This window comes from Notolepis coatsorum (genome assembly GCF_963971535.1).
Source record: "Notolepis coatsorum genome assembly, chromosome: 2".
Lineage (NCBI taxonomy): Eukaryota > Metazoa > Chordata > Actinopteri > Aulopiformes > Paralepididae > Notolepis > Notolepis coatsorum.
In genome coordinates this window covers 172,947,770-173,019,858 of record NC_140166.1, presented here as the reverse complement: position 1 = coordinate 173,019,858, position 72,089 = coordinate 172,947,770, and the positions used below count along the sequence as shown (strand labels likewise).

Below are 72,089 nucleotides of genomic sequence, written 5' to 3'. Positions count from 1 at the left end.
GGGTCACGCCAATTAGACCTGGGAGCAGGGGTGGCTGGGCACCTGTCACACATTGTGGCAGGGTCTATTGCCACAGTGGCGCCTGATGGGACTTTCTCCAGCACAGGGAGGACTGGAGGACAGCCAGCCCGCCAGCAGCCCGCCAGCAGCCCCTTCCAGCAGAGCTGACTGGCGGCCTCCACAGACACGGGGGCTCCTGGTCCACAGCTGGTCCCCACAGGGAAACATGGCCTCCTCACCCTGGAGCAACCGACCGGCCCAGCCACTCCTCCAAACAGCCCCTGCAACACCTCCACCAGCCAGCAGAGTAGCCCAGTGCTCCCGGTGTTGCTGCACTTAGGGGCCACCCGCCCCCTGAAAAGGGGAGTGTTTTGTGGCCTGTGGCAGGGTCTCTTGCCAGAGACTCATATCACATTCCCAGAATATTTGGTGATTTGAGTATTTAGAACATTAATATGAGTGTACACTTTTTTCTCACACTGGTTGACATGTCATCGTGGCTCCGGCCTTGACTGCATACAGTAGGTGGCAATCGCAGGGTGGCAGCGTCTCCTGTGTGACACTTCCAGACAGTGTCTCCATCGCGTGCCCAGAGACCCTGTAAATCAAGTCTTAGAAGAACGCACCGGCCGTGCGAGCTGGATAAATTCTGTTGTGCGCCGCCGCGTACATGAGCTCCTCGTTGAGAAAATATTTACTGCGTGCGTAAAAAGCGCATCCAGAGGGTGGCCAGCTCACGTCAAGTGAAGGTTAGCGACGGCAGACATCTGGTGAAACCATAGCCCACAGCTGTCGCCGGCCTGACATCTCCTTGCGCTCAAATTTATCTCCCCGTCACCGGGACATCTGCTCACGGCATGCCGGCCATATCAAGGACATATTTGCAAGCTGTGAGGAGGTTGCTGGGGACACAGTGGCCCATACAGAAGCCTGGGGGGGGTGTTTGGGCGGAGGGGGTCAGGCTGATGGGAGAGCCAGGGCACTCACTTAGCGTCAAGCCATCACATTCTTCCTCCCTGCTGCCGGAGGTCAGGCTGGGGGACAGTAGAGGGGTGGCGTTCCTTTAAAACCGAGGCTCAGACTGACATCTTAACCTCACTCATAAACTCCTCCACTAGTCGAGGGACGAGGAGGCCCCCGGGGCAGAGAGGGCCACCGCTGCTGAGGCCGGTGATTAACGGACTAACTAAAGGTGACACCTGTGTCGTTCTTAAAACTGATACAGCAGACTGTGGTTTTGTTCACATGTCGTGCCGTTTAAACATTGACATGGACTTTCGGTGTACCAGAATGTACCAGAATGTACCTAAAATGTACCTAAAACAAAATACTATAGATTTAAGTGAAAATGCCATAAAATACTATAGATTTAAGTGAAGATGATACAAAATACTACACATTTAGGTGGAAATGCCACACTAAAATCTGTGATAGTATTTTTTTCCCCCCCTGAAGGTTTGTTATGGTGTGCTGTAATCTAGTGACTAGCATCTGAATGAAAGGAACAGTTCTCAGAAGATGAGTATAGTATACTATATACTATTAATACTATCACTACTACTATTACTGGTACTATTACTACTGCAACTACTAGAGATGAGTCTCATTAGAATGTTTACAAAGTGATTGTCATCATAAAATAAAATACACAAATCAGACAATGTTCTGAAAGGTTGCATTATTACACAGTTGAGCAGCTTTCAGATGACACCACTTTCTAAAATATCATTTTCAACAATAACTGATTTAGAGGTTGTATGATCAAATACACTGGAGGTCTACTGCACAAAGTAGAAATATCCAATGAATACAAAAACATGGTGAAATGTCTGAGGTATAAGCCTAAATCATAAATGCAAGAATTGACAAGGGCAAAAACAAGTTGAACACATACATCAAATCAACTCTACCCTCCTAAGACCTGAAAACAAACAAATAAACAAATCCTAAATAGAGAAATGGAATGCACTAAAACGCTAAACTGGTATGTCTTCTGTTTTCCTTGAAGATGTGGGTGACTCTGAGGCTTGGTGGTAAGGAGTTATTGCCCCCTGTTGGCAGCAAGTTGAATGAAAACTCCTTTCAAATGGAGCAAAAAGGTACTGTATGTTTCAATGCTTGAGTTAACCCTTTCACTACCACGCTACCAAATGATTAACCCTTTCACTGCGACAATACAGACCCTTTCACAACCACACTACATAAGGTTAACCCTTTCACTATCACACTACAGAAGGTTAACCCTTTCACTACCACACTACAGACTGTTAACCGTCTGTAGTGTGGTAGTGAAAGGTTAACCTTCTGTAGTGTGGCAGTGAAAGGGTTAATGCATTGCAATGCATCGATCATACTGAAACATATCCACTGCAACGCATTCGATTTATTCACTAGCAATATGTAAAAGTCATTAGGGAAATGGATATGCATACTGTATAACTTGGAATTTCAAACTTTCAGTAGTGCTAAACATGTCTTGTGTGTCTGGGGCGTGGGGGCGATTATGGGTATCGGATTGTGGAGGGTTATGGCGTGTGTGTGTGTTTAATATGCATGTCCGTGCACTTTGTGTTTTGTGCGTGTGTGTGTTTATGCATGCATGTGTGTGCATGTGAGAGAGAGTGCATCGCCCCTGTGTGCGCAGTTTGTGGTTGCGTTGTCATTCGTGGTTGTGTCTGTGTGTGTGTCTAACTAACACTTCTGGGGCTGAAGGCTGGTCTATGAGCTGGCTCTGCTCATTCTCTCCAGTAGCCTGTCTGTCAGCAGAGATTTAGCTCCAACTCTGTCCAGCCAACCTCCCAGCCCTCTAAACGAGGGGGGGGGGGGGGGGCACCTATACAGAAGGTTCTTCTTGACGAATGTCCAACTGGCCGTGGGGGACCAAATGCTCCCTTTCCTGTAAGTGGAGGTGTTTCGTATGATTTTCAGAGTCATCTGTGGACTTATCTCAAGCCCTGCCCATCGTTTCTTCACAAACAAAGTTTGAGGGGCGGGGTTTGAGATAGGTCAATTGCACAACCTGCAATGTGTCAGTCACTTTTTGTTTCAGCTACTATGTATCAACGCTAGCTATTGTTAAGACCTAGGGAGAAAAAAATTAAGACGGTATCTTATTGCTTAATCCAAACACAGCCGGAGCACTTAAACTGCCACTGCAGTTTTGTAGGTGCTTCATTAGAACATACCTGCGTATGAGAAAGCCTTGACGGAAGGTCTTAGGTGAAGGTTCTATAGCCGTAAATCCTGAGTTTTGTGTCGATTGAAGTATTGCAAAAGTATTCTTTGTGTATTAAAAAGGTCTACTACAAAACAAATTGACCTATCTCAAACCCGCCCTCTTTTTTTTCATCCTCCTCCAATCACAACTGTCCCGAGGGAAGCATCAACACCGTTGCGATACTCCATCGAGTATAATATAATATATATTATACAACGGCATGCAAATTTCTCGATTCTGATTGGCTGAAACAGTCCATTTACACATATGTATATGGCTCAATCCACGCTCCTGGTCCTAGGACCCGCCCACAACCGAATCACATCACTCCGCCGGATCACTCCGTCGGCAAAAACAAGATGGCGGACAATAATCTTTAACAAATGGATATGTTGATAGCGTCATAACGACTAAATATAAAGCGATTCTGTCACGGCAAATGTCTTAGTCCTTTAAACAATGTTGGATGATGTAATTGATGGGTCATGAGTCATTGTAGAACAAAAGAAAAATCGCGGATTGATTGATTGATTATTTGCAATTTTATTTTAAATTTCTTCTTCCTTCCCCCTGATTGCAGCGCTCACTCTCACACTGTCCGACGCTGGTGTACCCACACATACACACATTCACATTCACATTCACATACACACACACACACACACACACACTCCTGTCTGCAACGGCGGGGGAGAGTCAGACTGAGAGAGAAGCAGCTGAGTGCTGCGCTGTTTTAAGTGAGCATGGTCTATTGAATTGATTGATTGGTTGATTGCTAATTTTATTACTGTACGCCTGGTTTCCAACTGGTTAAGTTTAGGCCCTCTAAAGTAGGTTTAAAAAAAAAATAAAAAAAATAGGGCGAAGAAAACTTTTTTTTCCCTATAGGGCAAAGAAAACTTTTTAATTTGTTTTACCTACTTTCTATAGAAGCATCTAAGAATGAAGTTCTATATACTCTGCATACCCTTAACAATTGTGTGTATTGAGCCGTACTGTATTGTACCCATTCTGCATCTGGTAATAAAATGTTCAATCAATCATTCCAATAACACACAGTTGGATGTGTTAGTTTGTTGGATCCGTTGGATGCACTTCCGAGCTGCTTCCACATGAGGCAACTTCTCTCAATCATTCCAATAACACACAGTTGGATGTGTTAGTTGGTTGGATGCACTTCCGAGCTGCTTCCACATGAGGCAACTTCTCTCAATCATTCCAATAACACACAGTTGGATGTGTTAGTTGGTTGGATGCACTTCCGAGCTGCTTCCACATGGAGGCAAATTGTCTTTTTTGTTGTTGTGGGAACTACTTTTTCTGGCGGATGGTTTTTTCAATAAATCTTCGATTAATGTGTGTTTATTGTATAGCAATAAGGTTGGATGAATGTGGCAGTTGTATAAAAGCATTACACCACTTGCAGTCGTGATTTGTGAACAATAAACCATGCCTAGGGGGGTCTAACGACCACCCGTAGGCATGGTTTATTGTTCACAAACCACTCCTGCGCGTGATGTAATGCTTAATTATATAATATATAATGCAGGACCTGTCGCAGAGGTCTTTAATTGGCATGCAACGACACTCAATGTTAGCGGCACACAGCGGTTAGTTAGCACACACACACCAGAACACACACGCATGCATTGTCTTTAGGATCGCCGATGCAATACTCCTCTGCACTTAACCCATCCCGTTGTCCTTCCCCCCAAGGGCAGCCGGGAGCAGACGAAGGCTGTGGCGTGAGCCACGCCCGGGGACCATCCAAGTGCTCCTGCCCGTCTTCGTCACGGATGCGACAGCGTTAGCGATCTGTTGTTTTGCGTGTTTTTCCATTGGGTTTCTCTTATCGGGGGGGGGACCCTTGCGAGCACGGGGAGAACATGCAAACTCCACACAGAAAGGCCTGGGAGATGCCCCACCTGGGTACCTGGCATCATGGAAACCTGGTCCCCAAGCGGGAATCGAACCCTGGACCTTCTTGCTGTGAGGCGACAGTGTTAACCACTACATCACTGTGCCGCCCCACTACACCACCGTGCCGCCGAGTACAAAAGTGACTTGAGTTGAGGATAAAACATTTTCAATCACAAAAATAGCTAAAGTAGCAAAAGATACAAATGAATTCACCATCTCAGATTCTCAGGGCTGGGCCTGGTATCATTATATACAGTGAGGCATAACTCTTCACACGACAGGAGTAATAACAATATATTTTTAGTTAGTTCTAAATAATGCACAAGGCCGTTTGTGTGAACGTTTTGGGTCCTGGGATGAACCCCTGCCGTTCAGCCTTGTATGCTTTCAGAAGCTCCACGCAGCCATCCTGTAAACAACTGGTGCATCGACTTAAAACAAGCTGTCATCATGTGAAGGACTGAAGACAAATTAGTAAGTAGTGGCATAGTGTCACATTGACACCATACCTGCCGTGTTTGTGCAGCGAGGGGCTATTCTGTTTCACTGTTGAGAATCAATGTCCTGCGTGCCAGCAGGGTTTAGCAAAAGTGTAAAACATACTGGGCCTAGTGGTGATTCTTCATGGACATGGAGATTGTCAATACAGGCAGATGAAGGCTCATCACCCCAAACGTGCTGTTATACAGTATATCACATGGTGCTTGATCAGGGCTCTGGACATTTAAGCAATAGCTCACTACAGGCCATGGTATATGGTTAGCATATCACAGCTAAGGGGCGTTGTTTGGCCCGACGTCCCCCTTAGCTGTGATATAATAGCCTGAAGTGAGCTATTGCTTTTATAAAACTCTATTGATACCTGTTTTATAATGGTTTACTGCATCTAGTGAGCCTGTGGTTTAATTATTAGGCCAGACCACACCAGAATTCAGTGCTCAAGAATAGGCCCAAGTTGAAACAGTTGCGGTACAGAATCCCTACAAGTTGTTTTGAGAGACTGAACAACCTCCACCCCCAAAGAATTAAAAAAACATTTAGTTAGAGATTTGCTGTAAAATTATATTTTTCCTCTGCCATTGAATTTCTACCCACAAGGCATACATACCATCTGATGAGTGGTTTTCTTTTAATATTATTTGCTATACCACATCAAAATTAAAACATTTTAACTAGCAGGATAATCTATTATGTATTTGTAATTCAGATGAATAATATTACATATATATATACAATAAAGAGATTAGTAGAGGAACAACCGTGCTCATTCCTGAAACTGTAACCGTAATATTCCCCGGTTCTCATGTCATACTGTATATACTGTACAAAGACGAAGGAGTAGCACGTCTAGATAAACAAGTGAAACATTTCTAACATGTCCTTCATAGCTATTGTTTTCCGTGACGAGAATCTGGGGTGTGTTTTACTCCCTAGCATTCTACATAGTTGGCAGTGTTAGTGGATTTGAATGTTTTCCAAGTACCCGTGCCCCTCCGAGTTCAACGACGTGCTCCAGACACAACAGTGACAGCTGAAGAGGGAACAGACATGGGGGGAGCGGGGGCGGAGCGCGGGGATAAATAAAAACAGTATCTCTATCTCCATTGCATGAGAGCAAGCCAGACAGTTTACTAGTAGCCCACACACACATGTGCATGGCTTGCGCTCGCACACACACACATACAGTAGACAGACAACACACACACACACACACACACACACACACACACACACACACATGCTGGTTCGCAGACATTCACTCCTTCACACCTTATACGTTTCTGTGAGGGGGGACAGATGGAAAAATAGGAGAGGTGACAGAAGAGGGGAAAGTGTCAAAGAATATAATAAATGCTTCGCAACATATGCCGTTGGCAACCATTCCACCGACAGCTGGAACGTGTTTACCAAACAAACCATCCGTAGAGACATGAAAATGGTGTCTCGAAGGTTGCGTGACCTGCGGAAGAGAAGAAGCCCTGGTATCCAAGCTGGCATATCGACGAAGGGCTCTCTCTCTCTGAAGGTATTCCAGAGAGATGGGAATACTGCATGCCACACCAGGATTGCGAGTGTCCCACAGAATTTGTCTTATGTTACTCGCCCCGAGCACGCCAGGCATCTCTTGGGTGTTAGCCGGGGCCATCCGGGGTCACCGGCATTTTCGAGGTTTTTTTAAGCCTCTCACTTTCCCAATCAGATTCCACTTCAGGGCAACGAGAATCCCGCCTCGCATCACAAACAAGCAGAAACAACTACTTGGAGCTGTCCCGTTGGACACGGCGGATGACAACAGTCGCCCCTTTCCGTTGGAGGTTTGACCTGAGGGGAGCGTTCAGGAGAGAATCCAATTCCAGCTCTTAAAGATGCAGCATATTCGCCTTGCGGCTTCTGTCTTACGCAAAACACAAAGGTGTTCCGAGTTCTCTCATATAACAGTATGTTTATGTTTGCAGAATAGGTTCAGAATAGCTCTGACACTTCACTTTAGGGGACACAACTAATAATTACAGAACTAAGGAATGTTAACTAACCGTTCATCAACTATATTAGTTATTGAATGGCTGAATGAAGAACTACCGGTTAACTAACAACATACACATGATAGCAGACCATTCGTTACTGTCAACTAGCTTGGATTAATTCTGCGGACTCCAAAAGCATTGATTCCCTCCTGATATTTAACCGGTTTAACCGCTAACTGGTTAAAAATGTTGTAGTTCAGTAACAAAAAACAACCACGTGGTTAGGAACCAAATTAAAATAATACTGTTTGTGTATAAACCTGTCAACCAAATGTTTCATCCACAACACATCGTTTGATAAACGAATCTCTGACCTCCAAGTTTGTTTTTATTTCTGACCAAAAAAAACCTGTGCATCCAAGTTGGAGAAAAGTCTACCTGACATCTACATTAATACAGCATGCTTTACATCATTAATGAGGGCAGCCATACCAGTTGGAGTAATATTGTCCTTTATAATGCATTTGGGGTGAGAGGTAAAGTGACATTTTATAGGATATGTTTAGCTAACTAGCCCAATTTTAAGAGCCAAATTGCTAACACTAAATGACCAGATGTTACTGGTTACGTTGGGGGAATTCCCCCAGAGGAAAATAATAATAATAATAATAATAATAATAATAATAATAATAATAATAATAATAATAATAATAATAATAATAATAATAATAATAATAATAATAATAATAACTTTATTTGTATAGCACTTTTCATACAGAAGTTGCAGTTCAAAGTGCTTCACAACAGTAAAAAGTACAGGCATAAGCGAGCATAAAAAAGATAGAGAGGTAGCAAACTGCAAAATGGGAGAGTCCTTCCCCTTCCGCTAGACCAGCGGTTCTCAAACCACGGGTCGCGACCCAAAGTGGGGTCGTGGGTAGGTGACAGTGCATTGCATTGGCAAATACGATTTTTTTTATATAATATATATATATATTTGTTTGTTCTGGTAACATATTTTGGCTAAATATGCCTTGTTTTATAAATGTGTATTGATAACATAGTGCTGTAATTAAGTTTTCTAATAAATATGCATGATCACGTTCAACAACGTGTGCTTTTATTTTGCTATTCCTTAATTCCATGTTGAAATTACGTGATACATTAACTCATTGACTGCCACGCTGTTTTCCCATCTTTACTCCCTGGTGCCAGCGTTATTGACCATTTTCACGATGTTTGCGGACCCATCGTATATTCTATATTATAGCTATGGAGACAATAGTATGGCTCATTTGACAGACACTATTTATAGTACAACAGGGACGAAACAGTTAATTTCTACATCCCTTCGTTTGTGCGCTATACCACGGTAAACATCGCCCGTTTCAAAATAATCCAGGCTGATTTTCTAGATTGTGAGATAAAGTGTGTTTTGTGCAGCGTATGCGCAAATCCCGCGGCTGCTCGCCTGAAACCTATATTATTGCCAGGTCAAAGGTAAACACATGACCTTGTTTCTTCACAAAGCCGGGGGGGGGGGGGGGGGGGGGGTTTAGAATGGGGGTTCGGTAAAATAGATGTTACCTTTGTCAAAAGGTACACTACCATATGTTTCTTCACAAAATCATCGGGGGCGGGGGTCGTTTTCCGATGCTGCGGTCATACAAACGCATGTTTTAGGATGGGGGTTCGGTAAAATAGACGTTACCTTTGTCAAAAGGTACACTACCATACAAAATCATCGGGGGGGGGGGGGGGGGGGGGGGGGGGGGCGTTTTCCGATGCCGCTATCATACAAACTCATGTTTTATGATGGAGTTTCGGTAAAGTAGACGTAAAATAGACGTTACCTTTGTTTTAGAAGTACTCCATTTAGTCTTTTTCATAATATCCAATAGTTCTGGATAAGCTGGTCAGGAAGGCCAGTAGCGTGGTTGGGGTGGAGCTGGACTCTCTAGCGATGGTGGAGGAGAGAAGGCGCCTTGCTAAGTTCCAGGCCATCAGGGAAAACCCCTCCCACCCACTATACACAGACTTGGCTGACAGAAGGAGCATGTTCAGTGCTAGGCTAAGGGGGCTTTCTCACTAGCCATTCGGGGTCGAATCAGCTCCGCTCCGTCCTCGCTCCGTCCTTGCTCCGTCCTCGCTCCGTCCTTGGGTGCGAACTTCCCCCCTCCCTCTCCCCCCTCTAGTTTGCGTACACACTGCAGTCTTGGTGCGCTCCGGGTTTTGTTTACGGTTTGCGTTTTGAGCGTGTAAGCTGCCGTAGGCCATGATGTCACACTCTAACGTCAACACAGGAAGAGTTTAACATACGGTGGTGGAAACTGGATGCTGATATAAAGAAACAAATAACCAATAAATATGAAGTTATATTTGAACCTCTGTTATCAAGCCTTGTCAATATAACCCACCCCCTTTTCTCACGAATGGAACTGGTGTCGTGGAGTCCGCTTTGAGCGTTTTCCAGTGTTAGCGGCTAACGCTAGTTAGCTTAGCCTTGTTATTACTAGTTAGCAGCTAACGTTAGCCCATTGCTCGCATCAATTATATTGCATGTCATTGATCTACCGGTCGATCACGGCCGACTGGTTGGGCACCACTGGTCTATAGAAAATAAATGCATTCGAACAAGAAACCAATGTATAGTAGACATAGCAATGGCAAAAAAAATGGCCAGGCCTAATACAAGCCAGGGAAGTCTTGTGCTTGTAACGTGGCTTCATCTCGAAGTTTTCATCCACTGAGCCGTGAGGCTCAACATGCTTGTTTGGTTGAAGTCTGAACTCGCCAAATTGCCCATAAATATCGTTTTTGTGGGTATTGTCCAGTTGTTGCTGTATGTTTTTATCTACCCAAAATTCAAGCAAGCATGAAAGTATTACAATCAAAAAAAATAAAAATAAAAACAGTAAGCTTGCACACCACGCCCCCCGCTCCGTTGTCGGGGACACTGGCGCGCACAACCGAGACCACCTATTCCAGCGGTCCAGGTTTGGAGCGAATCAGCGTCCCCGGGGACGGGGGGGAGCGTTCTCATCACGTGATATTCTGGTGCGATCGCGCTCTGATTCGACCCCGATGGCTAGTGTGAAAGCCCCCTAACACTCCCTAAATGTAGCACTGAACGGCACAGGAAGTCCTTCATTCCGACAGCCATCAGACTTTACAATGCATCACTGTGCCTCACTGCATCACTGAGCACAGGGTGACAGTTACCATTTTCCTGGACTTTTACTTTTAAAACAACACTGTTCAATATTACACTTACTGTAGACTTCTGTATATTTTTACTGTATATTTTTTACTGTATTATTATTTTTTTAAAGAAAAATTATTTAGCATTTATTGCTTTTCTGGTCAGACATGACCGACAGATGAGGAGAGGATGAACGGGAGAAGAGGCGGGGAAGACATGCGACAAATGTCACCGGGAGCGGGAAGCGAACCCGGGACAGCCGCGTAGGTGTGCGATGCACTAACGTGGTGCGCCACAATGGTGCCCCATATGTTTTATTCTTAGGCAATTTGTTTAGTTATTCTTATTCGTGACTTTGTTCTGTCTAAATGTTTAATGTGAGCGAATTGTAGTGTAAAATTTCCCTGTGGATGATTAAAGTATTTCTATTCTATTCTATTCGCTCTAAGATAAGATAAGATATTCTTTTATTGATCCCCTTGGGGAAATTCAGGCATCATAGCAGCATGGGGGATGGGTACAGGTAGTAAAAACAACACAAGCAGTGTAAACAAATAAGTTAATATAATTTCCTATAATCTAACTAACTGAAATATACAGTATTCACAGTATCACATAAGGTGCAGTATGCAAAAGGTAGTGTTATAATTTACTATCTAACTAACTGAAAGAAATATACAGTATTCACAGTATCACAGTATTCACATATGGTGCAGTATGCATAAGGTAGTGTTATTGTCCTTTTTAGGTTCCTATTAGTTCTAGTTGGATGTCTGGCAGAAGTCCCTGCCCACTGTTGTGGAGCCTGATGGCCGCTGGTATGAAGGACTGTCCGAGGCGGTTAGTTGAGTGTCGGGGGGGTATGAGTCTGTGGCTGAACGTGCTTCTCATCTTGACTAGGACGTCGTAGAGGGGGTGGGAGGGATTCTCCAGGATAGCAGCCAGCTTCCTTCTAATCCCCCTCTCTGCCATCACCTCTAGTCTGACCAGCTCGACTCCCACCACGGAGCTAGCCTTCCTCACCAGCTTGTTGAGTTTGTTGGTGTCCCTCGAGTTGGTGTAGCCCCCCAGCATGCCACAGCATAGAAGAGGACACAGACCACTACAGACTGGTAAAATTACTGCAGCAGTCTATTGCAAACATTGAAGGACCTGAGTCTCCTCAGGAAGAACAGTCTGCTCTGTCCCTTCCTGTAGAGGGCCTCTGTGTTGTCCGACCAGTCCAGTTTATTGTTCAGGTGTACCCCAAGGAACTTATATGACTCCACCACCTCCACCTCCTCCCCTCAGATGGTGATGGGAATCGGGGGGGGCCTCTTCTTGCCCCTCCGGAAGTCCACCATCAGCTCCTTGGTCTTACTGGTGTTGAGTTGGAGGTGGTTGCTGTCGCTCCACCCCACAAAGCTCTCCACCAGGGCTCTATACTCCTCCTCATCATTGTCGGTGATGTAGCTTACGATGGAGGAGTCGTCAGAGAACTTCTGCAGGTGGCACCCGCTTGAGTTGCGGCAGAATTCTGAGGTATAGAGGGTGAAGAGGAAGGGTGACAGCACAGTTCCTTGGGGGGCGCCGGTGTTGCTCACCAGTACGTCAGACTGACTGTCCTTTAGTCTGACGTACTGCAGACTCTCAGTGAGGTAGTCCTTGATCCAGGCCACCAAGCCGTGCTCCAGCTGCATCACAGAAAGCTTCTCCGCTAGCAGTGACGGCTGGATGGTGTTGAAGGCACTGGATAAGTCGAAGAACATAATCCTCACTGAGCTGCGCGGCTTCTCCAGGTGCGTGTACGCTCTGTGGAGCATATAGATGATGGCGTCCTCCACCCCGATGTTTACCTGGTATGCAAACTGCAGGGGGTCGAGGGAGTCACGCACCAGGGGCTTGAGATGTTGCAGGACCAGTCTCTCAAACTTCTTCATGACGTGTGACGTCAGAGTAACTGGCCTGTAGTCGTTGAGGGTGCTGGGTCGTCCCTTCTTGGGCACCGGGACAATGCAGGAGGTCTTCCAGAGCTGGGGCACCCTCTCCAGCCTCAGGGAGAGGTTGAAGAGATGTTGGAGCGGTGCTGCCAGCTGCTCCGCACATGCTTTGAGCACCCTGGGATTGGTGTTGTCCGGTCCTCTGGCCTTATTCACACTAATCTTGGAGAGCTGCCTCTTGACCTGGCTGTTAGTGATGGTCAGGGTTGGGGCTGATGTCTCCGTAGGTAGTGTGCTGTTGGCTGGGGTGGTGGGGTTAGTGTTTGTGGGTGATGGGCAGTCTGCTGCTGCTGCTGTTGGGGGTAGGGTGCCGGTGCTGATGGGTGTGGGTGGGTGGGTGCTTGATCGCCAATGTCGTCCTGCTCACAGCTGCTTGCAACCTACTAGTAGAGTGAGTCCCTAGTTGTTTGGGGGCTGGGGCCACCCACACTAAGCTGGGCCATATGCATGTTCATAAGGTAGGCGATACTGCCACATGGCGGGATTCAATCGTCATTGCAATTTCAAGGTCTCAGATGAGTCACAAAGGTCTGCGTGAGTGTTTAGAATGGGAAAATCGAAAAAAGGATCTAAAAACGAGTTCTCGTTTTTGGCGCTCAACGGTTGGATTTGAAACACGAGAATTCAGAAAAAGAGTTAAGTGTGGGGTCGCCAAAAAGAAATCTAAATAAAATGGGGTTGTGGTATAAAAAAGTTTGAGAACCCCTGCGCTAGACCAAAAAACACTTAGTCAACAGCAATAGACACTTTCGTGTTTCTTCTTGACTTGTTTAAAGAAGATGTGTCCGGCCCATGGGGACATTAACGTGTGTTGTCGGGCCTTACAAATAAATTTGATTTGATTGATTTTATCCCGTTTGAATTGTGCCATGAATTACACATTATGTTTGTCAATTAGTTTGGTTAAAAGTGTAATTATCAGCTAGCTAACGTTATGTTATAGCATCAAAAGCTATCAATGATATTAGTTAACTTGCAAGTCAATCAATATTCTTGACTTTCAAAATGACCTTTTACCTTCACACTATGAACACGCCAGGATAACAATTTCCTCTCTGTGCGTTCAGTAGAAGACTATCCGGCTGCAAGCTAACCTAGCTTAGTACAAATGAATGGAAGCAGATATGGACCACTAGCCTACTGAACACACAGAGAGGAAATTGGTATCTATCTGTCTAGTTCCGGAGAAGATGGTAATCGCATTTCCCATAATATTGGTGTTCCTTTAAAGAATTTGCACGCTAGAGCCTGTTGGCTAATGGGGCTAAGATTTTTATATATATATATATATATATATATATATATATATATATATATATATATATATTAGGGGCGCTAAAGGAATTTAAAGGGAGACTTGGGCCCCCCTAAAAAGGGTCTGGTGACACCCATGTTGACAACACACGAGAGAGCATTTAGATAATTCACTGAGCAGCTTATGGAATTTACTCTAGAATTCCAAATTCTCTCGGGGGGCCTGCGTGACCTGAAACCGAGTTTCATTCTTGCTAGTAGTGTAAACAATAAAGTCAGTCTTTAGCAATTGTCAGGGAAGAGGCAGCGAACTGCCAGATGATGGGTTTGATGTTATACTAGTGGAAAATAATTGGAGTGAAGCACTGTAAGCCATATTCTCTAGCCCTGGGCAATAGCTTACCTTTCCAGAATGGAACGCTGATTAGAAAGACTTTAAAGTGATTAATCTTCTACCGCACTTCACCAATGCACCAATGCAGTGATATACACCTAATTGCACAACAGCAAAGGTCGATAATTAATTTAGTGTGTGTATAGTTCACACACTAAGATATTTTTTCTGTTTTGATCTATGGGCTTTCATGTTATTATTATGTTTTTTTCTTTTCTTGCAATGAGGGTCAGATGACTTGAGGAAGTATTGAATCATACTGCATGTCATACAAAACATTTCTCATCATTTCACCATAAGGATATACTGTAGCTTAATAACAGTTGTGTGTAGTACCAGAAAATAAACAGTGTTACTATTACAAATTTTAAACATGGTTAGCTACCAGGGCAGTTAGCATTGTGCAGCTAACAATAATCACTAGAATGATTGATTATTGGACATTTCTACTATCTACTATATCAGTATAGACAGCACTGAAAACATATCTATGTACAGTATATTTGAGACAGTTCATAACTTCCTTAATCAATGTGAATGTAAATTGTACCTGCTGCCTATGTTCGCCAATCCTTGCAAGGTATGTGAGGTTCTTCTTACGTACTTTGTAGTGTTAAGCCTGTGCAATATGAAGAGTGTACACACACAAAAGAAAATCCTTGTATGTGCTACCGCTACAGTATGTACCTACCAATGAAAGTACTGTCGTTTTGATTCCGATAGAATCTCTTAATGGTTAACCACACATAACTGGAGTTGAACATCCAGGGACACAGAGATGGAACACATAGTAGGACACACCTTCTCTGCTTCCCTGCCTTAAGGACACACCCTTTCTCACATAAGCATGCTGACATTCACCCCACACCTTGGCCTTAGAAGCCAATCACATACCACTTGAAGTTTAAAAGCCAAGTTAAGAAAAGCCCTTAACGATATCCGTCATCAAAATAATGGCATAGGGAGCAGGAGGGGAACAGGCTGTAATTACACTTAAGCACTGATTAAAGTGGAACATTTCATATAACTGTATCAACAAATGAAATCATTTAAATATATCTAATTTTAAATATTCCTTTATTATTTACGCTGTTTAGTGACACAGTCCATTTTTGGGGGCGAGTTGGTCGGCCATTTTGTGCTGTTGTGTTTGTGTGTGTTGTGTTTGTGTTGTTCTCGCCGTTGCCACTGTGATCAAAGCCTGCCTACTGACCCGGTTTGTGTCTTGGTGTGTAATATAAGCTCAGCTGGCGTGGTGACAGCCTCTGGATTATACTCAAGACCTTTTGCGTACGCTTGCTTTTTACCACCGTCAAGGCATCCGGTCAGGGGACCCTGCCAAGACAAAGTCCCCTGTGTGAGAAAGCAGGCCAAGAGACCCGCCAGTGCAAAGGAGGGACTTTTTCATAGTTCAGGAACTGTTTGGAAGGAAGTTGTGTTGTGATCGTGCTGCAGGCCGTGAGGACCATCATAGTGCCGGAACCCCGGTTTGAGGGGTTCCCATCTCAAAGTTAAAGTTGACTATTGGCCGTTTCAGCACTCTCATCTTGTCAACCGGGATGTTAGTTGTAAGTTGATCGATCCAGTGTGATCTATGCACGTAAATGATTACCTTTTTCAGCGGATCTCTTAGTTACAACTAGATTCATTGTATATGTAAGTTAAGCAGTGTTGTTGTGTCCCTTCTCCGAGGGAAGGCACAAGCGGCAGAAGCACGGTCGTTTTGGAACGTTTGGTGTACCTTGTTCTGTTTGCTTATTTGTGTCTGTTTTAATTGTTTGATGGTAGAAAGGGGTTGGACCAGTATCACAAGAGTGTATACAGATAAGATAAGATAAGATATTCCTTTATTGATCCCCTTGGGGAAATTCAGGCATCATAGCAGCATGGGGGATGGGGGTACAGGTAGTAAAAACAACACAAGCAGTGTAAACAAATAAGTCAATATAATTTACTATCTAACTAACTGAAATATACAGTATTCACAGTGTCACATAAGGTGCAGTATGCATAAGGTAGTGTTATATATATATGTTATATACGTGAGTTGGTCAGCCATTTTGTACTGTTGTGTTTTTGTTGCACTGTGAGTAAAGGCTGCCTACGGACCCAGTTTATGCCTGGGTTCTGTGCAATATAACTTCAGCTGGCGATGGATTGTGTGTTGTCATCGCACTATAACTCAAACCTAGTTGAAGTTGACACCCATGCCTGTAGCTAAGGTAATGTCAAGGTAGTAAAAGTATGCCTTCAAATGACGAATGAAATTATTATCATTATGCTCTCCATGGAAACGAAACAGAATAAACACACCACTGATGATGAAAGAGCTATCACTAAAAACCCTGGTCTTTTATGCTTTATCAAACACAAATTAATTAATTAATATATATAAATCAAATAAATATTGATTGAATGTAGCCTATAGCCTTTTCAGAAGAATTACATTGCTTTTCCGTTGCTAGGGGAACAGCTTGGCCCCCGTTTATTTCCTGTCAACTACTGTATAGACCTGGGAGTGAGGTTCCACCTATGATCTTCCCCCATTGTAGCCACTAGCCACCCATTGAAGATCAAAACTAGTAAGTAACTAGTAAGTATTACAGCCAAACTGTATTGTGTAGGTTCATAATCTTTCAGAGGTATAGATTATTTAATTTGTATACTGTTAAAACCAATAAAGGTAAACGTTTTAACTTAATATTTGAGAAAATGTGTTTCATATCGTAATCTTTACTCCATGGCAACTACTACAGTACCCATAAGAAAAGATAAGCCTTGCCAATCTTCGACCAATCACAAGAGCACAACTACTTTAACATTTGTCATTCTGGGTCATTCTTGTTTGTTTTCGCGGCCATCTTTGGAGTCATTACATCATCACTTTGAGTGTAATTGTAATCACCTGATACTCAACCTCTACCATCTTTAAAGGTCCAATCAATGATCTAAGTCAGGGGTTCCCAAAGTGGGGGTCGCGACCCCCAGGTGGTCGCCAGATGATTTAAAAAAATTTATAAAAAATGTATGCAGTCAGGCCACTGAACTTAGAAGCAGGCCAGGCCAGTGTTTCTAGTTGCAGCAGCGCAATAGTTAGATAACCTAGGTGGGGAACAACCAGGAGATCACTGCAACTCACACAAGTTGGAGAACTCTCTCTCTCTCTTGCTCTCACACACACACAAAGGGAGCCGCATGTGATTGGTGGAGGCGGGACCCTTACCCCTGTTGTTGCTAATCATTGACACATGCTAGCCTGTAATAATCCCCCCCAGAAAAATCTACTTTGCATTTGATATATTGCAAATATATGCCATCACACACACTGGCATTTAAAGGGTTAGAATTATAAAATGAATATGTGGTGTTATGATCAGGGCTGAAGTTGAATAAAAGATTGTATTCTTTTCAATCTGACATTACAAAAAAACTGAAAATCCATCAAAATCAGTGTTGTTGCTAATCATACATATGCTAGCCTGTTTTTTAACAATAAGTTGTGATGCCATCACAAACACTGGCATTTAAAGGGTACAAATAAAAAAATTCCTTCACCAGAAAGCAGGAAATGAAATCTTTGTAACAAAAAAAATCCTGGTGGTCCCCCTGCTTAAAAAGTGGCCTGAATGGGGCTATATTTTGCACTATATTTCCTGGCCTGAATGATTTCCCCAGTCCGGCCCTGGTTAAAAGCCTCCAATGCTTATTAGTGTGTGTGCGTTTGAACGTTTGCCTGTTTCAACCATACATTTCCATAATTTTTTTTTACCTCCTATAATAGTGGGGGTCGCGGCTCTCTGACACCGTTATTTGGGGGTTGCGGCCTGAAAAGTTTGGGAACCCCTGATCTAAGTAAGCAAAGCATCACCAAGATACAAAATTGAAATTGAAACATACTTTCATTTTCTAGTTGATTGACTGAGCTCTTATCTTGATACAGGAACTACACAACTGTTTTTCCTTTTTTGTATTTGCTGTATTTCGTTGGATCCATCCCCCTGAATTGTGCATGTCTGCCTTTTTCCATATTTATGTCATGTTTTCTGTTGTTTTTGCCTGTGACTATAAATACTATCAGCATTGTTTTAACGAGCTAGCTTCTACTGTAGTGTGTGAGTGTGAGTCTTTCACCTTTTACATATCTACTGTAGCTTTGGTAGGGATTCATTGTTTAGATCACTAGCATGACGCAAATATATTGTAGTCTGCTCCGTTGTACAGTGCATTCCTTTTTGCCTCCTTGATGCACGTGCACACTGAGTCTGACGTGGACAAGAAACCGGTCTATAATACACTCCCAACTTCACATCCTTTGATTAGGTTTGAAAAACATGGTTCTGACATTTTTAAACCGACTTGCATGGCTTTTCGCACTGCTCTGTTGTAATTCAAAACTGAAATTTGTAAAGAAACTTAAAAGTTAAGCGATGCACTGCTCTGTTGTTAAGTTGTGAGCGACGCACTGCTCTGTTGTTCTATAAGGTCATTTAGAACTGTACTTTGTAAAGAAACTTAGTATTAAGAGCGATGCACTGCTCTGTTATATTTTTATTGAACTATTTTATCACACTTTTTACTGATGCACTGCTCTGTTGTATGTTAAATACCCTGTTGTATGTCCGTTCTGGCGTTCTATTTTATTATTTTTAGCCTATTTTTAAACTGAATCAAACTGCACTTTTTTTTTTACTCTGTCTATTCTATTTTTATTATTTGTATTACTGAATGAAACTGCAAACTATTGGGATCCTAATGTGAAACACTGTGATTTACCTTACCTTGCTACCTCTCTATCTTTTTTATGCTCGCTTATGCCTGTATTTTTCACTGTTGTGAAGCACTTTGAACTGCAACTTCTGTATGAAAAGTGCTATACAAATAAAGTTATTATTATTATTATTATTATTATTATTATTATTATTATTATTATTATTATTATTTTCATCTGGAGGATTCAATTGTGAAAGTCTTCTCGAGGGCCTGAACTATATTCTTTTATGTGCTAGTAGCATATCTGGCAGTTGATCCAGGGTTTTTACAACTTGACGAGCAGAACTCTGGATGAGGTGGTGCCTTGCTCCAGGGCAGAGCAGTGCTTGATCCTGGATTAGAGGCACGTCCTCATTCTGGGGAGGAAACGTGTTAACCCCTTCTTACCCTCAGGACATGCTATACGATACTAAAGGTGATGAACTTAAACATAAATATACTTTCCCTTTAGGGAAACAGCTACTTGTGTTTCAGGGGCAAAGCCTACTTGACCTTATTTCCTGACAAGAATGGCTAGAAAATAACTTAATTGCTGTCTATACGTTTGTTGAGTTTGTTTTACACTTGGCAATCAGAAAGTCAGTGTCATACGTTATGAGGAAAATTAGTGACCAAATTGGCATGTGATTGGTGTCGTGTTTCATGCTCGGAAACCACTGTTGAATATCAAGTGCTGTTTGTGAAAATGTTTGTTATATCCTGCTGCAAATAGAAGAAAACCACACCCACAACCATTGTGACTGGTGGTGCCAATGATGACGCTGTAGGTCAATTATGGATAAACAAGTCAAATAATTATTATTATATACAATGATGGTTATAGTCAAAACATATAGAAGAATCCAAGAATCAAGATTCACACAAGAAATAAGCCAAAAGTCTTTATGTAATCATGTCCAAAAGAATATATACATCCACAGAGCTTTTAGAAAGATTATTGACTAATGAATTTATCATTTAAAATATCTTTGCGGGTCCAAAATGAGTGTTGTTGTTTACATGTTGCAGGCATGTAATCCCCTCCCTACTTTCCATTTCCCCACGTGGAATGCACCTGATTGCTTACATGAGGTGCTGGTGCTCTAGTGTGACATCTAGTGGCTGAATGTTATCTATAGCATCTTTAAATGGCACAAAACAGGAATGATTTGTACAAATGAACCAAAACTTGTACTTTGGAAGCTAACATGGACCAAGCATTAATAACACATCTTCAAATTCTGTAATATACTACCCTTATGTGCTTTGACTGCAGCAAACTGCTACAAACAAATAAGGCAGATGGATAAACGGCTAAATCTGGGGGGAAATCCGGCACCTTGTGCTCTGTAATAATACACACTATGAACAATAAAAACAAAACTAACAAAAATGTGCTCCCATGCTCTAGTGCTTCTCTAAAGGAAGTGAGAGGTGCAGGGATGAGCTCTTAAACAGAGAAAATAGGGGCCCTGTTGCGAAAGTACTAAATTATCATAGCACTGAGGAGGAAAACGCAAAGCTCCTCAACAACAGCAGGGGACAACATCTTCCTGAGTATAATTAATTTTAATGAATCTAGACAGGATTATAAAGTAGCTGACATTTTTATTTAAATTTAAAAAAATAACTAAAAAAAAGCTATGTAAAATGACGTCAGAACAATATAATTTCAAATAAAGGTCACTCCTCCACATCTGTAAACAACAAGTATTCAACTGAACCTCAATTACCGAATTATTTAAAATATAAACATAAGATGTGAGAAATCAAGCCAAAGGAATCCATAAATACAATGTAGAAGTGATGGAGTTTTAGAAGCCGAGGTTTCCTCTTGCCAGGCAGTAGCCCAGTTTGTTCTGGTTCCCTACCAAGGACATGAGGCCCACGTACGCCTCGGTGTAGATGGACTGATTCAGGACCAGGACGCCGTTAGCTTTCCCCTCAACAGGCCTCACGCCATGGGCTTTCAGAGCTGCCTCTCTAAGCTGTTCACGGAAGTTCTGGATCTGTGGACAGGAGGTGTAGGATGCGCTATGTGTCAGAAATCATGTGTCTAATTTCTTCATGTTACAGGTACATAAATATCTGTATGACATTTTCAGTAGGTGATCTGTTAAGTGTGCAAATACAGTATGCAAAAGAGATTAGGATGAATCATATACAGAGCAGAACAGACGTTTGAGGTATAGAGGTAATGGCTGCTACATGATCCTTTCTATTTACCATTCCACCAAGTCATTTCCAGTCAGCAAACAATTCACAAACAAACATAACCTCCACCAAGTATACGTTGTATGTACACCATGCATACGGCAGTACAATCGATCAGACACAGACTATTGCTTTTTATGAATGGAAGTGGACACTTAAAAAAGGTGTGTTTGGCCAACAGCTAGGCTAGCTGGTCTATATCTGCTTCCATTAATTTGTGCTAAGCTAGGTTAGCTTGCAGCCGGATAGCTTTCTACTTAGCGCACCGAGAGAAAATTGGTTTTGACCGATTCTGGAGAAGGCGGTAAGTGCAATTCCCATACTATTGACGTGTTCCTTTAAAAGCCTAATTCATACTCAAGACGTGAAAATGCCACCGGAGGTGTGGCCGGTCCCGAGCCTACCAGTAGAGATGTGCACTTCTCCCAAAATGTAACGATGCGATGCAGCACCACCCACACATGTCTGCTTTACTTGGATGCGTTAAGGACAACGTTGCTCTTTTTTGGAAGAGAGATTAGCAGAGAACGTTGTGTGGAGCTATGAACGCTCATAACCACCGCAGATGAAGAACGTTGTGTGGCGCTATGAACGCTCATAACCACCACAGATGAAGAACGTTGTGTGGAGCTATGAACGCTCATAACCACCACAGATGAAGAACGTTGTGTGGAGCTATGAGCGCTCATAACCACCACAGATGAAGAACGTTGTGTGGAGCTATGAGCGCTCATAACCACCACAGATGAAGAACGTTGTGTGGAGCTATGAGCGCTCATAACCACCACAGATGAAGAACGTTGTGTGGAGCTATGAGCGCTCATAACCACCGCAGATGAAGAACGTTGTGTGGAGCTATGAACGCTCATAATCACCACAGATGAAGAACGTTGTGTGGAGCTATGAACGCTCATAATTACCACAGATGAAGAACGTTGTGTGGAGCTATGAACGCTCATAACCACCACAGATGAAGAACCCAGACGGTTCTTGTTTCAGCCTTTAGTCAAACGGCTGTATAGGGACCCAGTCCTGTCGGATTAAGACTTTCCTACGCGTCTTCTGGTGACATGATTTGGGAGGTCTCCTGAATTCCATTATCTGAAATGATAAAAAAAAATCTAACCCCGACTAACCTTAATGTCATGCACTTGTCCTAATAAACTAACCTACACTGTAACACGCAACACTTTGATGAACATTGTTACTCAGCTGATAGAGTTATACCCTTCTTGCTGTCTTGTCGCACAGAACTTGTAAGTCGCTTTGGATAAAAGCGTCAGCTAAATGACTAAATGTAAATGTAAATGTAAATGAATACGATTCTTCTCCGGGCACTGACACATTATTTAGATGTGGAGGCAAACCTCTCCTGGAGGTGTGTGAGTGGAGGCGGGAGAGGGAGGGAGGGAGGGAGGGAGGTGTAGGTCAACAGTCAAAGTCTCTTGTCAAAATCTCCCTTCTGTTGTGACGCCTAAGCTGTCTGCACACAGCGTATTCTTCAAGGGGCCCCCATAAGGCTCGCCTCTCGTTCTCGAGCGAGGGAGGGGGGGACTGGGACACTCATTGCGTCGCATTCTTGGAAGATTTGTTTCCAGGTCTCTGGGCACCAGTGTTTGGGTCCGTGAGACAACTATAATTTCACAGAAGATGCAGCTGGTTGGTCTGAAATTACTGGAATTAATGCTTATAGTTCCTACTCAAAAGTTGTATTATTTTTACTATGCATGATATAGAGCAGGTGTGCAACGATCTTTGCTCAATACCAAAAGATAGGCAAATCTGTATGCATTCATATGCCAGTGGCAAAATCCATTGCTTAATATTTGTCATGCACACTGGCTTTATGCTACCATGTACCATTGAGCATTTAGACTGTTGACATGTCAAACCGTCTGTTGAAGCACTGCATCAGCTCTATCAGACTTTGCAATTATTTGAGTATTGACATGCAGTAATCCGTGTAATAATGCTGATCTTGTGTCAAGAAAGAATAGGTATGGTGTGAATGGTGAATAAACACTCTCTACTGGGGTTATTTGCTGTGTGTTTTTGGTGCTTTTGTGTACAGGTCAAAAGCATATACAGGTAGATTAGATTACACACAGATCATAGATATCTGATTACTGATTCCAAAGAAGCACTTTCACTGGGTGTGCAATGACTCACTCACATGGCAGAGCGTACCATAGAATTTATTCGTCTGACTAGTAATGACACTCATTTTTCTACAGAGGAGGGAGTTTTCCTGGATTAGGAAGATTTTATATTCAAACAACATTCCTGAATTCATTGGATATGTGCTGACAAATCAAATGTTGAGTCATAACACAGAATTAGTCTCTTATGCCTTAACTCTTTCAGTGCCCACCACGACATAACACGTGTTATCAGCCCGCCCCCTGAATGCCCACCACGACAATTAGCGTGTTATTTTTTTATTAGCAATCTGAATTCATATTTCATCAACCGAGTCTACCGTTGGTAAACCAGCCCCATCAGGAGCTCAGATGTGAAAAAACCGCCCCCTATCGTCTCCCAGATGGTAATGCACCCTTTTGGAATGGACTCAATGAAAATGGATGAGAAAAGAAAAATCCAGAATCCACATTTTACTTCTCAGGCATGTAACCCGAGCCGATCGGATTCATTGTGGACCATCAGAACAGCGTGGAATATGTGTTTACAGTATGTAGCGTTGGATCAATAAAAGTGATCGATTTTTGGAATGGCGATCAGGAATTGGAATGTTCTTTTTGGAGAACATCTGATCTGAGGTAAGGAATCTATTTTACAAGTCTTGGGATAATCAGAGTTGTATTCGCTGAGCTCTCAGCGTTCGCCCTATGTGTGTGTGTGTGTGTGGGCGATGGCTTTGAGGAAATCAGAGAATCGATTTTTCAGATCGCCTATATAGCGTGCCGTGCATACGTACACATATACTATCGATAATCTAGCGTTTATTTGAAAACGATTCATAAATAGGCCAAAAAATTACAACGTTTTTGTGTATTCTAGAATATTCCAGTACAGGGCGTTTATTATGGAATCTTTTTATTTTCCTTGAAAACGAGGGCTTTTCAAAATGCTATAAAACGAAAATGAACCGATAAAAAAAAAATCCGCTTCGACAATGTTGACTGGAAATTGATAAGCGACGGCATATTAGACACATAGCCATAATTTAAAACATAGATTAGGCGTTATTAACGCTAACATTGAAGTGGATGGTGGGCATTCAAGCACTAAATCGTGTGCCCCCTGCTGGCACAGAAAGTGTTAATGGGCCCCAATTGTAAAAATAGCTTTTTCCTGTGTCTTGCATAGTTTTTACACAATGATGGGTTGTCACTGAGCAATTGTGAAATATGTACATAGTACAGTTTCTACAGTTCAGCTGTGACAGGAACCCTCCCTATTGAAATAAGCCATTCAGAATTACAGTCACATCAATTATATATGCGTGTATAAGATAAGATAAGATAAGATAAGATAAGATATTCCTTTATTGATCCCCTTGGGGAAATTCAGGCATCATAGCAGCATGGGGGGGAGGGGGGGAGGGGTACAGGTAGTAAAACAACACAGTATACAGGTAGTAAAAGACAACACAGGCAGTGTAAACAATTTGATCAATATGGTCAATATAATTTACTATCTGACTAGCTGAGGAATATTCACATTATTCACAGTGTCACATGAGGTGCAGTATGCAAGAGGTAGTGTTATAATAATTTACTATCTACTGAGTATACATTAATCAAAGTACCAGGGTAGTCTACTTTGTCCCCCTTGGGTTCCTATAAGTCCCAGGTCAATGTCTGGTAGCAGTCGCTGTCGCTGCCCCCTGTTGTGGGGCCTGGAGGCTGCTAGTCGCTGCCCACTGTTGTGGAGCCTGATGGCCGCTGGTATGAAGGACTGTCCGAGGCGGTTAGTTGAGTGTCGGGGGGGGATGAGTCTGTGGCTGAACGAGCTTCTCATCTTGACTAGCTCGTGTGTATGTAGCTCGTATGTGTATGTGAAAAGACAAATGCATGTGTATAAGATGGCGACTCACTCGTAAAACTTCTCTTTTCTACCTAAAGTTGAACAAAGTTGAAAACATTATTGAAATTCTTTAAGATATTCTTTAGGGCATTTTTAATTGCTTTTTATTGACAGGACAGAGACAAATTGGGATAGAGATGGGGGAAGACATGCAACACATGTCCTGGGCCGGATTCTAACCCAGGACGTTGCGATTTACACTGCAAGCGTATTTTACGTGGTGTGCCACCGGGGCGCCCCGTTTCTGACAACATTTTAAACGGTAAGTTTGATATGATATTGTTGATCTTGAGTCATAGTTGATCTGCAACATCTAGTTTGACAGTTTGATAGGATTTTGTTGACAGTACAGGCTAAGGCTTGTTCACCATTGCTAGATATATACGATAATTATCATATTTGTACAATAAAAGCGACTCGCTCGTTACAGGCAAATAATCAGCCCATGGAGAGCAGAACTGAAACAGAGGGGTATAGAGGCTGCCAGGATGCATAAGCTGAGTGTTTTTCTTTTCGGCAAAAACTTGAAAGACATGTTTAGGGGACCTCAAAGACCTATATTAACTTGTTGAAAAGAACTAGAATAATGGGACCTTTAATAGTTCCAGTGACAGTCTATAGTATGTTGACTTACTTCACAGAGGGCAGCAAACTTCTCATCGACATTCCTGACAGGGTGGTAGGTGAAGGTGAGGAAGGGGTAATCTGTGGCAAAGGGGTTCCACTTGGACGCAAAGGAGGGCTCTCTCAACCTGTCCCAGAAGACCCTCACTCCCTCGCCCTCTCTCCTGGAAACACACAGGGACAGATAATGATATTACATGTTAGCTTAGAGGATGAGGCCAGTAAGACTCTAGTCATTTGTAATAATTGCGGAGGATGTCTGTGGTCTTAAACCAGTGCGAATCTGCCATGCCCATGTCCATAATTTGTGTAGCAAAAGATCCTGCGCAAATTACCTACCATATTTCGACAAACACAAGCTCATCGGATGATATTAGTTCTGTAATAATCACCACCATCTTCTCTGTAATTTAGGGTCATAATTTAAATTTGATAGTAGTAAAAGCAATACAGGTAGGTTTTTTTTTCTTTTTTTTTTTTTTTATTATTACCGTACTTTTTGGACTATAAGCCGCGGCTTTTTTCCCCATTTTTTGACCCTGCGGCTTATATAACGGTGCGGCTTATATGTGACTCGACGTGACCAAACTCGAAAATGTAAACATCTAAATATTGCTTTTTTGACTGCATTGAAATGTTATTTATCTGTTCCCTTATTTGCTAAACTTAATACAACTTGTAAATGAGTTAATGCTTGTTATTTGTCCGACAGTATTGTGTCCCAAAGCTAATTACATATGGTAATTAAACATTCAAACACCTGCGGCTTATAGTCCAGTGCGGCTTATATATGTATACACATCATTCAATTTAGCTGCTGCGGCTTATAGTCAGGTGCGGCTTATAGTGCGAAAAGTACGGTATCTTTTTCCCCCTTTTCTCCCATCCCAATGTTAGTCGTTATGCCAATTCCCAATCCCCTTCCTGGTCGTTGCGCACTCGACCCCCTACCGTCGGTCTGGGAGGGCGGAGACTAAAGTATCACATGCTTCCTCCGACACATGTGTAGCCAGCCCACCGCTTCTTTTCACCTGGCAGTGCGGACTCTCACTGGGAGAGTGTAATGTGTGGAAGGTCACACTACCTCTCCCAGATCCTTCCCTTGCTGTGCAGGCGCCCCGACCGAACTGTAGGAGTCGCGGTTTACAACGACCAGGACCCACCCACGGCGGCTTCCCACCCGCTAACACTGCCAATTGTGTTAGTATGGGCGGTCGGCCAAGCCGGAGGCACCACAGCCGGATTCGATCCCACTGGCTCTGTGGTGGTAGACAGACGCTTAGTCCACTGAGCTACCTGGCCGCCCCCAATACAGGTAGGTTTTAAATGCAAACGGCAAATCAATCTGCTTCACCACTGCATGGAGATCGATAGACCTACAGTTGCAACTTGCATGATTCCAATTTTGCATCAGGCAGTGCATTTGGCGTTAGAAATGAGTTCCGAGATGCCGTTTGAGACCACAATGTTTAATCACGCACCCCAAGAGTCAAAACGATGGGTGTGTCGAGTTCAACCTCAGGACACAGAGGTAGAAACATATCCCGTGCAAATGCGCATCTGGAAATCCCATGAGGATAGGCAATGTTGACAATGAGAATGAAATAAAATTACACCTGCCTTATCCTTTAAACCACACCTATCACGACCTGCGTCAGCCAAGCACTTCATTCAGCTACGTCACGCCAGGATTTTTACTGTAGATCCAAAGCTGATGTTTTCATCAGGTCACCGTCAATTATATTAATCATTGGTTGCTACAAATGAGGACTTGTTTGGTCTTCTATGGAGGAGCGCACAGAACAGGAAGCTGAGCTTACTGCTCTATTGCTGTACATAACCACCACTGATGCCGAGCGCTCTCCTGGCCTCAGGCCACAACCAGAAATATTTCAATGGACTTCACCTCACCGCCTGCCATTTATAAAAAATTACAAATGTTTTCTATTCAACTTAAAATAATATTTGAATGACGTACGACGACGACAAAAAGAGTATTTTCGGACTATAAGCCGCGGCTTTTCCCCCCATTTTTCGACCCTGCAGCTTATATAATGGTGCGGCTTATCTATGGATTTTTCCAGCTAACTGGGCACGCTCCCTCAGCTCTGTGACCGTCAGATCAGACTCCTAAATCTGCTGCAGCAGTGCACGCCTTGCCCCTCCTCCTCCCCCTCAAAACAAAAATGTTAATAAATGGGAGCTTCCTCAAACAGCCATCTCTTTCCCGACAATCCCCTCTGTGCACGAACCCTTACATATGGTAATTAACATTAAAATACCTGCAGTTTATAGTCCAGTGCGGCTTATATATGTACACATCATTCAATTTAGCTGCTGCGGCTTATATTCAGGTGCGGCTTATAGTGTGAAAATTACAGTACCTGCATTCTACTCTGAAAATAAACTGTTGTGGTCTATTGGCTATAATACTGTGGAAATGTATTTGAAATGTTTTAGCATTATTACCTTGCTTTCTTCTAGCCAGCTAACGGATCACCTCTTTCAAATGCTCCTGAATGTTCACAAAGTATGACTTGTCAAGAAATAATATAAATAAATAGACTAGACATGTGCTGTCGGTGGTTGACAGCAGGGTATATCCACGACAGACCTCAAAACCGCCATGATCTTTTGGCCCATGCCCCTAACCTGGTCAGTCAAACGCTTTGGCCTACCAATTGGATTGGGAACAACTCTTCAAATTGGTGGTCACTAGATGCCACGTATTATTATATTAATCATTGATTGATACAAATGAGGACTTGTTTGGTCTTCTATGGAGGAGCGCACAGAACAGGAAGCTGAGCACAGAACAGGAAGCTGAGCTTACTGCTCTATTGCTATACATAACTGATGCTGAGCGCTCTCCTGGCCTCCGGCCGCAACCAGAAATATCTCAATGGACTTCACCTCACCGCCTGCCATTTTATAAAAAATTACAAATGCAATTTAAGTGTCATATTGCCGGATAATTGCTCATGCCCTACCATTCAGAAGCCATTGACCCACAGGAAATCAAAATGCATGAGCTTCAATGATGTGACTAACAAAGGCAATAGGAGAATTATGCCAATTTGTGAGCACAGGAATACAATGCTCTCATCTGGCGTGGAGTAAACTACACCTATATGGAACATGCCCCATGTATTTGCCTACTTGGAATTCAATAGCCGTTTCTGCCCACTGATTCACACACACACACAACCTTGTTTGCAAACAGTCCTACTTGACCTCAGACCTGGCGGGCCCCCACGGTCATACAATGCTCGGGCTAATGTCGAAATGTAAGTAATCCGTCTTCGGGGCTCAGACTTAATGTGAGGGCAATGCTGTGTTTACCGTGCTTAGAGGCAATCTACACATTGTGTTCCTCGTACTTTCTTGAAGCGTTCTTTCTCTTGCCGTTTTAAAGTAAATAGGTTTTAATGAAAAAGCCCAAGGGGGCTTATCTTTCTTTCCCCAGCTTGATGAAACCTCTGAAGACTCCTGCTCGGGCTGGGAGCTAAATCAGGAGCTCTTAAACCCCGCAGAGTCCCTCTTTGAAATGATGTTGGCGCTGGTTTGCATTCAGTGGGGGTCTTAATACAATACACTGTTTACTGTTAGTTCATCAATCATAATCTAGGGGCTCTCACGTCTCTGAATCTGAGGAGGAATACAGCGTCTTTTGATTCTATTCAGAACGGGTCACATGACGCCGTTAGTATTCCGAGCTGAAAATACCCCAAGTCACCTCTCTTTTGGGTCATCTTCAGCTACTGTATGTATAATGTAATATTTACAAAAAAATATCTGAATCTAAAACGGCAAACCCTTCATCTCTCGGAAGAATTCAGATTAAGTCAATTAACATTTGAACACGTTGAATTTCCTCAAGCTATCATTTGAGGCGTGTTAAGACATGTTTAATGCACAACAAGCCAATATTCAGGATCATTCTTCAACAGCCGCTCTAGTAAGTAACTTTTTGTTGGTCCTTAAGACATTCTTATTTTTCTTCCATTTCCTTAAACATAAATATGTTTTTTCTTTGCATTAATGAGTTCATGCAAATTTTATTAAATGTTTATTGGATGCACGGTGCCATTGTTTTCCTAAACTCAAAGTCACATCTTTCCCTTTTCCCAGTTTTTCAAAAAACAACAGGGCTTTTGAGGTGATTAAATCACTGTGCCCAGGCAGCAGTGGTTTGGCAAAAAAAATTCAGAGTACTGTATATATCTGCTTAGAAAATGAAAATGTAGAAAATAAATTCTCCATGTGGTAAATACACAGGTCACAACCAGTGGCGTCGTTAGCCCTGGGCTTCCGGGGCTTTAGCCCCGGATGTTTTTCTCCTAGCCCCGGATCTAAAAAAAAATTAAAAATTACATATGGCCTTTGTCCTGTCATACATGTCCACTGCCATCTCTGAGGTGCGATAACCTTTGAGTGTGTCCTGCACTGTGCTTTTAAATAGTACAGATATTGAAGATGTGCACTTTAACGCAGCAGCACCTGGAGCCATCCATACCCATGTCCAGTGTCCTATAATAAGCTTTAATCGAACCCTGGTTCATTTCCTCGGATAGTCCGGTTGGTTTGGGGTGGTGTGAAAGCTCATTCACTCTTGCAAGTGAACCCTGCTGCGGTTCATTTGAGATGTGAATGCAAAGCGGACCAAAGGCAGGAAAAGACCCAAAAATCTAATATTTTTTTATGAGAAGACTGAAACATATGTATATAATGAAACACACAATACAGTTTTTTTTCGATTGCCTAAGCATGATTTTGAAAACGGGGCCCGGTGTTTCAAAACACACAATTAGCACAACCACACACACAATTATCACCTCAGATCCTTTGCTAAATTAAACACTTGTCAAAACCATACACTAATTTATAAAAACTACATTTTGTTACCATATGAAACACACGTTTCATATGACTTAATTCTGTTTTAACCAGTTACACACACTGCTGTGCTTAACTTAAAACACATTTAGCAATTCTACTTCTCAGTGATTAGAGTACTGTAAGTGAAGTACGCAGAGAATGTGCAAATATACAATAAATTCACCAAACACTACACAAGACCAATGCTGTAGACTGATGAAAATATAATTTATTTATCTACATATACCCAAATCAATGATGCAGACTGATGAAAAAAATTACATTTTCTCTCCATATACCCAAATCAATGATGCAGACTGATGAAAATATAAATGTTCTCTCCATATAACCAAATCAGTCAACATTTCAACATGGAGAATCACAACAATACATGTCCCAGTTTTCATGCTACTATGTGCATAACACTGTAAGCTCAGCAAATATCAGACAAACATAAAATACTGTATCCAGTACAGGTTAAAATTACAGTAAAAAAAAATTTCTTTTGAAAAAATTTAAACAGAAAATACTAGACATTATCTCTTTGCCTAGCTGGATCTGGCAAGATAATTTTTTGTTGTGATTCTCCATGTTGACTGATTTGGGAAAATGGGAGAAAATGTATATTTTCATCAGTCTGCATCATTGGTTGTCTTGTGTAGTGTTTGGTGAATGTATTGTATATTTTCACGTTCTCTGTGTACAGTACTTCACTCTCCTTCCATTTTGGTTGAAGACAGGTGAACTCACCTGCTGCATTTTTATAGTGCTTAAACCTGATTGGTGTATCTACAATTAAGCAATGGTGTGTTTGTGCATCTGATGGCTGTGTTTAACCAATTGGCTCATATGTGTGGTAATTTGACATTCTGTGTCTAATGTAATGCAAGTGTGTTTAGTGTTTTGCAAATCACTGTGTGTATTGTTTTGCAAAAAGTGTGAGGCTGACATTGTAGGGGTGCAAATCTGGGCCTATATTTTGCTCCTTGAGTGTAAGGTTTTGATAATTGTGTAATACTTTTGATTTGAGTGTTTATGCAATTGAAGAAAACTGTAAAGACTAGAGATGAACTGTTTATTTCTTTTGTACATAGGCTGTGCATATGTTTGTTTGTTTGTTTATTTGCTTATGTGTATGATTCTTAACTGTGTTTTTATTTTGTTATTGGTGTATATGTGTGTATGTATGTACAGTATATCTATGTATATATATATTATATATATATGTATATATATGTGTATATATGTATATTTGTACTCCTGTTGGGGCTTCTTGGACCAGATCAATGTTTTATCTGGCTAAATAAAGGTTAAATAAATAAATAAGAAACTGATGATTTGGTCCTATTAACTTTGAATTTTCTATGGGGACTGCCCAGATCCCTCTCATGGACCTGGACCTCACTTTGAGAACCTCGAATGATTCTAGTTATTCAGTATTCATCCCTAATTACTCTAAAATTGCGTATTTCTGTGTTTAAAAAAAAAAAAAGGGGGGGGGGGGGGGCCCCCCCTCCACCCCCCCTGGCTGAAGCCCCCAATGTTTTCTAACCCTAAAAACGCCCCTGGTCACAACATGTTTACTGGAAAGTTTTGGAGTTGTATTTGGAGTGTATTTCGTGACTGTTGGGAACTAGGCTACACTGGCACACCTACTTCCAGTGAATGGCGCTAAGCTAGGCTAACGGTGCGGCTTTTCCCTAAGCCCAATGCATGCACAGAGAAGAAAGGGGTATGTATCTGCTTGTAACTCCAGGGTAGATGGCAAATAAGCTAATTTCCCAAATATTTGCCGTGTTCCTTTAAGTCTGGAGCTGCTCCACTGACGATGAATGCGAGACTGATTTTGTGGATCCACAGAATGTTTGTTTTAGTTTTTATGCCCAAATGAGCTTTATTCTATGGTAGTGTTCTCAGTTCTGAAACAGAAAATGTACCTGTGAACTCAGAACATTCCCCCGGCTGCTCCCTGTCATCTTTCCTATCTTACCCAATGCATTGTGTACAGAGCAGCCTCACACTTTATACTACATCACAAGCTTGATTTTTAGCACTCTAGATTTTGCATGTGGGAGTGTATTTTTCTCATATTTTATATTCAGAGTTAATTACATTGTTTACACCTTTTATTTTTTTCAACATTTTTATATTCAGATCAAATTTTATAGCCTATATTTATGTCTTACCTGTACCCCCCCCCCTCCTTAGAGAGTGGCTCATGTTTACTAATAGTTTTGGACTGTGTTAGACCATAGGAATAACATGTATGAATTCTGAAACTGTGCGTGGTTCCCCTTTAATAACTAAACGTTATGAACTCATGCAGTATTTCCTTCAAGGTCTCAGACTACAGGATTTCATACGGGTATATATGGGATGTTTTGCTTGCGTATATAACAACTGGCACTTTGCACTGGGCACAAAAAACACCTACGTGAGACTGCAATTCGAAACTGGCCCCTACAAATGTCCTAACCTAGTTGTACAGTAAATGACCAAGTAAGGCTTTGTCAATATTCCAATGTACAGTGTAAAATGTGTGTGTGTCCCCTTCCCAACCCCCCCCCCCCCCCCCCCCCCCCCCCCCACCTCCAATGTACAGCCCTCACCCAACCCACCCAACCCCACCCCACCCAACCAACCTCCTCCAATGTACAGTTTCTATGCCAAATGTATATACACTCCTTTTCTGGACACTTTTGTATCACAAACAGTACTGTATTTGCAAATCTGATATGTCATAAATGTATAGATGTAGCAGTACTGTCTATCTGTATGTCATGTATGTCATATATGTTATGATGAATTGAAAATGGGGGACCCTGATGTAAACAAGACGAAAGTCTTTCTCTGGTCTGCATCCCCTTAACAATTGTATGTATTGAGCTGTACTGTACTGTACCCATTCTGCAATCTGTTAATAAACTTTTCAATCAATCAATCAATCAAGCACTTGTCTTTCAACAATCACAGAAGCGCGAACCGTCCCCTCACCAGCACCAGCGGCAGGTTAAACACCAGACTCCACTCCTCTGCCACCTGAAAAGGATCCCGTTCAGGTAGCAAAGCGGTGGCTATTTAACTCAGGCTGAGTTTACACCGAGAGGCTTCCACTGCAAGGTTTCAACCTTGTTACACATACTGTAGGCTACAGTGTATACATTGAAATACAGATGCAATTGTGTGACTAAAAATGCTTTCTAATCAACTGAAAATAATATTTGAATGACTTACTGGGGGAGGGTGGGGACAAAAAGAGTACCTGCATTCTAAAAAACTATTGTGGTCTATAGGCTATAATACTGTGGAAATGTATTTGGTGTTTCAGACATTTTTAGCTTTATTACCTTGCTTTCTTCTAGCCAGCTAACGGATCACCTCTTTCAAATGCTCCTGAATGTTCACAAAGTATGACTTGTCAAGAAATAATGTAAATAAATAGACTAGACATGTGCCGTCGGTGGTTGACAGCAGGGTATATCCACAACAGACCTCAAAACCTCCATGATCTTTTGGCCCATGCCCCTAATCTGTTCAGTCAAACGCTTTGGCCTACCAATTGGATTCATTATACAACAACTCTTTATTATACAACAAAAATTGGTGGTCACTAGATGCCACATATGAGGTTTAGTGAGAATCAAGTGGGGAGTAGACTGAATTTTTTTAAGAAATCTATATGGCGACCATTTTGTTCGGTATATTATGGATTCACCACAACCACTGCCGATCCCGGGTGTGAATGCAATAGCTGAAATGGTTTTTAATTTAATCTTTTCAAGTTTGCTGTGCACATTCATGACCCCTAGAGTAAGAATCCTATTGATTTAGCTGATTCCATGACCTTTCCACTAGACTAGAGCCACCATCATGCCAAACTTTACATTTTCCAAATGAGCTTATCTCCTGATCCATTAGTCATACAGTCACGAAATCAAAATAGCCATATTGGATTCTACCATTTTACCCCCTGCCCCCTGCCCTCTACTCCTCCAAGGCTTTTCACCTGATTCTCACCAAACCTGATGTGTGGTATCTAGGGATCAACATCTTTAAATGTATAATTTTGTCAAACTGTATCACCGCCAGATCCAATCCAAAAACTTCAGGAAAACACAGGAAATTATGTGTCGCTTGTGAACTCCAATTTGCACCAAACCTACAATAGCACGGTTTGGGTGGGGACAGGGTGGAAATAAATCCCAGCCTGAGCATAACATAAGATCAAAATGGCCGCCATGTGAATAGGTCCATTGTCATAAACTAAAAACATGAACTACTTGTCAGATCATGATGACATTTGAAATGTGTTTAGAAGGAAGGAGGCGAAGAAGAACGCATTTTATTAATCCCCTTGGGGGGAAATTCGTCCTCATGCATTTGACCCATCCTAACTATTTAGGAGCAGCGGGCAGCCACACAGTGTGGCGCCCAGGAACCAGCTCCAGTTATAATGCCAGTGCCTCAGTCAAGGGCATGGGCAGGAGTATGTACCTAGCATGCATGTCTTTTTTATGGTGTGGGAGGAAACCGGAGTACCCAGAGGAAACCCCCGCAAACACAAGGAGAACATTCTCCTCCACACAGAAAGGCCCCCTGCTGGGGTTGGAACCCAGCACCTTCTTGCTGTGCCGCCCAATGTCACTTTGTGATATTCCTACTCATGTTATCGATATGTCTTATTTAGATAGTTGATAGGTCAAGCCATAAGGTAAACAGGAAGTAACGTATTAATTATGTAAGCGTAATTTCCACCAAACTGGACAAATATGACAGAAAAGGGCTGTGAAGTGAAGCGAGTCAAGCGACAAAGTTAATAATAACTCCTTAACGACTCGTCTGATCATTATGCCATTTAAAATGTGTTGTTACTTTGTGATCTTTCTATCTGCATGAAAGTGACACGTAAAACAATAAACAACAATTTCCCCCCTACTCCTCCTAGGCCATTAATTTGATTATCACTCAACCTCATATGTATGTGGCAGCAAGTGACCACCATTCTTAAAGGTTGTATAAAAAGATACTTGGGAGGCCAAACCATAGACGAGATTATTATTATGCTCAAAAGGCGTCACGGATTCAGGTCATTTTGGGGACATACAGCCGCTGACCATGTAAGTCTAGTCGTAGGAATTGTTTTAAAATGGATTTATTTGCCCGATTGAACCAGGAAACGCACATGGTTAAAATCTAAAATGATTTCCCAACAGCGCCTTTATTTTCCTAATGATCTGTTATGCCCATGTCCTCATTCTTACCACGTCTATAGAACATAGCTTGAGCAAGAGTATTTCCTGCCAAGCAGAAATAAAGACCCGGGGCTAAACAATAGTGGCATTGCTGCTGCTGCTGTGTCGTGGTCCCAGGGAGGGGCTGTTATAACGCAATCCTCTCCCCGGCCCTGTTTACCTAAGCGCTCCGACACCACAATGCTCGCTCCTGAACTCTGTGTTCGGCGCTGCCTCCACCATAGCAAACGCTGTGTTTGGGATAAAACGTGGGGAGAATGGGAGACTTCACGGCGGTACAAAGCCAAAGCCCAGACTAAAAGAATGATTATATTTCGGCAAAAGGGGCTGAGGATCGGAGGGGAGTGAGGTTTGTATACATTTCCCTTTGTACAAGCGTGGATCTATTGCCCTGGTATAAATGGGGATATAAAAGCTCTGGAGAATTCCACAGCTAAGCTATCACTATGAGGGGACCAGCCCAGACAGGCAGAACAGGGCTGGGCTTTCCAGCCAGAGGGCTTGGAAGTCTTCATGAGGTTTATATGGCAAAACTGCAAGAGGGGGGTTTGGACTTTCACTGAGCAGTTATAAAAAAAAAAAAAAAAAAAAAGGGATAAGAATAATAATTTTTTGTTTTGTTCTGTCCTCTTGCTTACAATGTTTGCCAAAATATATATAAAATTATAGAAACACATACACCAATATTTGACTAAAAGGCAGGAGCGAAGTTGAACAACCACCCCCCCCCCCCCCCCCCTCCTCCTCTCCGACCTTTTCCATGGAGGTCAAACCACTGGAGTGTCCAATCACAGAGACAGAATATTCATACAAACACCACGAGCGCATGCATGCATGAGATTGACACTGTAGTCTTAAGCTTCAGGACAAGCAACTAAAAATTCCTCCACTGCTCCACTTAGGGCGCTTCGGACTTGTAAGTCAACACGGCAAGATAAATATCGGGCCCCCGCCTCAGTTGTCATGGCCAGTGTCACATATTGTCTCAGAGCCAACAAACAAATCCTCCGATTGCTCACTAGAGCCTGCTAGTCTCTCAGCCAACCACCCATCCATGTATCCATGCCAGCAAATCACTCTACACTTTCATCCAACTGGATCTATGTAGAACAGTTAAAAACATGAGAGATAATGAGGGATCGCTGGGGAGGGAGGGGAGGGCATGGAGAAAGAGAAAGAGCAAGAAAAGGTGAACGCACCTCTTCACAATACTGTAAAGTACATAACAGGTTGGAATCACCCCGTGATACGATATTATCACAATACTAGAGTCTAGGCCTGTCCCCAACTAAGGATTTGTATAGTCGACTTTGATTGGCCAAAATTTGCATAGTCGACTGGCAGCCGAATGCACATTAAGCACCCCCCACAGCACAATCAGCACAAATTACAGCTACGGCTCCTTTAGATCGATTCGACGACTAGGTCAGCCCTACTAGAGTCACAATATTGTAATATCACGATATTGAGATTTATTACCTTTTTTCAAGTGCAAATTATGTCCCCAACAGAAAACATCTGCAATCAAATAAAATTCCAATACATTTTCTTAACTTTTTTATAAATATCGATACTTGGTGTCACGGTATAGATATATCGCCACACACAATATTGCAACATATTGGTGTATTGATTTTTTTTTTATCCCTAGTACATAACTTCCCAATAAATGCCTGGTGGTTTGGTTTCATATCCTGTCTCTTATAGTAGCCTTAAAGTAAAGATCATAATTTCGCAAAAAGGCATTTCTTTAATAAATGCCTGTGACAATAGAAATGTCACATTATATTTTAGCTATAACCTTTTTTTTTTTTTGGGTCCACTTGCATTAGTATGTTTCTCTTTATTAAGACAGTATGACAGTAAGAGCAGGTTATAGAGTAGAAGAGACTCAGGAAATAATTCTCTATTAGACAGTAGGAAGGTACAGTAGAGCAGGATATAGAGTAGAGGAGACTCAAGAAAGAAGTCTCTATTTAGACAGTAGGAAGGTACAGTAGAGCAGGATAGGATATAGAGTAGAGGAGACTCAGGAAAAAAGTCTATATTTAGATAGTAGGAATGTAGAGCAGGATATAGAGTAGAAGAGACTCAGGAAAGAAGTCTATATTTAGACAGTAGGAATGTACAGTAGAGCAGGATATAGAGTAGGGGAGACTGAGGAGAGAAGTCTCTATATAGACAGTAGGAAGGTACAGGAGTAGAGCAGGATAGGATATAGAGTAGAGCATAGCTGTCAACATTGGAATATTAAAATAAGGGAGATCTGCCAGCGAGGGGGGGTGAAGGGGGGCCCCCCCCCTTGGTGGATTTTTTTGGTCAAATCAGTTGTGCAAGAGTCACTTTTGGTGAGTTGTTTCTATACAATTCACTTATGACATTTAGGTATGACACAGGACTACAAAAGCATTTAGTATAGAAATGTGTCAACAGACTAAAGCAGGGAACCACAATATTTTGCATACAAATTATGCTGAGCAGAATGTAATATCATAACTGTCTATTATTTTTCTTGCAATTGAGCCAATTTTCCTTAGGTACGGTTCTGAGGTTTGTGTTCTGTGGTAGTATCAAAAACACGTTCACAAAAAGTATGGGTTACTGAATGCTGAACTGCACTGTTATAATCACTAAGCCATTGTAAGACCTTATACCGGTGACTGTCCCTGTATCACTTGTCTCTGCTGCCCTTTGACTAAAAAACGTCCCTATGTCCATTTTCCTTATTTTTTGTGTGGCATATTTGAGTTAGTCATAAGACAAAGCGGGGATCGCAACTCACTTGTTGTTCCAAGGTGTTTTAATTGACAAAAAGGATGATGCTTGAAGAAGACCGGAAGAGTCGGTCGAAACGTTGCATCTACTGCCTTTTTGTCAATTAAAACACCTTGGAACAACAAGTGAGTTGCGAGCCCCGCTTTGTCTTATGTATTACTGTTTTTACAGTTTGGCTCAGCACCAACAAACGGAGGATGTGCGTTATTTATTTTTTCTGAATATTTGAGTTAATTATATTGATTTGTTACATTGTTTACATTGACATGTCGTCAGCTTGTGACTGCAACTTGTTCCTGTTTGCGGACGACTCAGCCCTGCTGGTCTCTGACAAGAACAAGTTACAGGTTGAAAAAGCCCTCAGCTCGGAACTAGGCAAAATCTGCATATGGCTCGCCGACAACAAACTATCATTACACATGGGCAAAACAGAGTCCATTCTCTTCGGTTCAAATAACAAACTCAGCAAGACCGACGGCTTCTCAGTTACAGTGGGTGACAATATTGTCACAAGGAAAGATGAAATTACCTACCTGGGTTCCATCCTAGAGGCTAATCTTTCCTGTGACAAAATGGCATCCAATGTAATAAAAAAAGTCAACCAACGAACTCGATTCTTGTACCGGATCTCCTCTCTGGTAAACAAGAATACCCTGAAGACTCTAGCAGGAGCACTCATTCAAGGGTACTACGACTATGCTTGCACCTCATGGTACCAAAGCACCTCAAAGGCACTAAAAAACAAATTACAAACATCTCAAAACAAGCTAGTCAGACTACTGCTTGACCTGACTCCTAGAACCCACCTCACCCCTGCCCACTTTGACAACCTAGGATGGCTTAGAGTAGACGACAGAGTACAGCAACTTGCAATGGGCCTGGTCTACAAGATACACTACGCGACCAAGGTACCCATGTACATGTCAAAATACTTCCCAAAGGTCAGTGAATACCACGATCACAACACCAGAGGGAGCTCCACAAATCATGTTAAACCCAAATTCGGCTCAAACAAGGGACTAAACACGTTTCGCAATTATGCCACATCAATGTGGAACGCCCTACCCAAAGCTGTAAAGGAATGTGAATCACTACCCACTTTCAAAAACACTCTCAAAAAACAAGACTGCAATTCGAAACTGGCCCCTACAAATGTCCTAACCCAGTTGTACAGTAAATGACCAAGTATGGTTTTGTCAGTATTCCAATGTACAGTGCCCCCCCCCTACCCAACCCCCCCCCACCTCCAATGTACAGCCCCCACCCACCCACCCAACCCCCCCATCCCCTTAACAATTGTATGTATTGAGCTGTACTGTACTGTACCCATTCTGCAATCTGTTAATAAACTTTTCAATCAATCAATCAATTGCTTTTATATTCTATTTTATTTTTACTTCTCCACTGTACTATAATTATGTCACCTGTATCATGTCTTATACTGTACCCTCCCCCATGCTGCTATGATGCCTGAATTTCCCCAAGGGGATAAATAAAGGAATATCTTATCTTATTCATCATAGCTTAAAATGACAAGAGCAGCTACAGTAGCTAAGTTAATAATATGCTCACGTCACCAACAGTGTTTATGAGCTTTTGAAAAGCAAAGTGCATATTTTTCACAAAATGAAGCAACTAGACGATTGCATGTTAGTGTGAAAAACATGATAATTGAGTGTCCCTGTCCTTTACAGTTAGCTAGCTAGGATAACTGAAAACAACGTGAGATCTAGATAGATAGCTAATGTTAGATGGAGAGTTTTAACTATCTCACCCATTAATTAAGGCTATACCATTACTAAACAGTAGCTTTTATGCTCTACTTACCACTGTATTTCTTTCTTTTATCCTCCTCATCTTTTTTCTGCTCCAGATGGATAAATCCTCTTCATTTTGCTTGTTTATTATACATAGGCGGGCAGCTACGTGGCGTAGTGGGCAAGGCGCTCGCCACAAATGTGGAGACGCTGGGCTCGCCTGTTCGAGCCCAGCGCTCCACATTGCTTTCAGTTTAGCTGGTCGTTCATACTAATACACATTGGCCGTATTAGGGGGTGGGAAACTGATGGGTGGGGATCGGGCGTTGTGATACAGGTCGGTTGGTGCGCCTGCGCAGTAGAATCAGGAAGTGTCAGGGGCAGCGTGAGCCTCCCACGCGTTACTCCTCGCCACTGAGAGATCGAGCTGCGCAGGTGAAAAGATGCGACTGCTGTTACCTCAAGTACCGGAGGGGACTTGTGCTATGTATGACTTAGTCCACATTGCAGCCGGCTTGTGGGAGGCAAGAAATAGCGTTCGTGACAGGGGAGGGTTGAATTGGATGATACGAAATTGGGATGGGAGAAAATATAGAAAATGGGAGAAAAAAGTGGACCCAAAAAAAATTATACATAGGCATTGCTGGCTCAAAGTTTCATTTCCGCGTGAAGCTTTTTTATTTTTTTTACACACAAGTGCCATGGGGCCCCTAAGGGGGTTTCCTACTGTCGTTTCATTGCATATCATCCATTTGAATTGCGGTCGCTTTTGTTGAGTACAGTCATCATGTCAGCCCTTGGTGGGGCCCTAGGCTGCTGCCTGTCGCCTTCACATCGGGTAATCTAGCCTTTTTAGTAACCTCGTTCCCAGTTTTATCTCCTCCGTGAGATACCTTTTTAGTAAGAAGGGCAAAATACGGGACAGTTACGGGAAAATATTGAAACAGGAGGACGGCGGGAAATAAGGGTCAAATACGGGAAAATCCCGGGAAAAGCGGGAGGGTTGACAGGTATGGAGTAGACTAGCAGTGGTTCTCAACTGGTGGGTTGTGTGTAAAAAAATTAAAAATATATATATATATTTTTTTTGCACTACCTATCTTTGTGAAAGTGGCTTCTCAGTTATGGTACAGCTGAAGACAAAGCAGGGGAAAATATTGGACATTGAGCATGACCTCAGAGTCTACCATCACCCCAGACTTTGAGACTCTTGTCAGGAGCAAACAACATCCCCAGTTATCCCATTAGTTCCCTGGGATGTTAAGCTAAGAAGTCTGCTAAGAAGGATATATTATTTATTATTATTATTATAATTTTATTTCATTGTGTTTTTAGCCCTAGTTGCACTTTTGTTGCAACCCCAGTTATCCCATTAGTTCCCCCAAACTTACTGTAGGTCTGTTATGTTAAGCTAAGAAGTCTGCTAAGAAGGATATATTATTTATTATTATTATTATAATTTTATTTCATTGTGTTTTTAGACCTAGTTGCACTTTTGTTGCAACCCCGGTTATCCCATTAGTTCCCCCAAACTTAGGTCTGTTAAGCTAAGAAGTCTGCTAAGAAGGATATATTATTTATTATTATTATTTTATTTCATTGTGTTTTTAGACCTAGTTGCACTTTTGTTGCAACCCCAGTTATCCCATTAGTTCCCCCAAACTTAGGTCTGTTATGTTAAGCTAAGAAATCTGCTAAGAAGCATATATTATTTATTATTATTTTATTTCATTGGGTTTTTAGCCCTAGTTGCACTTTTTTGTGTTTATTTCATGTTTTTAACAGTGCATGAAAGATTGTGTATTACTGCTAAATTATTATAATTTTTTTTATAAATCATAGTGGTTAAAAAATTTGGGTCGCGACTTAATGACTAAGGAAAATGTTGGGTCCCGAGCCTAGACCAGTTGAGAACCACTGGAGTAGAGGATACTCAGGAGATAACTCTATTTAGACAGTAGGAAGGTAGAGCAGGATACAGAGTAGGGGAGACTCTAGCGAGAATAGGGGTATACATGTGGTTTTATTGTGAACCACTACACCATCTCTGGGCATGACCATAGACGCCTGCGCAATAGAGCACGCGAAGCAGCTGCTCTACGACTATTGAACATGGGGGGGCAAACGTCTGATTTTGCTCCCCCACTTTTTGATCATATGAAAAATATGATATACCCCCCCCCCCTCCCATATATAAATCTAACCATAACTACGTAATTTCAATCAAATTAATAATACGCAATGACACTTGATAGCAAGTTTTTAAGTTTCCAAAGATTGCGACCCCCCCCCCCCTGCTCCCCCATATGGTTTGATCCAGTGCCTCTCCAAGTCCAACCCCCAGCAGAGCAGACAGTGGCGCACGGCGCTGGCGCTGCAGGTAGGCTGAGTGTAAATATCAAAGGCCACAGAAGTGTGTCATTTGGTGGCAGGCAGGATTTTCCAGTAAGTTGTTTATGATTGTTAAGATTATTTATGTTAGACATGTCGTTTACTATTGAGTGGTAGAGGTTCTACCACGCAATACAATAAAAGTGTTTCACATCCCGAAATGCCATCTGGTCATACCAATAATAATAATAATAATAACAAAGTGTCCCTCTGGTTGGCATTAGCTTTAGTGCTAGCCGCTAGCTAACGTTGTCATATATCTAGATATGTGGTGTCGTCAGCTGGATAACGTTGACTTCGTTTGCAAATTTTAACGTTCGCGAGCAGGGCCGGATTAACGACAGCCGCGGCCCGTGGGCCTTTAGTGATTTTTTTATATAATAATAATAATGCAATAAAAGTCTGAAAATGAAGGGATTATGTCCATGAGTGTCATTTTTTGAAATTAAGGCCTGCCTCTTATATAAGCCTCTCTAATAAAGGCCTGGTGCTCTTTGCAGCTGAGGTAAATAGAAGACCCGTCCTATATTTGAGGATTTACGGTAAATCAAGATGTTCAATTATCTTAAGGTACAATACCTGAAATGAAAATGTGTGTGTGTGTCCAGCCAACCAGGTAACATGGCAGAAAAAAGAAAGAATACAGACATCGGAGCATTTTTCAGTACACCAAAACGCAAAGTAAGAACCCTAGTAGCCTAATAGCTCAAAGACTTAAAGGGCGGGCTCCACAAATAATGGATTGCACGGTGTTAATTGCACCTTTACTTACAATTCATTATGAATTGTAAATGGGGGACCCTGATGTAAACAAAACAAAAGTCTTTCTCTGGTCTGCAATCCCTTAACAATTGTGTGTATTGAGCCGTACTATATTGTACCCATTCTGCAATATGTTAATAACATTTTTAATCAATCAATAACAGATTGCAGAATGGGTACAGTACAGTACGGCTCAATACACACAATTGTTAAGGGGATGCAGACCAGAGAAAGACTTTCGTCTTGTTTACATCAGGGTTCCCCATTTTCAATTCATAATGAATTGTAAGTAAGGGTGCAATAGAAATGTTTCATAATGATGTTCAGTGTATTCATAAGTGTATTGCTCTACTTAATGTAGAATGATATGGTGACTGTACAGACTCAGGAAGGAGAGAAAGAGACCAAAGAGTTACAGGTAGTGGAAATATCAGACAGTCAGCTTAAAGTGTAGGATAACATAACAAATTAAGACACAAATACTTGGATTATATATCCCCCCCTCTCTCCCTTTCTTTACAGAGTAGCATAAAGATTGTGTATTCAAACCGGTTCAGTGTATTCATAAGTGTATTGCTTTCCTTAATGTAGAATGATATGGTGACTGTGCAGACTCAGGGAGGAGGCAGAGAAGGAGAGAAAGAGACCCAAGAGTTACAGGTAATGGAAATATCAGACAGCTTAAAGTGTAGGATAACATAACAAATTAAGACACAAAATAGGCTATATTTACAGCAGACCCTGTTATTGTTCCTTGTTGGTATTTTTTCTCTCTTTCTTATTAAAAACTTGGCCTATTTGAAAGGAGATTGATTTAATAAAAATAAAAGAGCAAAAAAAAATATACAGTATATATACAGTATATAAATATATATATATTAATATATTATTATTATTATAGTAATTGGCTATCATACTGCAATATAAACTGAGTTTTATAGTGAAAAGAGCAGCTTTATTGGTCAAGATTGAAGGCTCTATATTGCAGGAAATTGCACATACAGGTTCATTAAATGAAAAAAATATCTGCCGTGGAGGGGGTCGTGCCGGACACCCTCCAAACCACCCCTTGCATGTAAAAAAAATAATCAAAAAATTCAAAAAAAAAAAAAATTGCACCCCCACTTTCAACTATAACTAGGCGGCCATGGGCATGACAATAGTTGTAATGTTGAAACAGAAAACTGGCTACTGATAAGACTCATTAGCTATTACCTATTATAGTCATTATGCCTATTGTGCCTATAGAGGTCAGTTGTGGCAGTTGGTTTTGGTTGCTGAAGGAAAAACAACACTGATAGTCTTATCAGCTCACATGATAAGAGTTGAACTAAACATGATAATAGTTTAACTAAACATGATAAGAGTTGAACTAAACATGATAAGAGTTTAACTAAACATGATAATAGTTTAACTAAACATGATAAGAGTTGAACTAAACAGTATAGAGTTTAACTAAACATGATAAGAGTTTAACTAAACATGATAATAGGTGAACTAAACATGATAATAGTTGAACTAAACATAATAGAGTTGAACTAAACATGATAGTTTAACTAAACATGATAAGAGTTGAACTAAACATGATAGAGTTGAACTAAACATGATAAGAGTTTAACTAAACATGATATAGTTGAACTAAACATGATAAGAGTTTAACTAAACATGATAGAGTTGAACTAAACATGATAGTTTAACTAAACATGATAGAGTTGAACTAAACATGATAGAGTTGAACTAAACATGAGAGTTGAACTAAACATGATACGTTTAACTAAACATGATAGAGTTGAACTAAATATGATAGTTGAACTAAACGTGATAGTTGAACTAAACATGATAGAGTTGAACTAAACATGATAAGAGTTGAACTAAAAATGATAGAGTTGAACTAAACAGGATAGAGTTGAACTAAACATGATAAGAGTTGAACTAAACATGATAGAGTTGAACTAAACAGTTGAACTAAACATGATAAGAGTTTAACTAAACATGATAAGAGTTGAACTAAACATGATAGAGTTGAACTAAACATGATCTGCACCATTAGTATCAGTGACACAAACAGCCACCCGTGTAAATAATATCCTGTGGTTTTGATCCAAGTATGTAAATGGTATCGTCAACTGTTATGTATCCAATGAACGTTTATCCAACTGCTCCAGGGAAAGAACTGGGGGGATTTAGTAGCTACTAACTTTAAGTTTCTCTTAAATGTTTTAACTGTATGAAAAATTTGGCAACTTATTTTATGACGGCCTCGGGTGTCACAGATCATTTCGAAACAACCGCAGGTGTGCAACTCCTCCCTAACCACACATCCTGGCCTCAGCCTCAACCACTGGTCTCCTCACTGAGTTACTCAAGGGGCCTATGCTACTTCAACACAACATCACTTCAGCTATTGTAATAACTATAATATTAAACCACACTGAATTGGGAATGATGCTTTAGTCCGGTTCCCAGACAAATTATAAATGATTGAAAGAAACTCTGCTCAACTGTGAAGCAATAATGAAGAAAATAATCCTGCATCAGTTCTGATGGTTCAGAGACTAGCTACTATGTAGAGGCTGCCCTCTACTGTTTAAACATGTTAGTTTGTTAGTTAAAGACCTTGGTACAGTGATCTAAAATTAAATGAGATGCGCTCTCCTTGAAGAACTGAAACAAAATAGAACATCCTGAGCTGCTTCTCATTTCTTTAGATTGCCTTGAAATAATTAAATAATCCTTAATTGCGATAGTTTAATAATTTACTTACATTTTTTTTTTAGTTTAACTAACTGTTGGTGGGAGCTCTGTAGGGAACCAATAATTCTAAAGAGTGAGACATACAAGCTACCCCTGATCTAATGCAGTATTTTGGATGATAAGGTTGATCGGTCCTCACTAGCTGACAAGACATGATAATCATTGGTATCTGTATATTTAGTTCAAGTTTCTTTAATAGTTGTCATACAGAAGTACAGAATACTTTTATACAAAATGCTTCTATTAGCTTTTTTATAAAGCTCTGCTCTGAAAACTATCATCCTATACTGTATCTCATCTATGTTACACTGGAATACTGGTCCACGCATAATAGGGTTGGGTTGGGTACCTTTAACATTTGAACCGGTACCTGTGAATCGATACCGGTACCCAACGGTACCCTTTTCTGTACTTTATTGTCTCTAAAAATGTAATCTACCTACCTCAGTTGTAAAAAGAAATGTCAAACTTCAAATAATTTATTATCATTATTATTTAAATAATTAGTTAATATATATATATATATATATATATATATATATATATATATATATATATATATATATATATATATATATATATATATATATATATATATATATATATAATATATAATATATATATATATATATATAATATAATATATACAAATATTAGAACAAATTGTTCTAAATAAATAATAATGATAATAAATTATTTGAAATTTGACATTTCTTTTTACAACTGAGGTAGGTAGATTACATTTTTATATTATAATATTGCAGTAAGCGTTGTCTGCATCTAGCTTTGTAAAGTGTAACAACACGTTTTCGGCTTGGTATTGCCCCGACTGCTTTGTTGTTGAATCAAGTCAAATCCTAGGTAAGCGTGTATTGTGCGCGTGAACGTTGACGTGAATGTGCGGCACACTTCATAGGTTTTGTTCGCGGTAAACGAAACGTTGACGTCATCGGACAAAAAAGTACCGAAATGTGGCACCCACGGATCTCACGTGATTCTGTCGGTACTCGGTAACCTTAGAAGTAACCTGATTCGGTACCCATCCCTAACGCATAACAAGCTCCAGTGACTGTCTGGTTCTTCATGCAGGACTGAGCCTGGACTGCTTTCTGTGTTGATGCAGCGGCACCATGGAATCACTTGCAAATTGACCTAAAATGTTGTTCCCTTGTCTCGCTTGGACGTTTGAGATTTTTTATCAATGGCCGTCCACAGTCGACCTGTAGTTATTATATTATTATTTATTATATTATTGTTATTATAGTAATTCTATTTTCCTTCTGCTGTATAACCTTTATTTAAAAAAAATATTAATAAAAATAATGTAATTACTGCCATCATGTAAACTTGGTTCCCCTCAATTGACTCTGTGAAATGTGAGACAGGTGAGTGCACAGAGCTGGGATTATTTCCAAACTTCGTAAATATGTTTTTCCCCTCACAGCAGTTACAGAACCTGTACAGAACTGCTGGTGGAGCTTCTTTTGAAGTTTGCACCCAGCTCATTTAGACAGGGGATGTATGCAAAAAACAATAATAATTTAACTAGAAAGGTGCACTCAGTAGAGTCCAAATTACAGCCAACCATTTTTTTTCGAGCAGCCTACACGTTAGGCGGGGCGTAATAGTATGGGGCGGGGCTTACGCGTAGGGGGCGGGACAAACATAGGCCAATGAAAGCAGATCTCCCCGCAGTATTCCTATTACATTTAGTAATTTAGCTGGGGCTTTTAACTAAAGTGACTTACAAATTGTGTACAACAAGTAAGCAGGAGCGATACACCTCTGGTGACTAAGGGTAAGTGGTATTGTTAGTCAAGCAGTGCCAAATTTGAGTGCATAGTAGTATAGACATAGTAACATAGTAGGTAGTAGTATAGGCATAGTACATAGTAGCTAGTAGTATAGACATAGTAGCATAGTACATGGTACAGTAGTAAAGACAGTAAGGTAGTTTGTAGAGTGAGGACAGATAATAGCCTGCTTTGTTTCAATGGATCTCAGGCAGCCGAAAGATGCAGAGCTAAGGGGGTAACTCCGTTTTGCGCAGGTTTAGTTTGAGGCGGTTGGTCATCATATAGGCGGAAATGCCAAACAGGCGAAGTTCCATTGTGTCTGTTACCAGGCTTGAGTAAATTGTAATGAACCAAAAGGAGAATATCAAATTATTATATATCTTTTTTTGTATCTTTGAGGGTGCATAACACCATGCTAACATTGACCAGATGTGAGAAATTGCCACTGAGCTCATTCAGAACCTTCTTGAGATCACGTGTACAAAAAAATCTAAGCAAATGAATAAAGGGCAGATGATTTACAGGGGTTTTGTAGATCCAGTACTGAATTTTGCCATCCTGACACATTTGAAATATGAATATAGAATATCAGGCCTATAAATGACCTTATTATGGCCAAGTCACACATCTATGGATCAGGTCAAATCTCCCATTTCCAATAACTTAGTACAGTTACTTTTTTATAATGTAAATATCTCCGCCATTTTTCATCAGATTGCAACATGTTTTTTTGCTAGACATTCACAGAAAGGTAAAGAAAACTAACTACATTCTATTTTATGGCAATAATGTTCAGGTTTGTTTGACCCGTGAGATATGATTCCGAAAATAACGTAAAGATAAGAAAAAGCTTCATGCTGGAAGTCAGATGATTAACAGGGGCTGGCGTGAGCTGGGAAGTGTAGTTTTATGAAATTAAAAAGCCCATCAAAAGCCCTGGGTCTCCTCTCCTCATAGGACTACAAACTACACTTTTCCGCACCTACTCCAGAACTACGCATGCACAGATTGCCCACGGAGTCTAGGTTCATCAATCTGCGCATGCATAGTTCGGGAGTAGGTGCGAAAAAGGTCGGCAGAGAAAGTGCCAATCGACTTGGAATTGGTTGCGCCGTGTTCACAAGACTCAGGCGTATAAAAGTCTATTGGATCATGTCTCCAGCCGTAGCTACAACCACTTAATGTCAAGGCTCTCATCCACATTCATTAATTTTCTCCCCCCGCTCTCTCCTCCATGTGCTCAACGCGGAAGTGCAGTGGTCTATGTGCCAAAATATTTATACACTCATATTTAGCTAATAACACTTAAAATCCTTGGTAAACAAATGTAGTGCTGAAAATATACACGTTGACTGCTGTTTTGATAGGGGCATAGGGCTAAGGTCTTTACGCTACATTTGAAAAAGAAACGCAACATTCTGTATTCATCTATTTATGGCGTGATATCAATCTCGTACCGGACCGCTCGGGCTTAAGGGGTTAAAACAAAGTGCATTGACATTTTCCATACGTCTCTCAGTTTATGAGATATGAAAGGGGCGGACTTATTTCAATGGACAATGATGGGAATTAATGTTGGGTAAAAGTTGAATGCATAGGTAGGTATATCAACAATAGGTTCACTATGGCATTTCCATGTTCTAAAGAGGAGCTCTAAGCAGCGGACCTGTGTAGTATCGCCATCTGGTGTTCAAGAGGTATAATTTCCCCTGAACATGTATTTCAATGGACAACTATGGAAATTAATTCAAATAAAATACAGACAGACACACATGTAAACGCATAACTAAACGCATAATCCCCCCCCCCAAGGCCTGGTGGAGATAATGATGTGCTAGTGTGGTAATTACCTCGTCTAGACGATCTTTAAAGAAGGCGCATGTCAAGAACACAGCGTTCTCCCCTGCAGACGCAGAACGCAGAGTCAGTGCCGCGCCTCACTTTACTTACAGGAGGTGCACCTGGAGAGTTCTGGGTTGAAAACACAAATCACTGTGATTGAAAAGGCGTCTGCTCCCCGTGACACTTCCCACCGGCATCATCATCAAGGTTCTGGGGGGGAGGCCCGACGGAGCCCATGCAAGGCCAAGTATATCAACGCCAAACAAGGTGCTGCATGGACGCTGAGCAGTGTTATTTTTATGCAATCGTTGCAAAAAGAAAAGAAAAAAATGGAACGTACAGCAGCCGACGGGGGGGGGGGGAGGGTCTGACACGGATCAAGCGAGACCAGGGATGGAGACAGGCGCCTTGACATCGACAGTAAGGTCACTTCCGTCTCAGAAACAAATCCAGAGAAATCCAGATGCACAGTTTTGACACTCCAAACTCTAAACTTGAAACGGGGCTGTATATAACAGTGCAGCCGAGCATATTTTTGACATCGGGGGAAGGAAGCGGTACGAACGCTCCATGACAGCTGTCGATCTCGCTGTGAAAAGTCTTAACTGTAGATTTATTTTTCTCAGTCCATCACAAGGCACACTTTACTACCTGCTATATGGTCGAGCGATCTGTAGGAAAGAACAGCGTACACACATTCAGTAATGTGTGTTATCATTTTATTTTAATTATCTCATGATCAAATCAAATACTTTGGTTTAAGGAAGGATGGATCAATTAGATCTCTGCAAATACGATGCGGCTCCACTCGTATTTACTAAGGGTGGACACTGACACCAGGTGGCCATAATGACAACTGTGACCAAACAAATCATAATTACAAAGACAATAAGGTCCAGTATAGTGGAGCTGACACAGGTATGGGGTAAAGGGCTGATACCAGGCTAACACAGGTATGGGGTAAAGGGCTGATACCAGGCTCTAACAGACACTAAATAACAGTCAAAAATCAGAAAAGTTATTCATCACACAGTAATTCTGAATTGGCCAATACTTACTGTTGTACTCAGAAATTGGTATCAGTAATGAACTAGAAATACCACCTCACGGTTGTATACCTCTGCCAACCAGTAGCCAGTATGGGATTAAGGGTAGGAGATGGGGAAAACCAATGAAAAAGAAACAGGCATTCTTGAGATATTGCGTTCACGAGAGAATGGGACAGCACTACCTAAGCTACCTAGCATGTCCTATATGCCCTGTAAATAACTATGTACAGATACCGAGATGTCCCACCACCATGTTAGCTGTTACCTGTTACCTGTTTATTGCACAATGTTGTTTTTTATTGGATTCTATTACATGTTGTACCACTGTATTGCACATCGTTGCGGGCAAGACCACCCGCATTTCATTGTATACTTGTATGCCGTGACAAATAAAACTCTTGACTTGACTTGACAGACGTGAGGTCACAGTGACCTTGACCACCAAAATATTTTCAGTCCAAGTGGAGGTTTGTGCCAAATTTGAAGAAATTCCCTCAAGGTCTTCCTGAGATATCGCGTCCATGAGAATGGGACGGATGGACAGACAACCCAAAAATAATAATGCCTCCAGGCACAACTGTGCCGTCAGAGGCATGGAATGTAGTATAATTGCATCTCTAAGAGAGCTGGAATTGGTATTTTACTGTATTTAGGATACTTATCCAGTTTGCATTTCACAATAAACATTAGTGTGTGCTGTATCCATGTAGATCAGACTATTCTGCAGCATTTAAAATGGAAAGAATGACCTGCAGAAAAATAAAGGACAACAATCATGGAGAGGGATAGAGTGAGAGAGAAAGAAAGAAATAGAAAGAGAGAAGGATAGAGTGAGGGAGAAAGAGAGGGAGTGAAGGAAGGAGAGTGTGTGTGTGTGTGTGTGTGTGTGTGTGTGTGTGTGTGTGTGTGTGTGTGTGTGTGTGTGTGTGTGTGTGTGTGTGTGTGTGTGTGTGTATGTGTGTGTGTGTGTGTGTGAGTGTGTGAGAGAGAGATTGGGGGGGGGGGGGGGGGGGGTAGAGAGGTCTCCCGGGTGGGTTTTTATTTATAATTCAACGTAATGTACAGAGATGAAGCCTCCAATAAGGGCCGCTCTCTCTAAGCTCTTCACAGTGCATTACATTTGATTCATCAAATTTGTTTTACTTGGTTTGGTGTCTCCTGAGCCAGCTTTAAACGCTTTGGATGAGAGGTCTACTCTCACGTTGACAGTGACAGATCCAAGTGATAGCTGTGTTGGCCTTCAGTCTCCACCGTGTCCATTTCAGCTACACTGCTCTACACAACCCCACTCTCCTCACTACATACAGTGACCTCTACTGTACCTTAGTCCCAGTCAGCCATATGGGATTTCACACCATTTATTTTGTTCCAGCACCAATTGCAACATATCTTAATTATGCATTATTTTGTACAATCCAGCTGAATCGGTTGAAAAATATGGGTGCTGTGAACAAACAATGTTTGTGGAAATGGCACAAAAAACATTCATGACCACATGAACATAAAAAGTTGCTTGCATGACTTTGTTTCCAATACGGAAGTTGTTCAGTCATTTCTGTTGGGTTACAAATACAATGACATAAAAAGTTAGCAGATCAGTGAAAAAATGCATGAATCGCTGAATTATGAATAGTTTTACATGTTTTACCGCTTGACTACAGAAACATACCTACAACAGCAGAATAGATTTACAAGACCCTCAATAGCTGCTATGCCTATGGCTACCACCAGATGTCACTGTCGAGTAAAAGTGTTTCATAAAGCATTAACCCAGTGTTTTGATTTGTCTCTGTGTTTCAGAATGTCTTGTTCTGCTCATCCCTAGTGATAGGTGTTTTATTGATAAGGTGATAATGTGTTGTGGGTGATAAAGTGTTTTTGGTAATAAAATGGTAAATGGTGCATTTATATAGTGCTTTTATCCAAATCGCTTCACAATTCTGTTCCTCACATTCACTCATTCATCACACATTCACACACCGACGGCAGAGGCAGCCATGCAAGGTGCCAACCTGCTCATCGGGAGCAATTAGGGGTTAAGTGTCTTGCTCAAGGACACTTAGACATGCTGCCCGGGAGGAGCGGGAATCGAACAGGGAACCTTCCGATTACCAGTCGACCACTCTACCTCCTGAGCCACTGTCGCCAGGTGTCAATAAGGTGTTTTGTGTGATAAGGTGTTTTGGGTGATAGGGTGTTTTGGGTGATAAGGTGTTTTGGGTGATAGGGTGTTTTGGGTGATATGGTGTTTTGGGTGATAAGGTGTTTTGGGTGATAGGGTGTTTTGGGTGATATGGTGTTTTGGGTGATAAGGTGTTTTGGGTCATAAGGTGTTTTGGGTGATAGGGTGTTTTGGGTGATATGGTGTTTTGGGTGATAAGGTGTTTTGGGTGATAGGGTGTTTTGGGTGATATGGTGTTTTGGGTGATAAGGTGTTTTGGGTCATAAGGTGTTTTGGGTGATAGGGTATTTTGGGTGATATGGTGTTTTGGGTGATAAGGTGTTTTGGGTGATACAGTGTTTTGGCTAATATGGTGTTTTGGGTCATAAGGTGTTTCGAGACAATAAGTAAACCTCTTAACCATAGGCGGCGGGTATGTAAGGCCAGACGAGGCTATGCCGACCCAAACCAGCAGCCCCAGTCTGCGCATTATTATAGGCAGCCTAGGCTACGATATTGTGTGTGTGTGGGCTGCTGCAGCCCGGTGGTGACAATACGCAAGGGTCGGCCAACCAAGGTGTCAATGGCAGTAGGTGTGGTGGCCGTTTAACATTCCAGACTGCAGGCAGTAACCAATCACGCCGCATCATCAAACTAACCGATGCCAGTCTGGTCTTCAAAATCCTCCATGGTCTAGCCCCACCCCCACTTTCCAATTTTTCACCTCCAGGTTCACCAGAACTGTTGTACCGGGTGACTTGGCTGTTCCATTAAGGACAAGTACATTTAGCAAATCAGCCCTCTCCGTGAGAGCTGCCAAGACCTGGAACTCCATTCCAAGTTACATGCCGCCTGGGCATAACACAGATCACCTGAGGCCAAGCCGCCAAGGGCTTGCTCTACGAGGGCATGATGAGACTGAGTCAGAGTTAGTCAAATCGTGGACACTTTTTAGAGCTACTATGTACATTGTTTTCAAAGCAGCTTCACATTGAAAGTGATCTCATAGACAAACTTAAAGCAGAAAAGATCATTGATGCGCGAAACGTCGCATTTTATTTTGTTGCATTAAGGTAAGACAATGGTTAATCATATTGGATGTCTTCATTTGAACAATTAATTTGCACTATATGAAATGAGGGGGGCTCGCTGTAGTAGCCTAGTGGGTGTGTGTATTGTATGAAATCAGAACCTGGACAGCACCGTTTGCGTGCACCGTTTGCGTGCAAGCAAAAAAGAAAAAGGAAAAATGTTGCGTCCCATCCCATCTACAGCCTACCCTACTGTCCAGCTCACCCGCCGCCTATGCTCTTAATGTTCTGACGGCCCGCGTCTGTCGGCGTCACACTGTGTTATTCTCTATCAACCAACACATTGGTTGAAAGCTAAAATAACTGCCGATTGACAGACACCCTACTTGGCCTATTACGTGCTTCCAATTTTGGGTTATGAGACCAAACAGCCAACAAGCATCAGTTTCTAAAAAGTTACCATCTCCGGTTTCACCACCCGGTGACCGAACCAATCACCTCTGACAGTGAAAATGATTGACTGTTTTTGTAGCCAATCAAATTCTGGAAACAACAATATCTTACGTGAGGGATATTTCCCAGGATATATGTTATTTTCTCTCGGGCGAAAGATCCAGACTCATTCGACATCTGCTGCGCGTGCCAATGCATTGGTGCCAATGGCCATTTTGGATAAACATACCTATACATACTATTGTTCTCTATATATTGTGCCAAGCATCCCGATTGAAATCAGTGATAAAATGACTAGATCGAATTTGAACCAGCAGTGATTATGTGCATTTATGCCCAGAATGCCCGCAATTTCCATTGGCAAACTTTCAGACTCTAGTCGGTGTACATTGCAAAAAAGGTGCATGTTGATCTGACGCGACAGTGTCTGTGCGCATTTCCTGTTAGCCTATAGTTTGTCATTAATTCCTAGGTTTGGTCAAAAGTAAAGATGCTCTACATTTGGGGGTTCTGCGTCACCCCTCAATAGTAAACACAAGGGAGATACAGTGTGACATTTCTGCAGGACACCAACAACATGCAAATCTAAGGTCAGAAAATTGCCAGCATAATTTCCATAAACAAAAAGAATGAAGCCTTCATATTAGAGTCAGCTTTGAACAGCTCTGAATGGCCAATACAGCAGCCAATGTACTAATAATATTGTGTCAACCTCTACCGTCTTTAACTATGAAATGTGCATAACACTCCATCTTACAGTCAACAGGTAATTACAGTACCTTTCGAAACCTGAATCTTCTGACAACTTAAAATTATGTGGTTCTTTATCACATCATAAATGAAGAGCTTTCCTTGTAGAAAACCTAGCATATGGCCTTAGTAGTATTGGGGAAACTAGGCAGGGTGACTAGGCAAGGCAAAACGTCACCTACACATGTCTGAGGAGAGGACAGGGAGCATTTGCTGAGGTGAAATCAGGAAAGTGCTAAATGTTTAGGGCTACATGTAGTTTGTAATTAACTACCTTAACCAACGTAGTTAACTACCGAACAAACTACTAAGATCTGAATGTAGTTACACCACACCCTAACTACTAGTAATAGTAAACTATTAGTAAACTAGTAATTAGGGATGTCCGATATTATCGGCCTACCGATATTATCGGCCGATATTGGCATTAAAATGTAATATCGGAAAATATCGGTATCGGTTTTCCATTTTTTTTTTTTTTTTTTTTTTACATTTATTTAACCTTTACTTACCCAGGAAAGCAAATAAGAACTAATTCTTATTTTATTTATTGTCAAAAGTATGCATAATGTTGTGTTAATTCCACAACAAGAGACAACAATGTAATGTTAATTACCTGAAATTATTCCGTTTTTTTGGGGGGGAAACCCTGCATATATCGGTATCGGTTGATATCGGTATCGGAAATTAAGAGTTGGACAATATCGGTATATCGGATATCAGAAAAAAAGCCAATATCGAACATCCCTACTAGTAATTGAACTACATGTAGTTATTAGTTAGCCTAACTACTCCCCAACTGAACATACAGGCATTATGGAGTCACCGATATGGGGTTTGTTTGTTGAGTGTGAGACTGCAGGAACTCACTGGAGCAGGGAGTGCTGTGGGAAGCTGAAGGCACCATGGGAGATGCGGTCCACGAAGTTGAGTGGGATCCTCTGGATCTGCTCACAGTTGAGCATCACAAAGTCGTACTTGCAGACGAGGAGAGAGTGGTCTGTGATGAACACCACTCGTTCCTTCTCGTTGTTCCAGTGATCCAACCTGAAGGAGAAAACAAGCAGAGAGACATTTAGAGATAGATATTCCTTTATCGATCCCCTTGGGGAAATTCATCTCTCTCTCTCTCTCTCTCTCTCTCTCTCTCTTTCTCTCTCTTTCTCTCTCACACACAGATTGCTGCCAGAAGCCTTTGGGGACCGCGCAGGGAGGATAGTTCACTGAACAGCCAACACAACATGTGAAAGGTGTGACATGGGTACGGCTGAACTACCTCTGACTGGGCTAATGTAATGAGTTAACCTTGACTGGGCACACTGCGGGCCATTTGGGGCAAAGGTGTCATAGGGCTCTATAAGGTCAGACCCTGGGTGGTTTGTACCATGCCACCGGGGGTTCAGGCATGATATGGCTAAACCGTGTGGCTTTCTCGTCACAGAGGCCTCTGGCCATCCTTCTGCATCCTGCAGCACCTGCTTGCTTCAGGCCACTGTGGTGGTGGTGGTAAATAAATAGCACTTCACTTTTTAGTTTTTATATAATATGTGTGCACTCTGTTATAACAGAGTATTATATTTATTTATAATAAAACACAAGATGCTTGTGCCCTGATTTAATAAGGGGTTTTTAGGGTAAGGGGTGTGGGTGCAGGAGGATATGGTTCAAATGTGAGCTTTGTGTATTGACAATAGGGATGGGTACCGAATTCGGTACTTTTGAGGTACCGAACCGAAACACGTCGGTACTACCGAGTATCGAATCAAGTGAGATACCAAAAAGAAAGATTTTTTCTTTTCTTTTTTTTACTTTTTTCTTTTCATGTCAACGTTCACACGCACAATATATGCTTACCTAGTATTTGACTTGATTCAACAACAAAGCAGTCGGAGCAATGGCAAGCCGAAAACTGTCGAAATTGTAGTTATTTGAAGTTTGGATTTTTTTTTCATGACTGAGGTAGGTAAATTACATTTCTTGAGACTAAAGTACAGAAAAAAGGTACCGTTGGGTACCGGTATCGATTCACAGGTACCGGTACCGGTTCAAATGTGAAAGGTACCCATCCCTAATAAACTGCCCCTCAGATAGCCTTCCCTCTCGCCTTCTAAAAGAAGTGCTCGATTCAGTCTTGCCCACTATTCTGTTGCTGGTAAATTCCTCTCTCAGCTCTGGCTGTGTCCCAACCGCCTTTAAACACGCTGTGGTTCAACCCCTGATAAAAAAGAAAAACCTTGATCCCTCTATTTTATCTAACTTCAGGCCTATTTCCCAATTACCCTTCCTGTCAAAAGTCCTGGAGCGAGCAGTTTACCTCCAGTTAAAACTGTTTTTAGATGTTCATCAAATCCATGAAAAGTTTCAGTCTGGCTTTAAACCGCGCCATAGCACTGAAACAGCCCTCCTGAGAGTCCAAAATGATCTAATTTTAGCTGCAGATTCTGGAAATCCCGCCATTCTCGTGCTTTTAGACCTTACAGCCGCCTTCGACACTATAGACCACACTGTCCTACTGTCGCGCCTGGAAAAACATGTTGGCATCACAGGCGTCGCCCTAAGCTGGTTCAAGTCCTACCTGACTGACCGGAGCTTCTCAGTCCAGCTTGGAGAATTCTTCTCTTCAGCGGCCCCACTTACCTGTGGGGTGCCCCAGGGGTCGATACTGGGCCCCATCCTCTTTTTATTATATATGTTGCCCTTAGGCTCAATCATTGCAAAGCACAACATGTCCTTCCATTGTTTTGCCGACGATGTGCAGATATATCTACCCTTACAAGCAAAAGGCAAGGTCACATTACAACCACTGCTAGATTGCCTGGCTGATATTAAATTATGGATGAGTTCAAACTTTCTCAACTTAAATGAGCGCAAAACAGAGATAATTTTATTTAGTAATGATTCACCTGACCCTACAGCCATTGCCCTAGGCCCCCTGGGCTCAAATATCCGCTCCTCTGTCAGAAACCTCGGAGTAATCTTCGACAGAAATTTTAAATTTGATAAGCAGGTTAGTTTGGTGGTCAAAACTAGCTTTTTCCACCTCAGACTCCTAGCCAAGACCAAACCATACCTGTCTCAGAAGGATCTGGAGAGGGTGATCCATGCCTTTATCTCGACCCGGCTGGATTACTGCAATGCGTTGTATATCGGCATTGACCAGTTGCTGCTTCGTCGCCTGCAACTGGTACAAAATGCGGCTGCCCGCCTGCTTTCCGGTACCAGGAAACGTGACCACATTACACCAGTTCTGGCTTCTCTCCACTGGCTCCCCGTCCGTTTCCGTATTGATTTTAAACTTTTACTGACTGTTTTTAAAGCACTATACGGGCTGGCTCCACCGTACCTAGCTGAGCTCCTACATCACCCCACCCCATCCAGAGCCTTAAGGTCTGCTGACCAGCTGCTGCTGGAGGTGCCTAGGACCAGGCTAAAAACCAGGGGAGATAGAGCCATTGCTGCTGCTGCCCCCAGACTCTGGAACAGCCTCCCCCCCACATAAGATCTGCCCAGAGCCTGGAGGTTTTTAAATCCTTGCTCAAAACACACCTCTTCTCCCTGGCCTTTGACCAGAGCTAGCCCAGCATCTATACATGACGTCAGCTGTCACTGCACTTTTTATCAAATTTTCTTGTCTCTTTTATTGCACTTTGCCCTTGCTTTCCTATATGTACTGTACTTATTTACTTACTGTATTTTTATTGCATTGTATGTGTTTTTATCATGTTGTGAAGCACTTTGGTTTGGCTGTTAGCCATTTGTAAACGTGCTATACAAATAAAACTGACTTGACTTGACTAATTGACAATGCCAAAGCTACATACCACATAGCCTCCAATGGCCACCACAACCCAACGTTTAGACAGCGAAAGCCAAACGATAACTATATTATCATAGTATTACTATGTGGACTGGACAACAGAGAAAAGATAAGAAAATTACATTATCGTCTACTTAAGACAGCTGAAAGCACTTGAGTAAATATCTAAATATCTATTTTTAATGCGAGGAATTTATGAACTAGTTATTTTGAGTAACATTCCTGCCTGGTCTAAACTGAAGGACATTTCAGTGGGTGCTAAAAAATAAATGGATAATACTGAATTTTTGTTGCAAGAATCCTGAGTTCAGTGCAGGGACTGCAGGGCCATAGTATGACTCACGTAATCATGTGTTGGACAGAGCCACAGGAATGGGATGTATTATTCATCGTCACATGGCCAGCCTTTTAAATGTTTCCTGAAAGCTTGTGCCTGAGAGATAGGTCCCGACAGCTGCAGGCGGCGGCGCACTCCATAAATGTCCTCCAGTGGCTTCATTTTGCTCTATGTTCATTTAAGTTATAAATCATCTCCCCACGCTTTTACTTATTACCGGCACCTCCGTGCCAGCGAGAGAGAGAGCATTCTTGGCGCCGATACCAATATTGATAACTGGGAGAGAAGTTGTTGACTGAATGAATGAATGAATGAATGAATGAATGAATGAATGAATGAATGAAAACTTTATTTAACAGATTGCAGAATGGGTACAATACAGTACGGCTCAATACACACAATTGTTAAGGGGATGCAGACCAGAGAAAGACGTTTCCCATTTGACTGATCTCCACTATACTATGGATTTTTTTCTCCTGTGATGCTGAAACAGATAGACATACGGTCTCCTTGAAAGGTAATCCTCAAATCTGGCTCTGAAAGACTAATACCACAACGAAGGGTATTTGAAAGCTGTCAACACTAAAATGTATTGCTAAATAAGTCATAAATCATCTTCATCGGCCATCATTTGTTTGCAGAAACCTTGTGCAATTTGAATATCTTGCAAACTAACAAAATAGAGACATTACGCCTTGCTGTAATAATTTAATTGGTGTGATATATCTGTCATACTGAACACACTGAAACATTATCAGATTGAATACAGTAACGTAAGCTAACTTGCTTGAGAGTATCGTATTTGAGAGTACGAACGCATCAAAGGCTACTTGAGGACATCATGCTGAATGAAACTCCCCGTGGGGAACAGTCCCAACATTGAACAGCCGATTAGAATTCAGACAGATGAGGGCGGCAGGGTAGCACAGTGGACTAAGCACTTGCCTACCACCGCAGATACTCTGGACTCAAATCAGTGGTACCTCCGGCTTGGTCAGTCGTCCCTACTAACACAATTGCAGGGTTAGCGGGTGGGAAGCCGGTGGGGTATGGGTCCTGGTCGTTGTAAACTGCGACTCCTACTGGTCGGTCGGGGCACCTGTTCAGCAGGGAGGGGATCTGGGAGAAATAGCGTGAACCTCCCACGTGTTACGTTCCCCTAGTGAAACTCCTCGCTGTCAGGTGAAAAGAAGCGGCTGGCGACTCCACATGTATCGGAGGAGGCATGTGGTAGTTCTACACCCTCCCCAGACCGACAGTGGGGCAATGCGCGCAACGACCAGGAAGGGAATTGGCATAACGACTAGATTGGGATGGGTGAAAAATACAGAAAGCCCAATTTTTTTTTTATCTTGTGCATCCCTAGCAATGGTGGAACTCACTGGGCTTAAGAGATGAAATGATACATCATGTTTAAAGCCATATAATTTTAACTGTTTACTATTTTTTTTTTTTATTCTACCCATGATTAACAGTAATAGCATAATCTCAATATATCTCTCAACAGATTACTCATATTTATGAATTATAACCACTCAAACCTGTGTTTGTTTGATACAACGTGTTTTTTCATCGAAAAAACGGATAAATGTTGTTTTTGACCATATTTCTCATTTTTCTTTTTGATAAATTACATTTAGAAATATCTCGACGAAATACCTCTGAATACGAATAAAAAAAAATATTAAAGATTCGATGACTAGTTCGGCCAGAAACGGCGTTGAGGCGAAACGTTACTAAGCGCTCAACTTACCCAAATCTGGTGCGGGCTGTTCCATGTTGTTATGCGGCAGAAATATTGGACACGCCTCGCTGTTGGGAAGAGAACCAGACTTGCTCCGTGCATGACACTTCCTCGTTGGCGCGCGCCGGCGATGGGGGGCTTGTATTTCGGCGTATGGCGCGCTGTCGACTGCGCGGTCCGGTTGGTCTCTGGTTCTGTCTCAGAAAATCCACTCGCCCCCCCCCCCCCCACCACCACCCCAAACGATGTCTCCGGCGTTTCAATCACTAGCAGCCCGGTACAGCATATCTCACCTCCCTTGAATTGTGGCAAAGTTATCTGTGGAGCGATTACGCCACCATGCGTTTTACATCGGTAACAGCACATCCTGACCTAGATAGGGTCCTTAGCTCGTGGAATATGCAAAGATTTGGTAGATATATCGAGAATTGAACGAATAAGAGCATATTTAAAAATGGTTAAAAATGCTGTTTTAACATTGGAGCGGACGGAGAGTAGAAAAAGGGACCAGGGGTAAACAAGGCAGTAAATACTGTAACTATTTTTCTAGAGTGTTTCATGTTATAAGCTTTTAAGACAATGAACATATATGTAAAATTAAGATACCGTATTTACCCAATTTCATGAAATAACAATAAAGACAGACACCGCTGTGCTCACACACACACTCAAAATATCTCAAAAAAGTAGAAAACATGACCAGGGGTACACAAGGGTTAAATTAAAAAAAAAAAATCAGACAGACATCTAAACGTCTTAAACCAGGTTCATCAGTGAACATTTTACTGTCAGAGTCTCAGGCAGCGCTAACAGAAACAAAAGAATGAGTACGCTACAATACAATGTTAGTTCTATTTAGTTCTAGTTCAAGAGTAACTTCAAAGAATCTTTCTTCTACCAGGAATATGATAAAGAATAACAGCAATCCAATCCCAGTAGACAAGGCATGCAATCACGATTATGTGAGGAATGACAAGATTTGAAGTTAAGCAACTATTCTCTTCCACACCAAGTCAAATACAAGGCAGGAGAGGGGCTACTGTATCCTTGTCATTAGAGTTCCGCCGACATGATGTGTGTGTGACGTATGTGCGCGCACGTGTGTGCTTATACGTGACGGTGTGTGTGCACGTATGTGTGTGCCAGTGTTGTAGTACTTGAGTCCTGGACTGATTTTCAGGACTCGTGACTCGACTTGAGCACTGATGACTCGGACTTGAATTTGGACTCGAGCATTGACTGCATTCGGACGTTGCAGACGAGGACTTGTTAATTGATAAATACAGTTATTTATTTTTAAATCATTTTGTAATAGGACCTAATCATTTGGCATACGATATTGATGGCTAGTGCATTTGTTTGGGGCTATTGTGTCACAAAGTAAATCAACTCCCTTTGAAATGTTGACTGCTGTGTCATTTATGTTTAATGTAGACCTTTTTTTATTTGTATGTCAGCTCTTTGACTGCCAGAGTGGACTCAACCTTGATGACTCAGACTCGGACTAGGGTAATGGGGACTTGACTCGGACTTGACTCTGGCTCTTCTTTGGTGACTTGGACTCTAACACTGGGGACTTGAGACTCGACTCTGACTCGAGATTTAATGACTCGACTACAACACTGTGTGTATGTGTGTGTGCACGTATGTGTGTGCATGTGCATGCGTGTGTGTAGGCGCGGGGGTCATAATCATAATGTCAGCTCCGCTTCTTCCACCCCAGTTAAAGACACTCAGACTAATGTTAAGTTGTAACTGCCACTCTCCTCCTACCATAAAAATAAGATTTTAATCAGAAAAGACACTCATCCTTCAAATCAACACGGAGCACGGACGACTAAATCATTGCAGTAATATAACACACCCCGACAACATGAAGTGCTCATGAAGAAGCAACTCATGGTGACATGAACTCACTGTGTCACTGCAAGACACAAAAGGTGCTGAAATAATGCATGTGTTACTAAATTCAGTAGCATTGGGGTAATTGTTGGTGTTTGTTCCACGTCGTGTTGCTATTGTTTTTTTTTTTTTTGTGTGCAAATTGTAGGATTATCTGAGGCCAACCTAATTACTGTCTTTCAGATGCGGTAGCAGGCTGTATTTTTAAGCTAGCACAAAGCTAGCAATAATAATAATAAACTTTATTTGTATAGCAGCTTTCATACAAGAATTGCAGCTCAAAGTGCTTCACAGAACTTTGGGGACCATGCTGGAAATAAGGGTTGTCACTTTTGCATGTCATCCCTTGGATTTGTTGTGTCTTTGGATCCATAAATAAAATCAATCAATCAATCACAGCAGAAAAAAGACAGGCACAAAATTAGCACATACAGTGCAGACATAAAATCTAACATCCCAATAGGCCACCTTGTTTATGGTTTGATTCTATGGCAGTTTTAAAATAGTAGTATATTTTAGCCTTTACCTTTTCTCCCATCCCCCAATTTAGGAGTTTCACTGGGAGAGCGTAACACATGCAGAGGTCCATGCTATCTCCCCCAGGCGCCCTGACCGATCAGTAGGAGTCGCTATGGCAACGAGTAACGACCATGACTCATACACCACCGGCTTCCCACCCGCGAACACCAATTGTGTTCGTAGGGACGACTGACCGAGCCGGAGGTACTGCTGCCGGGAATTTAACCTGCCTACCTGCGGTGGTAGGCGAGTGCTTAGACCTCTACACTACCCAGGCGCACCTAAGCTGAATTTTGACGGGGGAAACCCTTGACCTCTCACCTCAAGGTACCTGAATAAAATTGGGCTAAATAGAATAACAAAAGTCTAGCTAATCTTCTTTACAGCAATACAGTAGCAATACTCCGTTTATGCTAGTCCCACTGCTGCATGAATGTAGAGGAGAAGCTGACATATGTTTATTTGTCAACATGCGTGTGGGTTTAGTTGGGGTCAACACATTATGTTATTTCAATAGGTCTACATACTTTTTAAGACTAGAGTAGGTTAAAGGAACTAGTGTAATAACATGAATAACTCACTCTGCCATCAGCCAGGTACTTTGGACACTTCCATCTATCTCTCTGTCCACAAGGGCCTTGAGGTCTTCGATGCCGTGAGTAAGTGTGCCAGGCTAGGGAAAAAAGGAGAGATGGGACATCATTTTCCATTCAAACCTATTAAATGGTTTCCCAACATTATGGGAAATGCGCTTGCCGTCTTATCCAGTCAGATAAGATAGATAAAAATGTTCTCTCTGTGCGTTCAGTAGAAGGCTATCTGGCTCCGAGCTAGCCTACTTTAGCACAAATGTATGGAAACGGATATGGATCACCAGCTTAGCTTAAAGTGCTGGGAGAGGTGTTTTTTGGGCAACATCTATGCTAGTGGTCCATATTTGCTTCCATTCATTTTATTTGTGCTAAACTAGGTTAGCTTGAAGCCAGATGGCTTTCTAACTGAACGCACAGAGAGGAAACTGGATCTATCTTCTTCTCTGACTCTGGAAAAGACGGCAAGTGCATTTTCCATTATGTTGCCGTCAGTGGTGCAGTCGTAATATGGGAACTGGTAACACGCCACGTGCACGCTCTTCTTGCTCTCTATTTGTGTGAATGTGCGCGTGGAAAGCTGGCGCGCAGCATGATCTGGTAACACGGCGTGTAACCGGGTGTGACCACGACTGCACCACTGGTTGCCGTGTTCCTTTAAGCCATCTACATTACAAGTGTGATGGTTACTATACACTTGTAGGGCTACGGTAAATATCAGTGTTTATAAATGTTTATAACAGTTAACTTAATTAATTGAATTAATACATAACAATTTATGGGGGGGGGGGGTGCCATGCCACAACTTGAGGTAGCATGAAAGTCTTACCCTCAAGACAAAGAATCTCTTTAGCTTGAACTGGTTCACTGTTGATGTCCAGCGATTTTCATGAGATCCGTCCTTGGGTGGCAGAACAGGTTCCTTATCAGCAGCCAGTGCTTGGCCCTGCTCTGACGGCAGAAGAACCCCAGGGCCCGATGATGACTGTGATTCAGATGGCGCCTGCTGATGATGTCCCAGCTCCACAGCCTGGAATCCTTCATATTCTACCACAGACATTGTGCTGCTTCAGAATACCTAGATCACAGTTAAAATGATCAACAACAACAACACATAGTACACTATCAAGTGAATTATCAAGGCCTGTGTTGCTTACCCCTCTTAAATATAATATAATGCAGTCATATTTGTAATCATTCTAATCTACTCCGACCTACACTATGTATCCCCGCAATGTAGCGTGTTGAAGAAATACTGACGCTTCTTCGGTGTGTGATAGAGGCAACGTACGTACGTGGCCCGAAAACAGAACATTTGACATTTGAAAACTAAATGTATCCCCAGTTAAGTTATGAAATAACTTGTGGTTCCATTATGTAAATATACTGTGTGTAAATATATATATACATACCTGTAAATATCGAAGGCGCAGATCGGCAGATGTCCGTTCACAGTCAAAGGGACACAAGGTGAGACGGTATCAGTACTGTAGCAGCAGGTGCCTAACTTCCTTGTTGTGAAGCCTAGTAGGGTTTGTTTGACTGGGCGTAGAGATAAGGCAGGGCGGGACGCAGCCTACACGTATTATTCAAATATTAAGCACGGCCTGTCTTTGTGTTGGTTTCATTTACAAAACTCTCTACAGTCATGGTCGTGGAAGTTGAACTTGTTTGGCTGGATTTCCCCCTCGTCAGAGAAGCATCCATCTGCAGAACGTCAGCCCCAGCACTCTCAGTCCCCACGCTGTCCAATAGTATCCACCTGCAGACCTGAAGACCAGCGCTTACAAGCCCCGCACATACAAGCACCGCACATAGCAACCCCTCGCTTCCATTGGCTGATTTTGGTGACGTGATTTTTGCACGTTGCACTGCGGGATTGATTGATTGATTGATTGAAAACTTTATGGTGACGTGATTTTGTGTCACGTTGCACGTTGCACTGCGGGATTGATTGATTGATTGATTGAAAACTTTATTAACAGATTGCCGTATGATTTGGGTCACGTTGCACTGCGGGATTGATTGATTGATTGATTCATTGATTCATTGATTGATTGATTGATTGATTGAAAACTTTATTAACAGATTGATTGATTGATTGAAAACTTTATTAACAGATTGTAGAATGGGTACACGTGACCTGACCGATTGATTGATTGATTGATTGATTGATTGATTGATTGATTGATTGAAAACTTTATTAACAGATTGCAGAATGGGTACAGTGACCGATTGATTGATTGATTGATTGATTTATTGATTGATTGATTTATTGATTGATTGATTGAAAACTTTATTAACAGATTGCAGAATGGGTACAGTGACCGATTGATTGATTGATTGATTGATTTATACAACGTATATGTACATTACATTTTCTATATTAGGTCTGGAGTTGCCCTCATTAAAAACTGATTTGGAGTCTTTGGGTAAAGGAGTAACCTTAGCCTCCTTCCATATCTTTGGACATAGTCCCACTTGTATACATCTATTAATAATATGACACTGGACTTGCTATGATCGTAGCAGTAATTCTCAATAATTTACTATCCAAGTTGTCTGTGCCAGCTAACTTGCTGTCAGGTAGAGCCTGGAGTAACCTTTCAATATCACTAACCTCAACCTGTTGAAAATCAAATGTACACCCTTTATCTTTCATTATGATATTCTTAATTATGTCATTTGATTTTGTATTGTTTGAGATGTGCATTCCCTGCCTGAGCTGAGATATCTTACTTGCATAAAAATCATTAAAATGGTTGGCAATATCACATGGTTTGGTTAGGACAATTCCATATGACTCAACAAAAGGTGTACAGACATTGGATTTTCTACCCATAATTTGATTTAAAACATTCCATAGATTTTTACCATCATTTCTCACATCATATAACCATGGTTTAAAATATTCCCTTTTCCTCACCTTATTTAACTTTGTGACTTGATTACGTAAGGAACGGTACTTTTGTCTGTCATCTGCAGAACTGGAACACACTGATGCTTTTTTGGCTACAGTATGTCTCTCTCATTCATTAAAATTCATTAAAAGCTACTATCTATCCATGGGGCTGATTTGTTTCTGACATAAATAAGTCCAGTGCAACCTCTGGGTCATCCTCACAACATACCTCCTCCCAGTTTATACCCAACATTTCATTAATAAAACCGTCTACATTAAAACTCTTATATGACCGTGAGTGAAATTTCAGGGGAGCTCCCACAGACCGTAGTACAATATATACATACATGAAACACATATAACACTGTACATAACAGAATATTTTAAATAAAGTGCATGATGAGTGGTAACAGTGATTATCAAGTCCAGGTAAGTGCATGGTGCACGTGAGGGGACAGTCAATGAGCGTTTAACAGTCTGACTGCTTGGGGGAAAAAGCTGTTCTTAAATCTTTAACTCTTGGCATGTATGGACCGGTATCTCCTCCCTGAGGGAAGGAGCTGAAAGAGGTGATGTGCTGGGTGAGACTGGTCCTTGATGATACACTTGGAGCGGTGGAGGCAGCGGGAGGTGAAGACGGAGGTGATGTTTGATAGAGGAGTCCCGACAATCCTGCCTGCCGCCTTCACCACCCTCTGTAGAGCCTCTTGCTCTGCCTTTGTGCAGCTGGATAACCACACAGACTTCACACAGACTGTCTGTACAATACTGCTGTAGGCCTATAATACTTATGTAAATAAGTAAGGCAATTGAAATATATCTGCAGTACAGCTCAATACACACAATTGTTAAGGGGATGCAGACCAGAGAAAGACTTCCGTCTTGTTTACATCAGGGTCCCCCATTTTCAATTCATCATAAATGTACAGTTCCCTCCCCCTTGTATATATTTACTGTATGTCACAAATGTAACAGTACTGCATGGTCTGCATCCCCTTAACAATTGTGTGTATTGAGCTGTACTGCATTCTGCAATCTGTTAATAAAGTTTTCAATCAATCAATCAATAAATCAATCAATCAATAAATCAATCAATCAATCAATCAATCGGTCACTGTACCCATTCTGCAATCTGTTAATAAAGTTTTCAATCAATCAATCAATAAATCAATCAATCAATAAATCAATCAATCAATCGGTCACTGTACCCATTCTGCAATCTGTTAATAAAGTTTTCAATCAATCAATCAATCAATCAATCAATCAATCAATCAATCAATCAATCGGTCAGGTCACGTGTACCCATTCTACAATCTGTTAATAAAGTTTTCAATCAATCAATCAATCTGTTAATAAAGTTTTCAATCAATCAATCAATCAATCAATGAATCAATGAATCAATCAATCAATCAATCCCGCAGTGCAACGTGACCCAAATCATACGGCAATCTGTTAATAAAGTTTTCAATCAATCAATCAATCAATCCCGCAGTGCAACGTGCAACATGACACAAAATCACGTCACCATAAAGTTTTCAATCAATCAATCAATCAATCCCGCAGTGCAACGTGCAAAAATCACGTCACCAAAATCAGCCAATGGAAGCGAGGGGTTGCTATGTGCGGTGCTTGTATGTGCGGGGCTTGTAAGCGCTGGTCTTCAGGTCTGCAGCTGGAAGCATCTCACGCTGTCAGGCCCCTCAGGAATTTGGGTGACGAGACCGTCACAGGGCCGCTCAGCAGCGCCACCCACCCAATTTTGTAGATTTTTTTTAATCAGTTGTGCAAGTCAATTTTGGTGAGTTGTTTCTATATACAATTCACTTATGACAAGTCATAATGCCGCGCGAGTCTCGGAACGTGCGTATACTGCGTAGTGTGAGAGAGAGAGAGAGAGAGAGAGAGAGAGAGAGAGAGAGAGAGAGAGAGAGATCACGCTATTTATCACAGTTTCACACCAAACTGGGGAGGCCGTGTTATATGTAGCCTATTTGAGCACAAGGGCCCCGTTCCCCGTACCTGGCTAACTGAGGATAATTTTCAGCATATAGCTTGACTTAAGCCAGACATTTCCATTCCCCGATGTCGGATTTTCTAAATCGCCATGGTAACAGATGTAAATGTCCTAACCCAATAATACACGAGACCCTCTTCTTGGGACCAAGTAAGGTTTCGTCGATAATCCAATGTAGGCTACAGTTACCCCCCCACCCAACCACCTCCAATGTAGTTTGCAGTTTGCCCCCCCCCCACCTACCCAACCCCCCCTCCACCCCACCTACCCAACCTCCTCCAATGTACAGTTTCTTCGTCAAATGTATATACTCTCTTTTTTAGACTATTTTTGTATCACAAACAGTACTGTATTTGTAAATCTGATATGTCATAAATGTATAGTACTGTCTATCTGTATGTCATGTATGTCATATGTTATGACAAATTGAAAATGGGGGACCCTGATGTAAACAGGACGAAAGTCTTTCTCTGGTCTGCATCCCCTTAACAATTGTGTGTATTGAGCTGTACTGTACTGTACCCATTCTGCAATCTGTTAATAAAGTTTTCAATCAATCAATCAATCAAACCCGCACAGTGCAATTCATTCAATTGGGTGGGTGGCGCTGCTGTCAGAGTGGGGCCTGACAGCGAGGGGACTGAGCGCTGGGGCTGACGTTCTGCAGTTGCATACTATTGCCTCGTCAACGTGCATAATGTAACAGAATGAAAGTGATCATTCAAACACCTTGGAAGTTATGCTACGTGGGTCCCCTTAAGTTATCTATAAATGTAAGGAAGACAGAGACGTTAAAAATAAACAGGTTTGATTGATTGAAAACTTTATTAAGAGATTGCAGAATGGGTACAATACAGTACGGCTCAATACAAACAACTGCTACAGTACTGTATATTTGTATATCTTGTATGTCATAAATATCTGGATGAAACAGTACTGTATATATTGAAGATATAATGTTTGCTGGAGCCACTTCATCCAGAACGGCACACCCCGGTCAGAGAGTGCATGGACACAGAGACAGAACAGTCCTTTGCAGTTTAATTAGGATCACATGCGTGAATGAGAGTGATATCTCAGAGTGGTTTTCATCCAGTTTGTAAGGCTGGATGAACAATGAGTGATTGAGTGAGTGATACTGAGTGATTGAGCGAGTGGTATTGAGTGGTATTCTGCAACAGACAAGCAGAATATTCAGGGAATTAGCAGAATACATACTTAGTAGTCATAACATGCTGGCATCTAGAATATACACATAACTGAAACAATGTTATATATAGCATATTCTAGGGTGACCATATTTTGATTTCCAAAAAAGAGGACATGCTGGCCCCAGCCTCGAGATACTTAATGATACTTTGCACAATCGAAGCGGGCATGGCCACCTTCATTTCAGATTTCACTATGTCTTGTGTATGTACTGTACTGTATGTGATGAATAAACCTTATGAGGGCCGACGGTCCACTCTACTGGTTAAAGTTGCTTACTCGTGAGTAGTACGTTCATTGATAAAGAAAAATAATGTCCACAGCCGCTCCGGTGTAAAACAAAGATATCCAAATGTGTTGAAGTCAGAGGTTCTATGTAGGATTGTTAGTAACTGTCTAACTGCATATATAACTGTTTCCACTAGAGGGCGCTCTAGGCGGAGCCACTCAAGACACCACCAGGTGGTGAGTATAAATCGAGATGTCTCCTCCTACTCTACCTCTTTCCCCCCAGCCTCTCAGTGAGAGGAGACCTCATGTACTGCTGCTCATACCATGTGAATGAATAAACCACGCCGCTTAGAGGCTAAAGATAGAAACCATGCCTCTTGACCACATTATTGTCGCCCTATAGCCGGATTCTGTCAACAGGTTATGGGCCCAGATCACGCCGCGGCGAAATAATAAGGGTAGCAAGCTTAGCTAAAGTATAGGCTAGGTTAGCGCCGGGGCTAGACGCTAGGCCAACAAGAGCTAAAGCTACGCCTACCATCAACCAAGGGAAGGAGCAAATGGCCCTCATTCAATGGAAAAGCAGAGGACTACGAGCTCTGGGAAGAGCGCATGCTATGCTGCATGCACGGTGCGGGACTGAAGGCGACGATCTTGACAGCCCCCACGGGAGACCTGACGGCGGAAGAGCAAGCCCTGGACGACCAGCATAACGCAGACGCGTACTGTGAGTTAGCGCCACTGCTCGACGACACCAGCTTGGGGCTGATATTCCGCGACACTAAAGACAAAGGCCGAGAACGCCTGGAGGTATTGAGAGTTTGATTGATTGATTGAAAAGTTTATTAACAGATTGCAGAATGGGTACAGTACAGTACAGCTCAATACATACAATTGTTAAGGGGATGCAGACCAGAGAAAGACTTTCGTCTTGTTTACATCAGGGTCCCCCATTTTCAATTCATCATAACATATATGACATACATGACATACAGATAGACAGTACTGCTCCATCTATACATTTATGACATATCAGATTTGCAAATACAGTACTGTTTGTGATACAAAAAGTGTCCAGAAAAAGAGTGTATATACATTTGACGTAGAA

General features: G+C 41.8%; 1 protein-coding gene across 1 annotated transcript; it reads right to left on the bottom strand.

Annotated features, from left to right (window-relative positions):
• Positions 1–20,069: 20,069 nt before the first annotated feature.
• On the bottom strand, positions 20,070–66,169 carry tprg1 (tumor protein p63 regulated 1). Its single transcript, XM_084307885.1, has 6 exons — positions 66,038–66,169; positions 65,455–65,703; positions 64,617–64,708; positions 56,587–56,763; positions 26,076–26,229; positions 20,070–21,189 (listed from the first exon to the last, which is right to left on the bottom strand). The coding sequence occupies exons 2-6, from the start codon at positions 65,683–65,685 to the stop codon at positions 20,995–20,997; spliced, it is 849 nt and encodes a 282-aa protein (XP_084164011.1). The 5' UTR covers positions 65,686–65,703; positions 66,038–66,169; the 3' UTR covers positions 20,070–20,994.
• Between the last annotated feature and the right edge of the window lie 5,920 nt (positions 66,170–72,089).

Coding starts and splice junctions, on each gene's coding strand:
- tprg1 (XM_084307885.1), bottom strand. CDS start 65,685: ATGTCTGTGGTAGAATATGAAGGATTCCAGGCTGTGGAGCTGGGACAT. Junction 64,709..65,454: donor AGAGATTCTTTGTCTTGAGG/GTAAGACTTTCA, acceptor TTTTTTCCCTAG/CCTGGCACACTTACTCACGG. Junction 21,190..26,075: donor AGTTTGCTGCCCTCTGTGAA/GTAAGTCAACAT, acceptor TCCTGTCCACAG/ATCCAGAACTTCCGTGAACA.